General features: G+C 37.5%; 1 protein-coding gene across 1 annotated transcript; it reads left to right on the top strand.

The window, feature by feature from the left end:
- The first annotated feature begins 27,021 nt into the window (after positions 1 to 27,021).
- SLC25A36 (solute carrier family 25 member 36) lies at positions 27,022 to 66,282 on the top strand. Its single transcript, XM_038002790.2, has 7 exons — positions 27,022 to 27,319; positions 42,446 to 42,610; positions 45,388 to 45,465; positions 48,988 to 49,088; positions 57,095 to 57,161; positions 60,062 to 60,351; positions 62,631 to 66,282. The coding sequence occupies exons 1-7, from the start codon at positions 27,279 to 27,281 to the stop codon at positions 62,822 to 62,824; spliced, it is 936 nt and encodes a 311-aa protein (XP_037858718.1). The 5' UTR covers positions 27,022 to 27,278; the 3' UTR covers positions 62,825 to 66,282.
- The last annotated feature ends 5,807 nt before the right edge of the window (positions 66,283 to 72,089 follow it).

The following is a 72,089-nucleotide window of genomic DNA, read 5'->3' as shown; positions in this document are numbered from 1 at the left end:
CTATAAAAGGAATGGGTGCACAAGTGAACCAACCCTGTAGTTTTGACTTTATAGTAAGTTCATTTTTAAAATGAGGATTAATTTTATTCACATTTGGTAACAAGAAGCTAGAGCTGTCAACACAGACACTTACACATGTCACAAAAACCCTAAAATAGCCCTTGTAGCCAGCCACTAGATCCCATAAAACTGATGCCTTAATGGAACCATTCTTCCCTTATTGCAAAAATAGGATCCACATTGATAAACATGTTGTCAACTGTGGCAAAGAAAAGTAGGTTTGGGGTTTTTTTCAATAGTAACACTTCTGTTTTGTAGGAAGAACTGTTTACATTATATTTTCAGATTAATATTAGATTGGTATATTTTAAGTAGAATTTTGAAGAGTTTTCCTCTGCAGAAGTAAGATTAATTCACAGATTTAAAGAAATGAATCCAATCTAGTATGATAGCTTTCCTGCTGTTTGCTAGCTGCATTGAAGGTTTTAGCAGTTAATCTGGAATCCCAACAAAATCATAGCAAGCAAAATGACACTCAACACTCCATATGCAGAGAAATTTGTGATATTATCTGTACTTAACTACTTTGGCCCTTTCTCTTCCCTATTCTTTTTTCCCTGAGAATTTTCTGAGCTCAGAGCAGGGAATCTACTCTCAGCCAGCTTCCCAAAAATGCTTGATATCCTGAATAACCATCAAATAATTATTGAGTGACTACTGTATGCCTTGATTTGCATTGAGTTTTATTAGAGGTACTTTAGGAAAGGCAGTACTTGTCTCTAGGGAATTGGTGCCACACATGAAATAAATAGAAAGCAATGTAATTTAATATCTAATTAAGTACTAAATTGTGAAGTGTTGACTCAAAGTGCTATTCAAATTTAGAGAACAGAGATGGTTTGATTCTTGGGACAGATTTGAAGTAAAGGTAAAAATTAGGTTAGATCTTGAAAGAAGATGGTAGTGATAATTCTAAAACCAGTACCATTAATAGAAAATAAAGTACCAATTTTTACAACCTACTATATGTCAGCAACCACTTTGTGTGAATAATCTCATTTAATCTTCAGAAGTACCCATTTCACAGATGAGGGAACAAGCTCAGAGAGGTTAACGACCTTGGCCAGTGAGGAATCAGGTTTGTCTGTAACCTAAACACATTATGTTCTTTCCAGCACACTCTACACACCACCTCCCCAGGACGTGGGCAACAGCACTCTTCCTCTTCTCTTAATGAAAATTGTCTTTTAATAATTTGGAATTGTAAAACTAAATAAAATTCAAGAAGAGCCATCCCCTGGCTGCACCTAGACTTTCAAATGGTAGACTTGGTTTCTTAGCTGAGTCAGGGAAGCTTTGGTCATTCATTTGGTTCAAAGTGTGCCCTAAATCCCCGACGGAGTGGACTGAAAGAAAGAAAATTAGAAGCTAGGAACTAGAGTTGGGAGGCCAAAAGGAAAGTCCTCACTCCCAAAGTAGGAGGAGGCAAGCAAATGTTTAGTTTTCTAAGAGACTTGACCTTATGCTAAGGAACTCCAGGTAAAGAAAAGGGGCCCCAATGAAGTCGCATGGATGCCTGGGAAGCCAAGTCTACATGCTGTTATGCCTAGAGTCACAGGTCATGCAATCTAGTTTCACTGTAGGGTATGTGATACCCAGCCTCCAAGATGGCCCCAATGACCTCCACTTCCTGGATTCAGACTTTTAGGTTATAAAACACTTCTAAGGCTCTTCTCTGTCTCTCTGTCTCTCTCTGTTTCTCTCTTCCCCCCCTACCCCCCCACCCTTTTCCCTCTTCTCTCTTTCTCTGTCTCTCCCCTCCCCTCCTCCCTTCCCTTCCCTCCCCTCCCCTTCCCTTTCCTTCCCTTCCCTTCTCTCTCATCTCTCACACTACCAGAAGCCACCTACCATGTTATGAGCAGCCCTATGGAGAGGCCACGTGGTAAGAAACTGAAGCTTGTCAACAACCACATGCAGGAGCTTGGAAGCAGCTTCTCCAACCTGAGTTAATCCTTAAGACAACTGGCCCAGGTTATACCTTGAATGCAACCTCATGAGAGATCCTGAGCCAGAACAACCCAGCTACGCTGCTCCTGGATTTCTAACCTCAAAAATAATAGAGATAATAAGTGTCTGTTGTGTTAAGCTGCTAAATTTTTTATTAGATCTTAGTAAGCTAATACAGGGTAGGATGGGCCTTAACAATCAGATAGGAGAGCTGCTCTTGACAAATATAGCTCAATGGAAGAAAATGAGCTGTGTGATTCTCTTTCTTATGCTCCTCTTTCATGCTTCTACAGAGGCTATTCCTTCTGTCTGGGGCATTTTCCTCTACCTGTCTACCTGTCTGCCTTGCAGGTGTGGCCTCAAATATTATGTCCCATAGAAGTCTCCTCTGATCTCTCCTCAGCTGGATAGTTCCTCTGTCTTCTAGGATCCCTCTGCTTCTCCCCACACCAGGCTTCCTTTTATCACAGCCATGATTTGTTAGGACCCGTTTACTTGTCTGTCCACCCCACAAAAATGTGGCATCTAGTTAGGTACCTGGCATGTAGTAGGTGCCCAGAAAAGTGCAGGTAGATTTCCAGGAGCTCAGAGCCAAGGAAAGCTCTTGGAGAAGAAAAGCAACTGCAAAACAAAGGATGACTGGCTTTAAGAGTAAGAAGAGAATTTTGGGGCTACACAGAAAAGGAACTTCCCCTTAGAAAAGCTAGGGTCCAGCACAGGGGTCAAGGCACACAGGCCACCTGCCTCAGGACAGAAACACGATTCAGAGTGGGCTGGAGAGGGTGACTTGGGGCCCATAGCTAGACATGAGATCAGAAGTTAGCTCTGGACAAGACACAGCGTCCAGCCAGGCCTTGATATTATGCCAACCCAATCGATCTTGACTTAGAAGCCAAGCTGTATTTAATTAGGAGTCAGACAGAGCTGCCATGAGGGAAAGGAGCCCAGCACCAGGTGTGTGATCAGCAGGGTCAGCTAGTCTAATCTGGGACTAGGCTTTGGTTAATCATAAACTAGGTTTCTAGAAGCCGCTCAGGTGTAAGGCAAGGAAGGAGGGGGATCAGCATGCAGGAGTTTTCCATGTGTTTCCTTTTTAAGATTTAATTTGGGAAAACTTGGCTCAAACTCACTGAAAAAGGATATTTTTCACATCTTCATCATGACACATGGAGAGGGAAGGAAACGATCAAAATTAGCTTGGATTCCAGTACCTCCCTATTTAACCTGGAACTGCACAAATACCCTAAAAAACCTAGGTATGTCAGGTCATTATCACCAGCAGCAGCCGCAGCAGCAGCACACTAGTAGTCTGAAATCAAAGTTTGATGGTGAGTTTATTATGGTTGCATCTCTCAGTTCCAAGTAGGGAGACTGCCCAAATGCAATATATCCCATTATCATCAATCACTTCCTCCAGCAAGTCAACCCCCACGTGATTAACCCAGCCCAACTCCAATTACCACCTGCAAACCTCTTATGTACATTTATATCCCTCACCGGGTTCTGTTTTGAGAAAATGAGTTTGTTTTTATACTCTGTTTTAGCTAGAGCACTTTAGGAACAAGAGAAACCCAGCTGTAAATATTTTCCTGTTTGTCACTTGTTTTTCTACTTTGCACATGGTATTTCTTTTCCATACAGTAATTTTTCATTTCTATTATCAGATTAATTAATCTTTTCTTTTATGCTATCTAGGTTTTGTGTCATGTTTAAATAAGCCTTCCTCATCCTAAAGTTTTGTATTTTTTAGAGTCTCACATGTTTTCTTCTGAATTTTTTATGGTTTCATTCTTTTAATCAACTTTATTGAAGTATAAATTACATATAATAAAATGCACCTGTTTCAAGTATACACTCCAATAAGTTTTGACAAATATGTATAGCCAAGTAATGCATTACAAGTAAGAGCATTTCTATCCCCTTAACAAATCTCCATCCCTTGCCAGGCTCGGTGGCTCATACCTGTAATCCCAGCACTTTGGGAGGCTAAGGCAGGTGGATCACTGGAGGTCCAGAGTTTGAGACCAACCTGGCCAACATGGTGAAACCCTGTCTCTACTAAAAAATATAAACCTTAGCTGGGGGTGGTGGCAAGTGTCTATAATCCCAGCTACTAAGGAGGCTGAGGCAGGAGAATCACTTCAACCTGGAGGCAGAGGTTGCAATGAGCCAAGATCGAGTCATTGCACTCCAACCTGGGCAACAAGAGCAAAACTCCGTCTCAAAAAAAAGAAAAAAAAAAAACAAGTCTCCAACCCTTTATACTTAATTCCCACCCCACTCTCACTCCCAGGCAACCATGGATCCACTTTCTTTCCTTTTAGATTCGTGTTGCTTGTTCTAGAATGTCCTGCAGAATTGTACAGTATGTGTTTTGTATCCAGTTTCTTTCACTAAACCTAATGTCTGTGAGGTTCATCTATGTTATTGTGTGTGTGTATCATCTTTCTTTTTTATTGTTGAGTAGTATTTCATTGTATGGATAAGCCACAATTTACTTGTCCGTTCACTTATTAGATATCTTCTAGTTTGGGATTATTATGAATAAATCTGCTTGGCTTCACTTTGTTTTGTTTCTTTATTTTCTGATGGCTTACTATTTTAATAGACTTTATTTTTTAGAGCAGTTTTAGATTCACAGCATGACTGATGAGAAAGTACAGAGTTCCCACATACGCCCTGCTGCCTGCCACATGTGTATAGCCTACCCCACTATCAACATTCCTCCCGCACCACAGTTGCATATTTGTTAAAATCTGTGAACCTTTAGTGACACATCATTGTCATTCAAAGTTCATAGTTTGCATTGGGATTTAGTCTTGATGTTGTACACTCTGTGGAATTTAACAAATATATAATGATATGTATCCACAATTATAGATTCACAGAGAATAGTTTCACTGCCTTAAAAATCCTCTCTGCTCTAGCAAAACAAACTCCCAACAGAGTAAATAGACAACATACAGAACAGGAGAAAATATCTGCAAACTATGCATCCAACAAATTGGATCCAGCAAATCCAAAAGATTCTGCATCCAGAATCTATAAGGAACTTAAATCAACAAACAAAACACAAATAATCTCACTAAAAAGTGAGCAAAGGACATGAACACACTTCTGAAAAGAAGACATACAAGCTCTACCAAACATATGAAAAAATGCTCAGCGTTGCTAATCATCAGAGATGCAAATCAAAACCACAAGGAGACACGATCTCACACCAGTCAGAATGGCTACTATTAAAAAGTCAAAAAATAACAGATGTTGGCAAGGTTGCAGAGAAAAGGTAGTGCTTACACACTGTTGGTGAGAATGTAAACTAGTTGAGCAACTGTGGAAAGCAGTTTGGAGATTTCTTGAAGAACTTAAAACAGAACCACCATTTAACCCAGCAATCCCACTACTGGGTATATACCCTAGGAAAATAATTTATTCAATCAAAAAGATACATGCACTTGTATGTTCATTGCTGTATTATTTACAATAGCAAAGACATAGAATCAACCCTAGTGCCTATCAAGAGCGGACCAGATAAAGAAAATGTGATACATATACATCATGGCATAGCATGCAGCCATAAAAAAGAACAAAATTATGTCTTTTACAGCAACATGGATGCAGTTAGAAGCCATTATTCTAAATAAATTAATACAAAAACAAAACAAAATAACACATATTCTCACTTATAAATGGCAGCTAAACATTGGGAACACACTGACACAAAGATGGGAACAATAGGCACTGAGAACTCCAAAAGGGGAGAGGGAGGGAGAAGAGCAAGGGTGGAAAAACTATATGTTCACTATTTGAGTGACAGGACTAATAGAATCCCAAACCTCAGCATCATGTGATATGTTCGTGAAACAAATGTGTGCATGTACCCCCTGAATCTAAAATTTAAAAGACATTAAATATCTAATAAACAACTTATCTGATCCATAAAAGAAATCCTCTGTTCTCTGCCTAGTCATCCTTTGTTCTCCCCAACTTCTAGCAACTACTGATCTTTTTACCATATTCATAGTTTTGCCTTTCCAAGAATGTCATCTAGTTGGAATTATCTAATATGTAGTCTTTTCAGATTGGCTTCTTTCACTTAATGATATGCACTTAAGTTTCCTCCATGTCTTTTCATGACTTGATAGTGGATATTTTTTTACTGCTGAATAATATTCCACTGTCTGGAAGTACCTCCATAGTTTATTTATCGATTCACCTACAGAAGTGCATCTCAGTTGCTTCCAAGTTTGGACAATTATGAGTAAAGCTATTATAAACATCCGTGTGCAGGTTTTGTGTGGACATAATTTTGTAGTTCATTTGGATAAATATGACATGGTAGAAGTAAGTTTAGTTTGTAAGAAACTGCCCACTTATCTTCCAAAGTGGATGTGCAATTTTGCATTCCCACTAGCATAAACGAGAGTTCCTCTTGCTCCACATCCTCGCCAGCATTTGGTATTGTCAGTGTTTTCGAATTTGGCCATCTTAATAGGTGTGTAGTGGTATCTCATTGATGTTTAAATTTGCAATTCCCTAATGACATGTGATGTTGAACATCTCTTCATATGCTTATTTGGTATCTGTATATCTTCTTTAGTGAGATGACTAGGTCTTTTGCCCATTTTTAAAATCAGGTTGTTCATTTTCTTATTGTTGAGTTTTAAGAGTTCTTTGTATATTTTGGATAACAGTCTTTTTCAGATATGTTTTGCAAATATTTTCTCCTAGGCTGTGACTTGTCTTCTTACTCTCATGACTTGGCTTCACTTTTTTATTTAAACCTTTGATCCACCTGGAAATTATTTTGATCTAAAGAATGAGGTTAGGAATCCAGGTATTATTTGGTTTTTATAGGTATGCTAATTCAATTATCCCAATATGATTTATTGAATAATTTATCTTCCCCCAGGGATTTGAAATACCACTTTTATGTTAAATTTTCATATGCACTTAGATCTAAAAAACAGAATGCTTTTTAAAATCTGTATTTTGTGGTTACTTAAAATGGAGGGCACCTATATATACCTAACATTTATTCAAATATGACAAGGTACACAAGTCATTTTCATGCATGTGTTCACCATATCCTGGAGTTCACTATAAACTACTGTGTGTAACTGCATTGAGCTGTGATTTCCCCAAGGTCTTATTGGGGACTCCATGAGAACAGAGACCACTAGCCTGGGAGCTCCTTGAACTTGTCTACTCTCTCAAACTGACCATTCCCTAAGGGCAGGAATCCAACTGCACCTATAAAAAGGCCTTCCCACAAAAAGACGTTCCTTCCCCCATTAGATGAAAGGGCCCTTTTGCTTCTGTGAAGATGAGAATGCCAAAGGCAGAGGCAGTGGCCTTTGTACTATCTCCACAAATCACTGGATACCTGCCTGGAATACTGGCCATTTCTCCTCTTTATTGATTGTCTCTCCATTTCTTAAAACTGTGTTCCTGGCCCCAGGGCCTTCTGAAGAGAGAGTGGCAATGTGTGTTGTGGACCAAGTAAAAGTAATGACCACCTCTGTTTGGTGTCTAGAGCTGACATTCCTCCCGGCCAGCAGAAAACCACTTGGGGATAGAGAGTTGCCTTCCCTTCAAAGCCAGGCCTCTCAGGAAGTCAGGTTCACTTACTTCTTGGCCAGCTCAGTGGTCTGGGCAGGAAGAAAAGGTCTTCAGCTTCGTGACCTCTTCATGTCCCATTCCTAAGCTTCTCCAGAGCTGCTTTGCTTTTCCCTGCATTGCCAGCTGCTGCCCTAACCACCCTGGGCTTCTCCTTCCTTTTGAATGTTTTATTTTCCTTTACATAAAAAATAAGTTTGTAGCTTTCCTTAAGAGATCAGGATGGAGTTGAGCAGAGTCCTCCAGATGGAGTAGTTATCTATGGAGAGACAAAGAAGGGGTTATTGATGAAACCCTCAATATCATCAATGAGGGTTTCATCAATAGCCCCTTCTTTGTCTCGCCATAGATAAACAAGTTCTCAGGAACCTGAATTGGGGGAGTTTCAGTATTTTCAAGAATTCCACATGTCAAAGTTACTCACTGCTGCCCAGACTTCGTGTTAGCAAAAATTCATGATTACTATTTCATAAGGAATAAATTAACAAAACATGCAATTAAATGTTCCCTTTTAGCAACTCTATATTATTAAGGCCTGCAGGCTCAGGTCTGCACTGCTGAGCTTGCTCCGCAGGCAGATCTGAGACAGAGGCTCAGCTGCTCAGGTGAGATGGGGCAGCCAGCAGCCCTCCGCTGAGCCCCACAGTAAGCAGTGGAGGGAGAGACCAGGGCAGAGGACAGAAGGGCACTAAGGGATGTCAGGGAGGGGTTGGGAGGTTGGAGGGTGCATTTCCAGCTCTGATACTCACCACTGTTTTCACTAGATCCTCTGTTTCTTCATATCTAAGATGATGGTGGCAATTCCCTCTCACATGATTGTCATGAGGGTCAAATGAAGCTGCATATAAAGCAGGTATCTGGCACATAGTGACTTGAATGGCACTTACTATTCCAATCAAGTCATCCAAGACTCATTAGAGTGGCCTTGTTGCAGTCATGGAAAGTGTTCATAGATTAGCACCTCATACTGCAATGATGAATTTGGGTTAATTATTTTATTTTATTTTATTTTATTTTATTTTATTTTATTTTATTTTATTTTTTGAGAGGTGGAGTCTCGCTCTGTCACCCAGGCTGGAGTGCAATGGCACGATCTCGGATCACTGCAACCTCTGCCTCCTGGGTTCAAGTGATTCTCCTGCCTCAGCCTCCCAAGTAGCTGGGATTACAGGCACATGCCACCACACCTGGCTAATTTTTTGTATTTTTTTAGTACAGATGGGGTTTCACCATGTTAGCCAGGATGGTCTCAATCTCCTGACCTCGTGGTCCGCCCACCTCGGCCTCCCAAAGTGATAATTATATTTTTATAAAAGATGCCATGTATTTTATCTTTTTGTTTTTGATTGACTAAAACAGCAGAATCTGCCATGTACTTTCTTTTTCATCCCCACCCACTTAGTCTCCCCCTTATCCTTGGCCCTCCATCTAGCAGAAAATCTATATTGCTCTATGAGTACTCTAAGCCACACCTACAATTGCCCCAACAGATTTTCTGTTTCCTCTCTTGTCTGCCTCCTAGTCAGTTTCCACACATTACCAGATGATCTTCTGAAACTGAAAACTGGGTGCTCGTATTACCCTGCTTAAAACCTTCCAGTGAGCTCCTACCTCACTTAAAACGAAGTGATCATGACCTACAGGTGCCTACATAAGCCGCCCCTGGCTGCCTTTCCAACAGCATCTCCAGTCAGCCCTCCCTCCCTCCTTCCCTTTCTTCCTTCTTTCCTTTCCTTTTCTTTCTTTCTTTTTCTTTTTCTGCCTTTCTCCCTGAACTCCCTCAGGGCCTTTACATTTGCTATTCCTAGGAATGCACCTCACCCCTGTTATGGACTAAATGACATCCTCTCCAAACTCATGTGTTCTAACCCCCATACTCCAGGATGTTACTGTATTTGAAGATAGGGCCTTTAAAGAGGTAGTTAAAGTAAAATGAGGTTATTAGGGTGGCCCCTAATCCAATATGATTGATGGCCTTTTAAGAAGACGAGACTGGAACACAGACACACTGAGAGACAACTATGTGGCGGAGTCCCAATGTGAAGGCAGCCATCTGCAAGCTAAGGAGCAAGGCCTTAGAAGAAACCAAACCTCCCAAAATGTTCATCTTGGGCTTCTAGCCTCCAAAACTGTAAGCAAATTTCTGTTGTTGGAGTTACCTCATCTGTGGTACTTTTTGTTATGGCAGCTCCAGCAAACTCATATCACCCACCTCTTCACGTGGCTGGCTCCTTCTTATTCTCTGTTTTCAACATGAATGTCATATCCTCAGAGAGTGTGCCCCTAACCACTCAGTCTAAACAACGCCCTCCTCTCATTTGTTTTTCCGTAAAATTGTTTACATTGTAAGATTATTTTACTTACTGACCAGTGTATCGTCTGTTTTACAATAGAATACAACTTCAGCAACAGCTGTCACCTTGTCTGTCTTACTGCTCTGCAGGACAGTACTTGGCACAGGGTAGGCATGTGGAAAATATTTCTTGAAGGTCCATGTTGCCAAGTGCCAATGAGGCTACAGAGACAAATATAAGATGGCTCCCAGCCTGGGACAGCTCAGTGCCTTTTGTATGCCAGGAATCTTGGCACTCAGGGAGTACACGAGCCCAAGGTGTGGATGGAACATGGTCTGGCGAGGTCAGCACAGAGCTGCAGAGGCCTGAAGTTGGGGAGAGAGATTTTCCAGAGGGAGGCATATCTGAAAGCCCAGAGGAATGAAACAGCTGTGTGAGTATGCACAACACCAGCAGCTCAGCAGGCCTAGAGTAGCCTGTGCTTGTTCAAGGCAGGAGAGTGGGAGGGAGAGGTAGACAGGGACTTTACTATGAAAGGCTCGAGTGCCAAGCTAAGGGATCTGAACTTTCTTTTATCTACTCCCACCCCTCCTCTCCCTTATAAGTAGAAAAATGAATAAATTCAACCTACAAGGTTTATCTCATATACTTATATGTGAGATAATATGTTATGTAAAAGCATCCACCAATATGTCAGATCCCTAGCTGATAAAAATCAGTTGAATAAAAGTTAGCTGCAGAACTGTCAACAGACATTTTCTTTCTTAGACCAAAATGGATGGTGGACAATTTCTCACCCACAGTTACAACTGTACTAACTTATCACTTCTTCAGTTATCTACCTATTACATACACACATTTAGCAATTACTTCATTCCATTTTCACATCGTCTCTTTGCCCTTATAAGGGTGGAGTTGTACACACACTTAATGTAAGGAATCAAATTACATGAGCAGTAGATGCACTCAAACCTGAAACGATGCTACAGTTCAGCTAAAATCATCATTTCTGATTTAATTCCATTGTTCAGAGAACATCATTTGTGTGACTTGGGCCCTTTTAAATTTTTTGAGTTGTGTTCTGTGGCTCAGAATATGGTCTATCTGGTAGATGCTCCGTGTACAACTGAAAAGAATGTGCATTCTGCTGCTGTTGAGAGAAGTGTTCTATAAATGTCAATTAGGAGATATTGGTGGATAGTATTGTTCAAAGCTAGTATATCCTTGCTGATATGGTCTGTCTACTTGTTCTATGACAGAAGGGTATTAAAATCTCTGACTATGGTTGCAGATAGAATTTACAGTTCTATCAGTACTCACTATGTGTATTTTGTAGCTCTGTTATTTTATAAATAAACATTTAGAATTATTCTATCCTCTTGATGAATTAATTATTTATCATTATGAAATGACATTCTCTACTGCTAGTAATATTATTTGCTCTGAAAGGTATTTTGTCTAACATTTATACAGCTACTCCTGCTCTCTTTTGACTACTGTTGGCATGGCATATATGTTTCTGTCTTTTTACTTTTGACATGATTGTGTCTATATTTTAATTTGGTTTCTTATGGGCAGCATATAATTGGATCTTGCTTTTTTGTCCTATTTGAATACCTCCTCCTTTTGATTGGGATGTTTAGGTCATGTACGTTTAACATTAGCTACATAGTTAGGTTTAATTCTATCATTTTGATATTTGTTTTCTATTTGGCCCATTTGTTCTTTGTGGCCTTTCCTATTGTCTTTTATTTGATTGTGTATTTTTTTTATGATTCAGTTTTACCTTCTTTGTTGGATGTTAGCTATAACTTTATGATGTTCCTGGGTACTTTAGGGTTTATAGTATACATCTTTAACTTATCACAGTTCACTTCAAGTGATACTATACTTCACACATAGCAAAGAAATATACAATAGTATTTTGGGGTCACATTTTCCTGCTTCTTTGAATGGAGGCCACACATTATAAATTTCATTTTGTTGGGCACTGGGATATTTTTGTATTCAATAAAATATAAAATACATCCCTTTGGTCTGGGATGCACACAGTTTAATTCTTTCACATTTCACTTTAAAGATTTATTAAGCAGGATTAGAGCAGTGTTTGATCTAGGGCTAATTCTTCCCTACTGGTGAGGCAAGACCCTTCTGAGTACTATACTTAATGCCCATGATTTTTGAGGTTTTTCATTGTAGCTGATGTGAATAGGTACTATTCCTGGCCCTGTGTGAATGCTACAAACTACTCCTCCTCATTCTTTGAAGAGGATCTTTTCCTCCCTCAGGTAGTTTCCTCACATGCATGCACTCATCAGTACTCAGCCAAAACGTCAAATAAAACTGTCAATATCTGGGGTTCTTGGCACTCTGACACACAAATCCTAACAGTCTGGTCTTCCTAGACTCTCAACTGCATGTCCTCAATCCAAGATGTCTGTTCCTGCCAGGTTCTGCCTGATTCCCATCTTCCTGTGCTATGGCTTGGAAACTCTCTCCAGGTTATAAGCTGTTGCAGTTATTTGACTTGCTTTGTTTCGCATCTCTCAGGAATCATTGTCTTTCATTACCCAAGTGTCTTAAAAACCAAGTGATCCTCCCACCATGGCCTCCCAAAATGCTAGGACTGGTTTTTAATGTTATCTCTGATTCCTATTACTCCATCCTGTTTGGAAGTGAAAGCCTTACTCAGCCAAAATTATGAAAAAACTGTAAACACAATTTGAAGTATTTCCCAATCAATGACAGAATGAAAGACAAACTATTTAGCTGTGGCCAAGAAATTGAGTGGCAATGGTTTCATTGACATCTTGGAAGAAGACACTAAAAGATTCATTGAAGAGCACAGACAAACATTAGTACAAAAAACACTTAGTATCTCCTACTTCTGGGAGATTTCAAGACTTTTCAGAGGTAATTCTGACTATAAGTTGTGGGGCTTCACCTTGCAGCACTTATCTTTGACCCTAACCCAAGCACAGTGAGACTCCCGTACTGTTCTCCATTTCCTACCTCTTCACCCAACTATTAAGCAGAGTAAGAGGGGATGGCTTGTAAAAGTAGAGGCTGGAGAAGTCAAAAAGTTGCTGAACTAGTTCTCTTAACCCCAGGCTGTAAAATGAAGCTGCTATCACCCCCTTCCTTACCAAATATTTATCAGATGCTGCTTCTAACAGCAGTGCTGCCAAACCAGAAGTCTATCTTTTCAACTAATGGCTCTTTACACCAATGCTGACCCAATGCTAACATTGTGCCAGGTACTGTAGGGGAGAAAACATATCAGTCACACTTTTTGGCTTTGGAGAGGGCTCAGAGACCCAAGGTAGCATCCATGAAACCATTAAAGACAGTCCAAGGGCAAATTACAGATTTTCCTTTTCAGACCGCAAAGGCCCACTGGGTACCCAGCACAGTAAATGTAGAGACCCCACCAACATCATGATACCTTGTGTCAAAAAATGTCCTAAAGCCAGAGATAAAAAAATATATATCCTAAAGGTTTTGGGGAAGATGGAACAAGAAAAATGGGGAACAAGAAAATGGAGTAAGAAAGCTAAATCTGCATTTATTATAACCAGAAGTGTAATAAATAATATCTGAATTTAAGAAATTCAGAGAAACATCATACACTACTATTATTGAGAACTATAGAGCTAAAGAAAGAGGAAAAAGTTGAATGTGGTTACTTCTAGGTACAAAAATGTGGAGACAGAAAAAAAACGGGGTAGGGGGTCTGATGTTTTCCCTTATAACTTCTCCAGTACTACACATCTACTTTTTCATAACCATGTGCATCACCTGTAATTTTTTTATTGTGGTAAAAAATATATATATATAACATAACACTTATAATTTTCATCATTTTTGAGTATATAATTCAGTAGCTTTAAGTATATCCACATTGTTCTGCAGCCATTATCACTATTCATTTCTGGAACTTTTTAATCATTCCAAATGGAAACCCAAACCCATTAAACAATAGCTCTCCATTTTCTCCTCCCCACAGCCCGTAGAAACCATTATTTCTTTCTAGGAATTAGACTATTCTAGGTACCTCACATAAGTGGAATCATTACAATATTTGTCCTTTTGTGTCTGATTTATTTCACTTGGCATTATGTTTTAGTTTCACCCACGTTGTAGCCCGTGTCAGAATTTCCTTTCTTTTTAAGGTTGAATAGCATTCCATTGTATATATGTACAACATATTGTTTATCTATTCACCTGCTGATGGACATGTTGACAAGTTATTTCCTCTTTGAGCTATTGTAAATAATGTTGCTATGAACATTGATGTGCAAGTATCTGTTGGAGCCTCTGCTTTCAATTCTTTTGGGTGTAGACCAAGAAGTGGAATTGCTGGGTCATATGGTAATTCTATGTTTAACTTTTTAAGGAAAATGTCATACAGTTTTTCACAACAGCTGCACCATTTTACATTTTACATTCCCAGCAGCAATGTGCATGAGTTTCCAATTTCTCCACATCCTGGTCAATACTCTTGTATCTTCTAGGTTTTTAAAAATATGCACATTTGTTATAGCCATCCTAATGGGTGTGAAGTAGTATCTCATTGTGGTTTTGATATATGTCTCCCTAATGATTAGTAATATTAAGTATCTTTTTATCAGCTTATTGCCATTTGTATCTCTTCTTTGGATAAATGTGAATTCAAGTCCTTTACCCATCTTTGGATTGGTTGTTTGTTTGTATTATTTTTTCAATAAAAACAAGGAGTTAATGTTAAAAGCAAGATCTAAATGCCAACAGGGAAGCTGAGTTTCAAAGCAGCGGCCCTTGATGAGGCCCCTAGATGGGTTTCTAAATGAGAAGCAGGGTACTACTCTATTACCACAGGGTTGAAGAACTAGGCATGTCCACACAAAATAAAAAAGTGTGTTACACCCTCTTCTCAATGAAATCTATGTATTTCTTTGCAAAGCCTTCCCTCTCTTCTAATACCCTTTTCCTGAAAGATAAGAAAAATCATGTTGGTTGGTTGGTTGGTTTTTTCATGGCTCCTGGGACACTGTCCTGAGAAATACAAGGAAAATGTTGATTGATTATGGGGAAAATCCATTTTTACAAGTAAAGCTTCTTATCTAGCTCCAGTACTACTTCTGTATGCTTGCCACCATTGTATCTAAGAACCATTAAACATTATTGATTCAACCTCATTCTTGTTGGAAAAAGAAAAAGAAAAATTTTTGAATACACAGAGCGGCTGACGGGAGTGGCAGCTCAAAAAGGAGATTAAGTCCGCATTAGGGAACAATTGCCCTCATGACTTTCATCTGGAGCTCAGATCTAAGTGAACATTTTCTCTTCTTGCGCACCAGTTTCTCATTGTTGTTGGTGGTGGTGGCGGTGATTGTAGGAACTACAGCTTATATTTTCATTCAATGAAGAAAACTATTGAGATGGTATAGAAGAGAAAGTAAGAGTGCAGACTTTGGAACCAAACTGCCCATGTTTCCATCCCAGCTCAGTGACTTTCTAGCTAAGTCACCTTAACAAATCCCCTGACCTCTCAGTTTCCTCATCTGTAAAATGGGCACCTCATTAGGTTGTAGAGAAGATTAAATACTGGCAAAGGGCTTGCAACAATGCCTCTAAGTGCTGCATAAATCTGAAGCACTTTGAGATAATCACCAGCTTGGCACGGAGAGTACCCACAAAAACATTCGCCCAACTGTTGGGATTCCCCTGAGGAGTGGGATTTAGGAAGAGAGGTTGATGGGAGGATTTTAATTTCTATCTCTTACACCTTTGTACTCTTTGAATTTATTAGTTTTTACTAAAAGTAAAATGGAAAAAAAAATTAAATTAAATAAGATAGCATATGGCTAAGAGAATATGAACAATATCTTCCAATCTCCCACGAAAATAGTGAAGAAGACATAGAAATAAGGATAAATAATAGAATAAAATCAATAAAAATTTTTAAAAATAAGGAATTTTTTTTTTTTTTTTTTTTTCGACCCTGGATGCTGACCCAGTGCTAACATTGTACCAGGTACTGCAGGGGAGAAAAAATATCAAGCACAGTTTTTGGCTTTTCTGAAAAGCCACAGGAATTTTCTGAACCCACATGACCAATAGAGGCCAACGGGTAGGGGTTGGGGAGGATGACATCCATGGTCCATCTAAGCTCTACTCCACCATAGATATGTATTAACAACTTTTCTTCGGCTTATTAGCAATTAAAAGTTGAGACCAGTACTAACCTGGAAATCTAGTCCCTTTTACTTCACAACGAGTTTGCTTGTTTTAGGCTGGCACTAGGTTGAGAACACCCTGATAGCGAAGATCCGTTTCTCTTTCTTTATTCAGTAAGAGACTACAACTCCCAGAAGTCCCCTCGGCAGGAATAGGGGGCGGGAGGAGGTGAAGATGCATCTAATACCAAAGCGTGGTCTTAGTCCCACCCACCCTGCCTTAAGGACTTTCTCCCGGAAGCATGTTTGTGCAAGGGGCACAGGCACCAGAAACCTCGCGTTTGTACTGATCTTGAAGGAACCGCTTGAAGAAGCACTCTAAACAACAGGAACGAGGAGGAAGGTTATAAAAGAGTGGGCAGATCACGCTTGCACCTCAGCAACTCAACCCTGGAATCCCAGTAAGAATGACGACTAAGGCAACCACACCCGAGTGGGCGGTCCCCAGGGATACCAGCCAGAATGCGCAGAGGGCAGAGTCGACTTCCACGGTGGCTTCTGAATGAGGTTCAAAAGGAACCCGTCACGTTAGGAATTGTCATTGCCCATGGAAATAACTGTTATTGCACATAAGAACTCTGAGTCCTTCCTTACCAGTTTCAGACAGTTCATTAAGTGTAATTACTATGGCATTCACTATGTCAAAAACATGAGCTACAGCTATTGTCTTAAATGAAATACACCTAAAATGGTGCAGCCACTTTGGAAAAGCTTGGCAGCACCCCAAAAGGTTAAACATAGGGTTATGTGACCCAGCAATTCCACTCCTAGGTATAGGACCAAGAGAATTGAAAGCATATGCCCATAATAAAGCTTGTACAAGAATGTTCATAGCAGCATTATTCATATAAACGGATAACAAATAAGCAGAAACAATCCAAAGAGCCATCGATTGAGAATGGATAAACAAAATGTGATATATACATATAATGGAATGTTACTCAGTCATAAAGGGAGTGAAGTACTGAAAAACACTACAACATGAATGAACCTCAAAAACACTATGTTCAGTGAAAGAAATCAGATACAAAAATGCCTCATATTGTATGATTCATTTGTATGAAATGTCCAGAATAGGCAAAACCAAAGAGTTAGAAAGTAGATGAGCCAGGAGATAAAAGAGGGAAATGGAAGTGACTGCTAAAAGGTACAGGGTAGGTTTTTGGGTGAGAAAAATATTCCAGAATTAGGTAGTAGTGATGGTTGCATAACCTTGAAATATACTAAAAACCACTAAATCATACACTTTAAATTGGTGAATTTTATGTTATGTGAATGGCATTTTGATAAAGCTTGTATAAGAGAGAAATAGCCCTCAAATGTTAATGCAGCATGTTTTTGGAAAGTATGGTCAGGATTGCCCCAATTTTTATTTCTACTTTTCTGTTTTTGACAAATTTTGTCAAGTTTTCCCCTTCTAATGGCAGCTTGTTTACCAACTGAAGCCATGGAGTCAGACAGACTAGTGGATTCAAATCCAAGATCCCTTTCAATGAACTGGGTAATCATGACCAATTCACGTACTTATTCTAAATTCAGTTTTCTCATGTGGAATTAAGGGGATTAAATCACTTATCTCATAGGGTAGTTGTGAAAGTTTAATGAAAAAATGTTATAGCTGGGCATGGTGTTGTGTGCCTGTTGTCCTAGCTACTCAGGAGACTGAGGCAGGAGGGTTTTTGCATCCAGAAGTTTGAGGCCAGCCTGGACAACATAGCAATGTAGCAACTCTGGGCAGCAAAAAGAGATCCCATCTCTAAAATAACAAAGAGAATGTTATAAAGTGCTTAAAGCCTGGCACATTAGTAAGTCCCCAGTAAATATCAACTACCATTTTTTAATTTTTGTTTATGAGACAGGGTATCACTCTGTTGCCCAGGGTGGAGTGAACTAATGCTATCATAGCTTACTGCAGACTGTAACTCAGCCTCCAGTTTTATTTTTTGTAAAGACAGGGGCCTCACTGTATTGCCCAGGGTGGTCTCCAACTCCTTGCCTCAAGCAATCCTTCTGCCTTGGCCTCCCAAAATGCTAGAATTATAAGCATAACCCTATGTTTAACCTGGCCCATTTTTGGAAGGATCTTGAAAAGGTTCACGGAAAATGGATATTATAAAAACAACTATACATTCCCAGGCAAAATGGCCAAATAGGAACTGCTCTGGTCTGCAGCTCCCAGCAAGACCAAAGCAGAAGGTTGCTGATTTCTGCATTTCCAACTGAGGTATCCGGTTTGTCTCACTGGGACTGGTTAGACAGCGAGTACAGCCCATGGAGGGTGAGTGAAAGCATGGTGGGGCGTCGTCTCACCCAGAAAGCACAAGGGGTTGGGGTACTCCCTCCCCTAGCCAAGGGAAGCCACGAGGGACCGTGCTGTAAGGGACGGTGCACTCTGGACCAGATACTACACTTTTCCTACGGTCTCCACAACCCACAAATCAGAGATTCCCTCGGATGCCTACAGCACAAAGGACCTGGGTTTCAAGCACAAAATCGGGTGGCTGTTGGGGCAGACACCGGGCTAACTGAAGTTTTTTTTTTTTTTTCATACCCCAATGGCACCTGGAACACCAGCAAGATAGAACTGTTCACTCCCCTATAAAGGGAGCTGAATCCAGGGAGCCAAGTGATCTAGCTCAGCGAATTCCACCCCCATGGAGCCCAGCAAGCTAAGATCCACTGGTTTGAAATTCTCACTGCCAGCACAGCAGTCAGAAGTCAACATGGGATGCTTCAGCTTGGTGGGGGAGGGGCATCTGCCATTACTGAGGCTTGAGTAGGCGGTTGGTTTTCCCCTCACAGTGTAAACAAAGCTGCCAGAAGTTCGGACTTGGCAGAGCCCACCACAGCGCTGGAAAGCCACTGTAGCCAGACTGTGTCTCTAGATTCCTCCTCTCTGGGCAGGGCATCTCTGAAAGAAAGGCAGCAGCCCCAGTCAGGGGCTTATAGATAAAACTCCCATCTCCCTGGGACAGAGCACCTGGGGGAAGGGGCAGCTGTGGGCACAGCTTCAGCAGACTTAAACATTCCTGCCTTCCAGCTCTGAAGAGAGTGACAGACTCTGCTAAGGGACAGACTGGCTCCTCAAGTGGGCCCCTGACCTCTGAGCGTCCTGACAGGTTGACAATTCCCAGCAGAGGTCGACAGACTCATCATACAGGAGAGCTCCGAATGGTATCTGTCAAGTGCCCCTCTGGGACAAACCTTCCAGAGGAAGGAGCAGGCAGCAATCTTTGCTTTTCTGCAGCCTCCGCTGGTGATACCCAGGCAAACAGGGTCAGGAGTGCACCCCCAGCAAACTCCAGCAGACCTGCAGAAGAGGGGCCTGACTGTTAGAAGGAAAACTAACAAACAGAAAACAATAGCATCAACATCAAAAAAAAAAAAGACAACCAAGCAAAAACTCCATCCAAAGGTCACCAACAGCAAAGGCCAAAGGTAGGTAAATCCTTGAAGATGAGGAAAAACCAGTGTAAAAAGGCTGAAAATGCCAAAAACCAGAATGTCTCTTCTCCTGCAAAGGATCAAAACTCCTCGCCAGCAAGGGAACAAAACTGGATGGAGAATGAATTTGACGAATTGACAGAAGTAGGCTTCAGAAGGTGGGTAATAACAAACTCCTCTGAGCTAAAGGAGCATGTTCTAACACAATGCAAGGAAGCTAAGAACCTTAAAAAAAGGTTAGAAGAATGTCTAACTAGAATAACCAGTTTAGAGAAGAACATACCTGACCTGATAGAGGTGAAAAACACAGCACAAGAACTTTGTGAAGCATACAGATTATCAATAGCCAAATCAATCAAGTGGAAGAAAGGATATCAGCGATTGAAGATCAACTTAATGAAATAAAGCATAAAGACAAGATGAGAGAAAAAAGTATGAAAAGGCACAAACAAAGCTTCCAAGAAATATGGGACTACGTGAAAAGACCAAACCTACATTTGATTGGTGTGCCTGAAAGTGACAGGCAGAATGGAACCAAGATGGAAAACACTCTTTAGAATATTATCCAGGAGAATTTCCCCAACCTAGAAAGAGAGGCCAACATTCAAATTCAGGAAATACAGAGACCACCACAAAGATACTCCTCGAGAAGAGCAACCCCAAGACATAAAATTGTCAGATTCACCCAGGTTAAAATGAAGGAAAAAATCTTAAGGGCAGCCAGAGAGAAAGGCTGGGTTACCCACAAAGGGTAGCCCATCAGACTAACAGCGAATCTCTCAGCCAAAACCGTACAAGCCAGAAGAGAGTGGGGGCCAATATTCAACATGCTTAAAGAAAAGAATTTTCACCCCAGAATTTCATATCCAGTCAAACTAAGCTTCATAAGTGAAGGAGAAATAAAATCCTTTACAGACAAGCAAATACTGAGAGATTTTGTCACCACCAGGCCTGCCTTACAAGAGCTCCTGAAGGAAGCACTAAATATGGAAAGGAAAAACTGGTACCAGTCACTGCAAAAACAAACCAAAACGTAAAGACAACCAACACTATGAAGAAACTGCATCAACTAATGGGCAAAATAACCAGGTAGCATCTTAGTGACAAGATCAAATTCACACATAACAATATTAACCTTAAACGTAAATAGGCTAAATGTACCAATTAAAAGGCACAGACTGGCAAATTGGATAAAGAGTCAAGAGCCATTGGTGTGCTGTATTCAGGAGACCCATCTCACATGCAAAGACACACATAGGCTCAAAATAAAGGGACAAAGGAATATTTACCAAGCAAATGGAAAGCAAAAAAAAGCAGGGGTTGTAATCCTAGTCTCTGATAACACAGACTTTAAACTAACAAAGATCAAAAAAGACACAGAAGGGCATTATGTAATGGTAAAGGGATCATTGCAAGAAAAGAGCTAACTATCCTAAATATATATGCACTCAATACAGGAGCACCCAGATTCATAAAGCAAGTTCTTAGAGACCTACAAAGAGACTTAGACTCCCACACAATAATAGTGGGAGACTTTAACACCCCACTGTCAATATTAGACAGATCAATGAGACAGAAAATTAACAAGGATATTCAGGACTTGAACTCAGTTCTGGACCAAGTGGACCATCCACAGAACTCTCCACCCCAAATTAACAGAATACACATTCTTCTCAAGACCACATAGCACTTATTCTAAAATCAACCACATAAAACACTCCTCAGCACATGCAAAAGAATGGACATAATAACAGTCTCTCAGACCACAGAACAATCAAATTAGAACTCAGGATTAAGAAATTCACTCAAAACCACACAACTACATGGAAACTGAACAACCTACTCCTGAATGACTACTGGGTAAATAACAAAATGAAAGCAGAAATAAATAAGTTCTTTGAAACCAATGAGAACAAAAACACAATGTATCAGAATCGCTGGGACACAGCTAAAGCAGTGTTCAGACGGAAATTTATAGCACTAAATGCCCACAGAAGGAAGCAGGAAAGATCTAAAATTGATACCCTAACATCACAATATCACAATTAAAAGAACTAGAGAAGCAAGAGCAAAAAAATTCAAAAGCTAGCAGAAGACAAGAAATAACTAAGATCAGAGCACAGCTGAAGGAGATATAGAAACAAAAAAAAAAACCCTGAAAAAAATCATGAATCCAGGAGCTGTTTTGAAAAGATCAACAAAATAGATAGACCACTAGCCAGACTTATAAAGCAGCAAAAAGAAAAGAATCAAACAGACACAATTAAAAATGATAAAGGGGATATTACCACTGATCCCACACAAATACAATTTCCATCAGAGAATACTATAAATATCTCTATGCAAATAAACTAGAAAATCTAGAAGAAATGGATAAATTCCTGGACCATACACCCTCCCAAGACTAAACCAGGAAGAACTCAAATCCCTGAATAGACCAATAACAAGGTCTGAAACTGAGGCAGTAAGTAATAGCCTACCAACCAAAAAAAGCCCAGGACCAGACGGATTCATAGCCGAATTCCACCAGAGGTACAAAGAGGCACTGGTATTATTCCTTCTGAAACTATTCCAAACAATAGAAAAAAAGAGACTTCTCCCTAACTCATTTAATGAGGCCAGCATCATCCTGATACCAAAACCTGGCAGAGACACCACAAAAAAGAAAATTTCAGGCCAATGTCCCTGATGAACATCGATGTAAAAATCCTCAATAAAGTAGAGGCAAACTGAATCCAGCAGCACATTAAAAATTTATGCACCACAATCAAGTTGGTTTCATCCTTTGGATGCAAGGCTGGTTCAACATATGCAAATCAATAAACATAACCCATCACATAAACAGAACCAGTGATAAAAACCACATGATTATCTCAATAGATGCAGAAAAGGCCTTTGATAACATTCAACACCCCTTCATGCTAAAAACACTCAATAAACTAGGTATTGATGGAACCTGTCTCAAAATAGTAAGAGCTATTTATGACAAACTGATAGCCAATATCATACTGAATGGGCAAAAGCTGGAAGCATTCCCTTTGAAAACCATTATAAGACAAGGATGCCCTCTCTCAACACTCTTATTCAACGTCATGTTGGATATGCTCTGGCCAGGGCAATCAGGCAAGAGAAAGAAATAAAGTGTATTCAAATAGGAAGAGAGCAAGTCAAATTATCTCTGTTTGCAGATGACATGACCGTATATTTAGAAAACCCCATCATCTCAGCCCAAAAACTCCTTAAGCTGATAAGCAACTTCAGCAAAGTCTCAGAATATAAAATCAATGTGCAAAAATCACAAGCATTCCCGTACACCAATAATAGACGAACAGCCAAATCATGAGCAAATTCCAATTCACAACTGCTACAAAGAGAATAAAATACCTAGGAATATAACTTACAAGGGATGCGAAGGACCTCTTCAAGGAGAACTACAAACTACTGCTCAAGGAAATAAGAAAGAACACAAACAAAGGGAAAAACATTCCATGCTCATGGATAGGAAGAATCAATATAGTGAAAATGGCCATACGACCCAAGGTAATTAATAGATTAAAATGCTATTCCCACCAAGCTACCATTGACTGTCTACACAGAATTAGAAAAAAACTTTAAATTTCATATGGAACCAAAAAAGAGCCCATATAGCCAAGACAATCCTAAGAAAAAAGAACAAAGCTGGAGGCATCATGCTACCTGACTTCAAACTATACTACAAGGCTACAGTAACCAAAACAGCATGGTACTGGTACCAAAACAGATATATAGACCATTGGAACAGAACAGGGGCCTCAGAAATAACACCACACATCTACAACCATCTGATCTTTGACAAACCTGACAAAAACAAGCAATGGGGACAGGAGTCCCTATTTAATAAATGGTGTTGGGGAAAACTGGCTAGCCATATGCAGAAAACTGGAACTGTACCCCTTCCTTATACCTTATACAAAAATTAACTCAAGATGGATTAAAAATTTAAATATAAGACCTAAAACCATAAAAACCCTAGAAGAAAACTTAGGCAATACCATTCAGGCATAGGCATGGGCAAAGACTTCATGACTAAAACACCAAAAGCAATGGCAACAAAAGCCAAAATTGACAAATGGGATCTCATTAAACTGAAAAGCTTCTGCACAGCAAAAGAAACTATCCAGAGTGAACAGGCAACCTACAGAATGGGAGAAAATTTTTGCAATCTATCCATCTGACAAAGGGCTAATATCCAGAATCTCCAAGGAATTTAAACAAATTTATTTAAAAAAAAAAAAAAACCCCAGCCGACCACAGTGGCTCATGCCCATAATCCCAGTACTTTGGGAGGCTGACGTGGGTGGATTGCCTGAGGTCAGGAGTTCAAGAACCAGCCTTGCCAACATAATGAAACCCTGTCTCTATTAAAAATACCAAAAAAAAAAAAAAAAAATTAGCTGGGTGTGGTGGCGGGCACCTGTAATCCCAGTTACTAGGGAGGCTGAGGCAGGAGAACCACTTGAACCCAGGAGGTGGAGGTTGCAGTGAGCCGAGATCGCACCATTGCACTCCAGCCTGGGTAACAAGAGCGAGACTCTGTCTCAAAAACAAAAACAAAAACAAAACAGCAACAACAACAACAACAACAAAACCCCATCAAAAAATGAATGAAGGATATGAACAGACACTTCTCAAAACAAGACATTTATGTGGCCAACAAACATATTAAAAAAAGCTCATCACCACTAGTCATTAGAGAAATGCAAATACAAACCACAATGAGACACCATCTCATGCCAGTTAGAATGGTGATCATTAAAAAGTCAGGAAACAATAGATGCTGGAGAGGATGTGGGGAAATAGGAATGCTTTTACGCTGTTGGTGGGAGTGTAAATAAGTTCAACCATTGTGGAAGATGGTGTGGCGATTCCTCAAGGATCTAGAAATACCATTTGACCCAGCAATTGCATTACTGGGTATATACCCAGAGGACTATAAATCATTCTACTATAAAGACACATGCACACATATGTTTATTGCAGCACTATTCACAATAGCAAAGACTTGGAACCAACCCAAATGCCCATCAATGTTAGACTGGATAAAGAAAATGTGGCACATATAGACCATGGAATACTATGCGGCCATAAAAAAGATGAGTTCGTGTCCTTTGGAGGGACATGGATGATGCTGCAAACCATCATTCTCAGCAAACTATCGCAAGAACAGAAAATCAAACACCCCATGTTCTCACTCACAAGTGGGAGTTGAAAAATGAGAACACAGGGGCACAGGGAGGGGAACATCACACTCTGGGGCCTGTTGGGGGTTGGCGGGGGGCAAGGGGATAGCATTAGGAGAAGTACCTAATGTAGATGACGGGTTGATGGGTGCAGCAAACCACCATGGCACATGTATACCTACATAACAAACCTCCACATTCTGCACATGTATCTCAGAACTTAAAGTATATTAAAAAAAAAAAAAAAAAAAAAAAAGAACTGGTAAGTAGCAAAAAAAATCTCAGAAAGTTTTTTACTCTTTTCAGTTAAGAGAAGGATGGAATACACATAAATTTAAATTTATATAAACATTTTCCCTAAAAAAAAAAAGTATGAATTTCAAACTTTTTTGCACCAAAAATTCATACTCACTTCTTATAATGTATGTGAACAAGATCTAGTTTGAGGCACTAAAAAGGATAAGACATCAGCTTGAAAACAGTCCCTATCAGAGCAGCATGAATTGAAGCAAGAACAAACGTCAAATTTATGGTCAAGATTGGGTGGAAGGATGGGGAAATCAAGGATGCTTTACAAAAGTTTGATGGGGAAAATTCCCCCAAAGAAATCTGAAGTTTACAAATGGGTAACTTGTTTGCAGAAGGGATGAGATAATGTTGAAGAGGAAGCCTGCTGTGGCAAACAATCCACATCGATTTTCGAGGAAAAGATTATTCTTTCGTGTGCCATAATTGAAGAGGACCCGCAATTAACAGCACAAATAATAGACAACACCATAGACATCTCAATTGGTTCTACTTATACATTTCTCACGGAAAAACTGAAGTTGAGCAAATTTTCACGTGATGGGTGCAGACTGTTGCACCCAAATCAGCTGCAGACAAGAGCAGAGCTTTCAATGGAAATTGTAAACAAGTGGGATCAATATATTGAAACATTTCTTTGAAGAATTGTAACAGGAGATCAAACATAGCTTTCCCAGTATGATCCTGAAGCCAAAGCACAATCAAAGCAATAGTTACCAAGAAGTGCAAGTGGTCCAGTCAAATCAAAAGTGGACTGGTCAAGAGCTGAAGTCAGAGCAGCAGCTTTTTGGGATGCTCAAGGTATTTTGCCTGTTGACTTTCTGGAGGGCCGAAGAACAATAAGATCTGCTTATTACAGGAGAAAGTGAAGCAAAGCTTTAGCAGAAAAACATCTACGAAATCTTCACCCGAGAGTCCTTCTCCACCAGGACAATGTTCCTGCTCATTCCTCTTTAAATAAGGGCATTTTTCCAGGGATTTTGATGGGAAACTATTAGGTATCCATCTTACATTCCTGACCTGGCTCCTTCTGACATATTTTTGTTTTCTAATCGTGAAAAATCTGTAAATGGCACCCATTTTTCTTCAGTTAATAATGTAAAAAAGCCTGCATTTTCATGATTAAATTCCCATAACCCTCAATTCTTTACAGATGGACTAAACAGCTGGTACCATCACTTACCAAAGTGTTTTTAACTTGATGAAGCTTACGTTGAAAAACAAAGTTTGTATTTTTAAATTGTATCTTTTAATTCCATTTTCCATGAACTTTTACTTTATTATTTAAAAAATAAACCCGAGTGTTTAAATTCTACTTGCCTTTTTTACTTATTACACACCTCGGGAGATTTTTTGCCATATGGAGTCACCTCATCCCTTGTCACGATTGCATAATATTCCATAGTAGGAATGTTCCGTGATTTATTTCTTTATTCCCCCACTGATTTCAATTTTCTGCTACTACAAGCATTGTTCATAATTCTGTACTGTTTGTGAGCCTGTACAGGAGTATCCATGCACAAACCTTTTTATGCATTGTGCGAAATGTTACTCTGAGATAGACACCAACGGAATTGCTGGCTCATAAATCCAATTTTTTCAAAGTAATCCTCTTGTGAACCCGGAACCAAGGCGATTTTTCCCGCTCCGCCAGTTCCCTGTTCAGGAGAGCGCAGCCGTGATTGTCGCGTACATTCCAGGTCTCTCGCCCCAGGCCTCAGGTGCGAGAGGCGCGGTGACCTACCACCCCGCGGGCACGCGCTCTGGCCACGCCTCGTGGCCCCTTTCATTGAAAGAGCCCACAGGGATCACGTGAAAGAGTCCTGCTGAGTGCGTGACGTCACGACGCTCAGACCAATGGGAGCCTCTGTTTATGTCGGGGGCCATCAAATAGTCATCTTCCCCCTACCATCCCCCGCCCACCCTCTGTCGCTCTGCGCCGGGTCTCTCTCAGCCTTCGGTGGAGGGCGGCGCGCTTAGGCAGGCGGCGGGGCGGCTAGAGTGCCGCGGGGAGGGCTGTGCCGGGTTGCTTTTTGCAGCCGCGTCTCGGCCAGCTCTCCTCGCCGTCCCCGGGGCGCTGTGCGTCTCCAGTCCGGACCGAAGCCGCCTGCCGTAGCGGGCGGCCAGATCCGCGTCCCGCCTCAGCGCCCGGAGGACATGCGGGAGAGAGAATGAGCCAGAGGGACACGCTGGTGCATCTGTTTGCCGGGGGGTACGGTCCTGGCGGGGCGTGCGCACTGGGGCTAAGGGTGCTGGGGCCGAAGACGCAGGCGAGGGGGCGAGGAGGGGTGAAGGGGGACGAGGGGGGGCGGGGGTGAGGCCTGGGCGGGGAGCAGCCACGGGCCCGCGGTTGAGGGGAGAGACCCAGCCCGTGGGTGGCGTAGGGGGCTCCGGTTCGGGGAAGCGAGAGGGTGAGGCCTGGGCTCGAGAGCGACAGAGGCCCAGGCAGACAAGGTTGAGGGTTTCATAACCCGGGCCGGGAGTGAGGTTTGGGCCCGCGGGGCCTGGAGTGAGGCGGAGGCCGAGTTCAAGCGTCTCAGGAGACGCCGGCGAGAACTGGGGTCGGCGCTTGATTACCCGACCGCCTCTGGACCCGGCTGCACGCCGCAGTCTAGCGGGTGTCGGGGATGCAGGGCAGCTTTGAGTAGCCTGGCTCCGGATTCCGCGTAGGTTGCATGGCCCAAGGGGACGGGGCGGAAAGTGCGGAGGCTGAGGACAAAATGGGCGCCGGTGCCTCCTTCAGCCTTCGCTCCTTGCCGCGCGCTTGGGCCTCCGCACGTCACTCACGCCCCACCTCGGACCTCGGGCAGCTCATTTCCGGGCTCGGCTTTGCAGGGTGGATGGTAGGGGAGCTACGGGATCCAGCGGGGAAGGCGTTGGTATTCTCCCGTGGTTGCTGTAGGGTGTTTCTAGGCCTTTCCAATTTCTTGCCCGAGCTTTTCCAGGTGGTGAATGGGGTGCAAAGCTTTGCAGTACTTTTGGGGTCAGATTCCTTTCGAGAAAACCACCCCTCTTGTACACCGTCTGCTTTTCTGCTGCTTAGGAGAAAGTAGGAGTGGAGAGAGGTCAGATTTTTTGAAGATAGTGTTAATAGTTACTATGTGTGTGCAAGATTAGGACTAAGCCCAAAGTCTTAGTTCCCTGATTGCCAACATGAGTATTAGAGCTGCTAATTTAGCCTCTTGTTTAGATTTGTTTCTTCTAAATCATTTGGAGAATCATAGCATTTTTAAGAGTTACTTATTTGGAGGATTATAAAGAGTTTTTTTAAATCAAAAATGGCTTCGGTGATTTATGCTGAGACTCTTACTGGCATCTTCTTGAATACTAGTTTTTAGATCCACCACTTTTGAGATTATGAAAGAAATATTCATGCAGTTCTGTTCACGGTGTCTTGCTTTGAGTTGGACATATGGACTCTATTGAGCCAATGATGGCAATACTTTATTTAGGTTGGCACACTTTCATTAAACAAACATTTATTGTACACCAGTTATGGGCCAGCCACTGTTCTGGCATAAAAACAATATTTTTCTATTAATCTGTGAGACCCAGTTTAGGCAATTGGCTTTCCATATTTCTGAAATGTTTGCTGCCAATAATCAGGCAAATTAAATCTTTTTTTTTAAATTCAGTAGCTGTGTAGATGCTCTTGAAAAGATCTCATGCAAACAATTGAGTTCCCTCGTGTAATTAGATCTATAACACCTGAAGTGAGGAGACCACTGATGTAGTCTAGCACTATTTTAATTTGGGTGAAAAATGGACTCTTTTATTTCAATTGCTTCATCTATAAAATTAGGAGATTGTATTATATGATCTTGAAAACCCTTCTCTAGCTCCTAACATTTCTATTACTCCGCGTTCAGAATTCGTATATCAAGTTTTGTTAAAAATGGGGCATACTTATATTTGAAATAAATGTTAGCTTGATTGCACTAATTTCCCACTTTGGATTGGGATCATCATTTTGTTATTACAAAAACATGTAAATATAGGTTTTCTGGTTTAAGAACAGGAATGGGAGGTTTTTGTAGCATCTAAACACATAGATTAGGAGCTCCATCCCGTCCCCGCCAGTCTAGCATATGTAGTTTATTTAGACTATTAAATGAGATATTGGTATGTAGAATCTGATACAAGGTAGGTGCTCAGTCATATGATTTCTCTTCCTTTGCATTTCATCTTGATTTTATTTTTATATGTGGTTACATAAGTGAGTTAAGTAAAACACACCTTATCTATTTAAAGAAAGCCCAGTGTATTTTAAAAGAACCATCAGTAACCTGTCACAGTGTATTTAATCTTAGGCAAGGGTTTTCAGAATATGGAGCCTTTGTGTTGTTTTTCTGATAAGTAAAATTGTAATATTCAAATATGTTTATCAGAATCCCAGATTTCTAATAGCCTAGTAACTGTATTGGTAAACACCGTCACTGGACCTTGGTTCTGGGTGAAATACTGACATGCATAACTCGTGCTTTCTTTAAGACACCCTTTGATCCCATTATGCTTTTGCCAGAGTTAATATTCAGAGTTTGTAAGGTCAGTAGTTAGGTTAATTGAGTTAAGGAACCATATCATGGCAGCCTGTAAAAAAGATGTAAATATAATTTAATTTTATTTGGACCTCTAATACTGTATGTATATAGAGATGAAAGCAGTATGAAATGCATTTTTAAATACATTGTCCAGTTATTGTATCAGTGGCATATATCTACAGAGGCAGCTCATTTTTTTGTATTTGAGGAAGATACTGTCTCATATAGGAGCTATATACCTTCAGACTTTAAGTAGATGAAGTTTTTTCTTTGTAGCGTCTATGGCAGAATTTAATATATGTAGTGAGTAAAATCAAAGATGATCTAAGAACTGTCTGTTTTTATATCCTGGAGCTCATTTATTTGCTCAATCATTATTTATTGAAACTCCCATTTTGGTATAATGAATGATATTTGTTAAATTATTTCACCGGTGTTCTTGAAGATCAGGGCAGAAATAGAATACTTAAAAGTATAATTAATATGATTTATTTCCCCTTCACTCTGACCATATTTTTATTAGTCTCATTTCCTTAATTTTTACTACCTCTCCTTTTCCTCTGTCTTGCTCTGTTTAAGCTGCTATTACAAAATACCAAAAACTGGTGGCTTATAAATAACAAATATTCCTAACAGTCCTGAAGGCTGGAAAGTTCAAAATTAAAGCAATAACAAGTTCTTTGTCTGATGGTGATCTACTTCCTCATAGAAGACACTCTCTTACTGTATCCTCATGTAGTAGGAGAAGCTAGCCAGGATCTCTGGTGTCTTATAAAGATGGTAATCCCAAATGTCAGGGCTACAGTCTCATGACCTAATCACCTTGAAAGTGTCTACCGCTTAATACTATCACCTTGGGATGTGAGTAGGATTTCATCTTACTAACATTGGAAGAGACAAACATTCAGACATCCTCCTCCCCTTTTTTTCCTTCTAAAAATGCATTCTGTTCTTCTTACTAATAGATTGCAAAACTAAGGGAAGTTTCTTATCCTGTTGGATAATATTCTCAAAGAAACCACTTTTCTGTAAATGGATTATTGTAGCAAAGCAGCTACCATTTTTCTGCAAATGGATTAGTGTAGCACAGCATTGTGGGTCAGGGATTCTCCTTCTTGAGACCCTACTTGTGGTCTGAGAGTTTAAAACTATTTTCATAAAAATACTAAGACATTATTGGCACAAATGTGTTGACATTTGTCCTGATGGTGCAGAAGCAATGATGGGTAAAACTGCTGATGCCTTAGCATGCATCCAGGCAGTGGCACCAGACTATAGTCATCATATTCACCTCCAGGTACTTGCAATTTAAAAAAAAAAAAAAGCCAGTTTAACTTAAGAATACTAATTTTATTAGATCGCAACCTTTGAATACCTCTATATTTAATATTTTGTGTGACAAAATGGGAAATAGGCATAAAGTAACTGCATGCGGAAGTGGGGTTCTGCATTGTTTCAATTGTAGGCTTCTTTTTTTTCATGGAGACTCGTTCTTAACGATTAATAGACTGACTACTCAGACTAGACATTTTCTCAAAAACTGAAGGAAGCCTTTTTAAGGAAAACCACTGATAGCATTTGTTATCAATGACAAAATTCTAGTTTTCAAACAGAAATTTGAATTTTTGAATTGACCCCTCTCCCCCAGCCTTCTAATACCTAAGGATGTTTCCGATGAGATGGTGATAGTAAGTGTACATTTTTTAATACTTTTAGAATGTTTTGAAAGACCCACAAACCCAGTGAACCGGTATTTTTCAAATGACCGATATGTATATGGTGTCATAGAGTCAGGCATGGGTAAAAGAGTCATTCAGATTTTAAAATAGACCAGTGGATTTTAATACAACAGTATGAAAAGTTTACTGGTATAGTTCAGATTCTACATTGCAACTAATCTTTAAGAACCTACCACTTGTCTGGTTTTAATATAGTACTGAAGAATATCGACAATTATCTAAAAAGGGACTGTCTTGTTTAGTAGTTGTTTTCATTAACTAGAAGGCGTTAAGTGCTATGGGAAAAAAGTGGTGCACCTTTAAGGGCTGTGGTGGGAGTGTACTCTAGTACTAAATCGAATGATGATGAATCTTATTGAGAAGATGACATTTGAGTAAAGACTTGGAAGGGAGAGAATTAGCTATACAAAAGGAACTAGCCCCAGTAAGACCCTAGTCCCAATAAGACCCTAGCCCCAGTAAGAGTGAGATAATGAGGCAGGTATGGCCAGAATGATAGAGCCTTCTTAGGCCTTGAAAGGACTATGACCTTTTCTATTGAAATGGGAGGAGTCATCATAGAATTTTTAAAGGCTAATTGGTCTCTGTTAGACTATGCATGGGTCAGGGGCAAAAGTAGGGAGTTGATTTGGCTATTTCAGTAACCCACTTGAGTGATAATGGTGATTCAGACTAGGTTGGAAGCAATGGACATTGTGAGAAGTGGTTGAATTCTAGCTAGACTTGGAAGGTAAAGGTAATAAGATTTTTGACCTGTTGAATGCAGAGTGTAGAAGAAGAGCAAAGAATAACTCCAGGGTTTTTAGTTTGGGCACCTGGAAGGGTGGAATTGCTGTCAACTGAGATGGGCAAGGTTGCAGATGGAACAGAGTTGGCGTAAGGGGAGATGAGAAGTTCCATTTTAGACATGGTAAGTTTGAGAAGTAGAGAGGTCGAGAAGCTGGTTGTTTAAGTGATTGGATGTACTAGCCTGGAGTCCAGGAAAGAGGATTGGACTAGGGATATACATTTAGTAGTCATTAGAACATAAGTGGTGCCGTGAGCCTAGTTGAGATCACTAAGGGAGTGAATATAGAGAAGAAGGGACCAAGAACTACGCTCTGGGGACTTCAATAAAAGAGAGCAGGAGAAGAGGAGGAACCAGCCAAGTAGACTTCATAGTGACCAAAAAAATAGGGTATTCTGAAATCCAAATGAAGCAAATATACAAGATCTAGAAAGGAGTAAATGATCAACTATCCAATGTTGGTGTCATTTAAGATGTCTGAAAGCTGTTAACCACTGAATTTAATTGAGGACCTTTGGTGACTTTTTCAGTAATTTCCAGGGCAAGGGAGTAAACGTCTGGTTGGAGTAGGAGAGAAATTAGAGACAACACATATACAATTTTAAGGTTTGCTGTAAAGGGTAGCAAAGAAAGGGGGAAATTTACTTTTGCTAAACCTACCACATTCCCTCAGCCTATTTTGTTCCTATAATGGATTTTTTTTTTTTTTATTTCTCAGTCTCGTATCCTACTATTTTTCCTTAAAATAGTAAGCATTTTGAGGCCCCCAACAAAGGCATTGCTGTTTCTTAAAAGACCTAGTTGCACAGAGATTTTCGTTTTTGTTTTTTTAAACCAGTCTTGGTTACACTGTGCCTACCTTTATGAAAACCAAAAAACACTATAAATAGTGGTAAAGACTGTACAATTGCATCTTGGGCTGCATGATACGGCTTGCTTCCATGTTTATCTAAGTTGGCTAAAATTTTGTGTATTACTAGTCTTGATTTTGCTTTATCGTCCAAAATAAGAATAACCTGTGAATTTTTTCCTGCATCGGAAACACTTCTTATATTTTAAAAAATGCTGTTGTATTTTGAACCACGCATTGCTAACTTTTCATAAGTTAGTTTGTCATGTATATAGATGACTATCGCCATTTCAAAAACTTGTTTCTTGTCTGAACATTAAAGCTTCAGAGAAAATAGTTACACAAATGTACTACCAGAGAAACAGTTTTTGGTAAGACTTCCTTAATGATTTGCATAGAATTTCAGGGACAATCTATATTTTATTATTATTATTATTATTTTGAGATGGATTTTTGCTGTTGTTGCACATGGTGGAGCGCAATGGCACAATCTTGTCTCACTGCAACCTCCACCTCCCAGGTTCAAGCAATTCTCTTGCCTCAGCCTTCCAAGTAGCTGGGATTACAGGTGCCTGTCACCACGCCCAGATAATTTTTTGTATTTTTAGTAGAGACAGGGTTTCACCATGTTGGCCAGGCTGGTCTTGAACTCCTGACCTCAGGCGATCCACCCACCTTGGCCTCCTAAAGTGCTGGGATTACAGGCCTGAGCTACCGCGCCCAGTGCAGTCTACATGTTTTAAGATTGAAAAACTCCTTAGTTTGGCTAGCATTTTAAAGAAACTTCATCTTTAGTGAGTGATATTTCTTAATGTAACTAATATGCTAAGTACAGTATCACTACAGGCAGAAAAATAAAATATTTTATCCTATTTATCTTGCCTTATAAAGCTAAACACTGTGTACAGTTAACGAAATGAATTCTGAAGTATCTCTTTAAATAATATGCACATACAAATATCGTGGACCTCATCGGAAAATATTTTGTTCATCTGTTACCTTTTCTGTTAAAAACAAGTTTCCTGATCCATGCATGCTCAAGAGGTTAATATTGAGGACATATATATAACAGTGCCTTGGATTTTTTCCAAGTATGGCTAGTAAAAGTCCTTTTAAAGCTAGGGGAGCCAGATCTAGTGGTTCAGCAGCTTGGGACTATCCAGTCAATGGAGTTTTATGTCTGTGTACTGTCTTAGGGATTCATGACTGGGTATGATGGCTGAAATTCATCTGCTTGCTATTCATATTCACTTAGTGAACAATTTCTTTCTCCTTTCTCTCCCATCTCCCCACCCTCAACTTTTGATTCCTGTGCTTCAATAACTAGTGTGGGAGAGCACTTTGAGGCCCCCAACAGAGGCCTTGCTCTTTCTTACAAGACCTGTTTACACAGGGTTGTTTTGTTTTGTTTTTTAAAGCAGTTTTGGTTACACTGTGCCTAGCTTCAAAAACAAACCAAAAAAAACACTATCTTTTTGCCACTCCTTTACTCAAGAGGTCCATAAAGGCCCTTAAGGTAGCTAGATGCCCTGGCATGCGAGAATTTTTATCTTCATTATATGCACTAAGTAGAAACAACATTTGAAAGTTCTTAGACAGTTAAACTCTAAAAAGTTTGGTTTTACTAGCCTCTGCAGTATTACCTAATAGGCTAGAGATGTGTCCACATTCCAGTAAATTACTGAGATGACTTGATAAACTTACTGTACAATTTGGCAAACATCATGAAAATGAAATAGTTTAAAGTGTCTTATAAAATTCTTCAGTGATAACCATATTAAACAATTTTAAATATTCTATAAGATCAATACATAGCTATGTGATTATTTGACTCACTAAGTGATCTTGGCCTTCTCATATCTTTAAGATATGAGACATTTGCCTATGAAACTTTAAATGAGTGTCGATCCAGGTCATTTTGCTCCAAACGTAAAGAACATGTAGTTACTTCTAATCTGGGTATACGAAGGGTATAGTGACCAGGGGTATAGTGACATTGAAAGAAACTCTCCTTTCTGAATTTTTGATGTTACAGAGTAATGAACTTACGCTCTTCTGCTACAGACTTGGCTATTCTGTCTTTGGAATTCTTTGCCAGTCAAGAAAGCACACAACACAAACCAGTGACTGTTTTATAGAAATAACTTTGAATTGTAACTTTTTTAAAATAGTAAAGCATCCAGCCTTGAACTGTGTTATTAATAGCAAATTACATTGGCCACACCTTGCAACTGATGTCATCCACATCACTGGATCAGAGGGAAATAAGACCAGTAATGAGTGCCTGCTTCTACTCCACCATTTTTTCTCTGTTACTTTTTCTTTTTTATTATTATTATTATTATACTTTAAGTTCTAGGGTACATGTGCATAACGTGCAGGTTTGTTACATATGTATACTTGTGCCATGTTGGCGTGCTGCACCCATCAACTCGTCAGCACCCATCAACTCGTCATTTACATCAGGTATAACTCCCAATGCAATCCCTCCCCCCACCCCCTCCCCATGATAGGCCCTGGTGTATGATGTTCCCCTTCCCGAGTCCAAGTGATCTCATTGTTCAGTTCCCACCTATGAGTGAGAACATGCGGTGTTTGGTTTTCTGTTCTTGAAATAGTTTGCTGAGAATGATGGTTTCCAGCTGCATCCGTGTCCCTACAAAGGACACAAACTCATCCTTTTTTATGGCTCTGTTGCTTTTTCTTAGTTTTCAAATTAATATATTATACATCATCTTTCTGTTGTGGTAGATAAGGAGTTAGTTATATTTTACCACTCTCTGTTTCCCCTTTCTTTACATCCTCTCAATATAAAATCTGATACAGTTTTTGTTAAATCAATAGTCAGTGCTTACCTTATTATGACGATACAAATATTGTTTGTTCACTGCTGAGCTAAGTTTGAGTTGTCCATTATGGTGACCTTTCCTTTCTTATGAATAACTTTGTTCCTCCCTGCCCCCCCACCCACCCCCATGCCACTGCCCCTGACTACCCCGAAGTTAATAATTGCCTCCATTAAAAAACTTTTGCTTAGTTGTGTGAGTACTCATACTTGAACATTTTTTTTCATATGGTCAGCTGTGTTCATCTGTGAGTTTTTTTTCCTGGAGACTTCTGTCCCACTGAATTCTGTCATACTAATCCTGTCTTGCTTGGTTTTTTTTTTCCAGGTCTGCCGTTTCACTATCATCTTGGGACTTCTTTCTCTGTCTTGGGTTATTCTGTTCCTGCATTTGATTCCCTCCCCACCACCATCTTCTTTTAGTTTACTCTCTTAATTTATGGAATACATTTTTTAGTTAGCTGTGTAAGAAAAGGGTATACAGTAGACAATTTCTTGAATACCTCTTTGTCCCAGATGTATAGTTTGATTTGGTATAGAATTCTAGGATAAGTAATCTGCAGTTGTCGAGAAGCCTGTTGCTAATCTGAATCACTTTTCTTCTATTTGACCTTTTTTCTTTCTGGAAGTTGAAGTCCTGGAAAGATTGCAGTAGTGCATCTTGGTGTGGATTGTTATTGCATCCTTTGTTCCTGCTAAACCTAACCTCAGAAATGTTGAGTTTGTGTTCTTCAGAGAATTAGCCTTCTGCCTAGGAATATAGTTTTATTGTGTGTGTGTGTGTGTGTGTGTGTGTGTAAGGCATAGGGAGACACTGGGCATCCTACCTTTGTCATACAGCCTGTGTGGCAGCAACCAGTCCTTCTGTTTTCAGTTCTTTGCCTTAATTCCCTCTTGAATACTTGGTGCCCTCAATCATTGGGCCTCCCAGGGATTCTGCAGGGCAAAACCCTGCTGCTTTTTGGTATTTCCCTCTGCAAGCCTTTCTTCCTCTTTACTAAGTTGTCTTTCCCATTTGCCTCATTGGTTGAAAACTTGCAGCTGCCGATTTCTCTGGGGCTTTCTGTTCTTCTGCCGTATTTCTTTAGACAGTGATATTTTTGACATGGAGAAAAGATAAATCTAATGTAGTTCATCCCAACTTTATTGAAGCAATGGTTTTGTTCTCTATATCAATTCTGATTTCAGTGTGCATAATAATTATTTTTTAAATTGCAGCAAGAGAAATACCAGAGTGTCACCCCTACACTACACATCTGTTGCATTCTATAATGTAAAACTGCTTCAGGACAACCTAGTGCTTGTGTATCTACCCACTTAATGCCACCCCCACCTCTCTACAATTTACTTACTTATTTTTTTGAGGTGGAGTCTCGCTCTGTCACCCAGGCTGGAGTATGCAGTGGTACAATCTCAGCTCACTGCAACTTCCACCTCCCAGGTTCAAACAATCCTCCCACCTCAGACTCCCGAGTGAAGGGGTGGCCTGCCCCTCCACACCTGTGGGTGTTTCTCGTAAGGTGGAACGAGAGACTTGAGAAAAGGAATAAGACACAAAGATAAAGTATAGAGAAAGAGAAAGTGGGGACCCAGGGGACCGGCTCTCAGCTTACAGAGGACCCACGCCGGCACCGGTCTCTGAGTTCCCTTAGTATTTATTGATAATTATCTTTACCATCTTAAAGACAAGGGAGTGGCAGGACAATAGGATCAAAGAAAAAGAGGAAATCGGCAGTAAGACATATGAACAAAAATCTCTGTGACATGAATAAGTTTAAAGGAAAATGTTGTGCCTTGAGATGCATATGCAAACATCTCCATAAACCTTTTAGCAGCATGTTTCAGTCTATCACATGGGGAGAAACCTTAGACAACACCTAGCTTTCCTAGGCAGAGGTCCCTGCGACCTTTGGCCGTGTACGTGTCCTTGGGTAGTTGAAATTAAGAGAATGGTGATGACTTTTAACCAGCAAGCTGCCTTCAGGCACTTGTTTAACAAAGACACATCCTGCACAGCCCAAAATCCATTCAACCTTGAGTCACCGCAGCACATGTCTCTTGCAAGGACAAGGTTGGGGGTAGGGTCACAGATTTACAGCATCTCAAATACAGAACAAAATGGAGTCTCTTACGTCTACTTCTTTCTATATAGACACAGTAACAGGCTGATCTCTCTTCCTTTTCCCCACACCGAGTAACTAGGATTACAGGTGTGCACCACCATGCCCGAGTAATTTTGTGTGTGTGTGTATTTTCAGTAGAGGTGGTGTTTCACCATGTTGGCCAGGCTGGTCTCGAACTCCTGACCTCAGGTGATCCACCTATCTCGGCCTCCCACAGTGCTAGGATTACAGGCATGAGCCACCATGCCCAGTCTCTTTTTTTTTTTTTTTTTTTTTAAGAGACAGAGTCTCACTGTGTTGCTTAGGCTGTTTCAAACTCTTGGACTCAAGTGATCCTACCACCTCAGCCTCTAAAAGGGGCTGGAATTACAGGCGTCAGCCACCATGCCTGGCCAGTTCAGATTCTCATGTGTTTTACTTCTGAAGTGTTTTTTAAATATCATAGTATTTACCTTGTCTGTTGGTCTGGCCACAAAATATTCATAATACTTCTATTACAAAATTTCATAGTTACTATTATCAGTAATAGAAATACATAACTATATAGCTACTATTTATTGAGTACTTTTTATGTGCCACTTTACAAAATGCTTTATGTGGATTATATTATATCATCTTTACAACAAGCGTGTGAGGCACAGGTGTTGTTTTTACCGTTGTTGCTTTGTTTTCGCTGTTTAATATTTATTTTCTTGGAACCAGGAATGACTGGGTAGGAATCATGGCTTTATGTGCTCATGTTGCTTTTTGTTTGTTTTCGTTTTAATTATAGAAGTAATTCATGTTCATTGAATACATTTTTTAGAAGTTATTCATATTCAACAATACTCTTTCTTAGGTTTTACAGAATATAAAATCAAAACATGTACATATTTATTATAGATTTTGGGCCTGTTTGTGGGTTTTATGCTCAACAAATTTACAAAGTAAATAAACTAAACTGCTAAAAAGAAATCAGGCAAGGACAAATTGAAATTACTATGGTTTGCCATAATAGATCACTGTTGTAGTGGGAATATGGTATGGACCAACCCACAGGTTCTTCTGAGTTCTGCATTGCATATACTCAAAGTATACTGTCTGTTGATGACTCATGTCTTTTACCACTTAACTCTCAACTCTTATCGTAAGTAAATTAATGGCTTCTATTTAAGATTCTCCTTGTGGCCTTACATATAATGAGGTTTTAAGACTATTTCATGGCTGTTTGAAAATATCTTTCCCTTGTTTATTGAGTATTGAGGTTTCTAATTTCTACTTAATTTTGTTTCAGATTTGCTATAATCCTACTACTTTTTGTCTAATTTTGTTGAAATCTGACCATATAATTGTGGTTTCGACATTTTTTTGGGGGAGATTAAATTTTTTTAACTGCCTATTTAAAGCTATGAGTGGAATTTTTTTTGAAATATTAAGCTTATTTATGATTGAATGTTTCACATAATATAAATGTATTCAGCCCCAGATAGTTCATATATTAAGAATTCCTACTAGTTTTCACGTATTTTTCAAATCAGATTTGTCAATGTATCGTTTACATACAGTAAAATCTACGCTTTGTTAAATGTGTACAGTTTATTGACTTTTGGCAGATTTATAAAGTCCTTTAAGCACTACTATAGTCAGGATATTGACTGGGCCCAGTGGTTCATGCTTATAATCCTAATACTTTGGAAGCCTGAAGTGGGAGGATTGCTTGAGGCTAGGAGTTCAAGACTAGCTTGTGCAACATAGCAAGACCCTGTCTCAACAAACAATTAAAAAACTTAGCTGGGCATGGTGGCGTGTGCCTGTAGTCCCAGCTGCTAGGGAGGCTGAAACAGGAGGATTGCTTGGACCCAGGAGTTCAAGGTTACAGTGAGCTATGATCATGCCACTGCACTCCAGCCTTGGTGACAGAGCAAGACCCTTTCTCAAAACAAACAAAAAAAAGGATATTGAACATTTTTTGTTATTCCAAGAATGCCCCCATACCCCTTGCAGTCACTTTCTTCCCTCTCCTCTACCCCTTGGAAACCACTGATCTCATTTCTGTTTGTCTCATTTTGCCTTTTCTAGAATATCATAAAAATGTTTGCTTAAGTAGGGATAATTTTTTAATGTCAAAAAAAAAAGCCTTTTGTGCCTAGCTTTTTCAGTTAGCATAATGCTTTTGAGATTTATCCAGGTGGTGGCTTTTTACTGCAGAGTAGTATTCCATGATATAGGTGTATCACAGCTTGCTTCCACTAGTTGATGGACATTTGGGTTGTTCCTGGTTTTTAGCTATTAATAAGTATAGCTATTATAAACATTCATGAACAAGTCTTTTTGTGGACATACCTGTTCATTTCTCTTGGGTCAGTACCCACAAGTGAGATAGGGTTGGGTTGTGTGGCAATTTTATGTTTATCTCTGTAAGAAACTGACAAACTGCTTTCTAAAATGTCTGTACCATTTTTAATTCCCACCAGTAGTATAAGAGATTTCCAGTTGTTCAGCAGTTGGCTGTTGATCACTCTTTTTAATTCTAGCCATTAATAGATGGGCAGTGGTATCTTATAATGGATCTACTTTGCTTTTCCCTGATGACGAAGGATTTTGAGAATTCTATGTATTTATTTGCATCTATATATCACTATCTGTTAAATCTCTTACTGAGTTACGTGGTTTTGTTCCTGATTATAAGCACTTTTGCAGGTAACGATTTGCAAATATTTGTTCTCAGTCTGTGGCTTTCATTTTCTTCTCAGTTTCTTTCATTATCTTAGCAGTTTTAGTTTCTTTCAGAGTATAAGTTTTTAGTTTTGATAAGGTCCAGTTTTTCAGCTTTTTTTCTTTAATTTATGCTTCTGTTGATCTCCATGTAAGAAGTCTGTGCCTAACACAAAGTTAAAAGATTTTTTTCCAGATGTTTTTTTCCTAGATGTTTTATAGTTTCATCATTTTAAACTTAGGTCTATGATCCATTTTGAGTTAATTTTAAAATGTAGTGTGAGGTAAGGGTTACGTTTTTTATTTTACATATGAACTTTATCTTTTAATAGTTTTGTTGCATAAGTTTTTCACTCATTAGTTGCATACAGTTTGGTTTTATCTTATTTTCTTGGTGGCATATACTAATAAATCAATATGACATATTTTTATCTTTTAAAATTTCTTTTAAATTCTATTTGGAGTGATACTAACATTGCCATGCCTGCTTTCCTTTATATATATATGTGTGTGTGTGTTTTTAATTGTGGAGGTAGAATTGTTTAGTGTTTTATTGAATGGATTGCTTTTCTTTTTCTTTTAATGCCCATTTTGAAGGTCCATGTTAACCTGACTCAACTAGCTTTTCTCTTTGACTGCACTAAGAGCTTTTCTGAGCGATTTTCCCTTTTGGTTAGAAAGCAGTTCTAAAGGCTTCATTTGGTAGCTATTAAAGTTTTAGGAGGAAATTACTTTCTACTCTTGTATTTTAAAATAATAAACTAATAATTACTCAGCCTATATCTTACATACCTTTTAAACAGTTTAATGTCATTAAGAGCTTTTGTTCTTATGGTTCTGGTGATCCGTCCTTTTATTTATGTTGGATTATTCTAACAACCCTACCTACATTGCACAGATTTCCATGTGTAGGCCTGACAGACATTAATTGTGAGACTCAAATGCCAATTTTTTTCTTTTTTGAGACAGGGTCTCACTCTGTTGCCCAGGCTAAGAGTGCAGTGGCGTGATCATATTCACTGTAGTCCTGAACTCCTATGCTCAAGCAGTTTTCCCACCTCCTGAGTAGCTAGGGCTACATGCATACCCCACCATACCTGGCTAATTTTTTAAACAAATTTTTTGTAAAATGGGGTCTGGCTGTGTTGCCCAGGCTGCTGTCAAACTGTCCTCAAACCATCCTCCTGCCTCCTCCCAAAGCTCTGGGATTGCATGTGTGAGCCATGCCCTCAAATGCTGTATTTTTTTGTAGATGAAATACTTGTGAATATTTGGGTATCTAACATAAGAGAACTATATATGTTTAACTATCAATGAGTTCTTTCTTAATGCTCAGAAGACCATTTCTTCAGTTTGAAAGGACAGGAGTTTGAAAGACAGGATATACCTCAAAGAATGGCCTAGATTTTAACGGAGCCACAAGTTATTTATACATAAGTACTAAATCAAACCTTAGGACAGTATTTAAAGCCATGATGTGACTTACCAGTACAATTTTAGTAACAGCACCTATCAGTTGAAGTCATCAGCAGTTATTCTTGCCAGATAGTTATTAAGCTGTGTTCATTTTAGTTACTGAAGATGTTTGTATGTAATCAAATAATGGAATCTCTTAAAAATTTGTTTAGTCATCTAACATAAAAAATTATAAATTTTAGTATGTTGGCAAAGCTCCAGGTACCCATGAGGATTACAGCTCTGGGCATATATACTAACTTATGAATCAAATAGATGAGCTTTGTTCTTTTTTTTTTTTTAGATGTGGTGGTACAGTGGGAGCTATTCTGACATGTCCACTGGAAGTTGTAAAAACACGACTGCAGTCATCTTCTGTGACACTTTATATTTCTGAAGTTCACCTGAACACCATGGCTGGAGCCAGTGTCAACCGAATAGTGTCTCCTGGACCTCTTCATTGCCTAAAGTGAGAGCATAGTATTCAGCACTCTTTTAGTTTGCCTTAGTGATTTCCAGATGTTTGTTTACTTATATTCTGTAACATTTAAAATGATTCTTCATAAACCTATTTACAGAAGTTACTCTGAATTGTACTCATAAGGAATGATAATCCCTAATGGAGAAGAATAGTTAGATAAGATAAAGTGTAATTTTATTTCCAAATCATGTGTATTTAGAATATTTCTACATTTATCCAGTGGATTTTTTTCTAAAGCTATTGTAAGAATTTTATTTTGGATTATTCATTTACTTTTGAAATGTGATAATGTTTAATACTAACTCCTTTCGTGTATGTTTTTAATGTTCCAAGTACTCTTACAAGTAAGTACATCCAATTAACGACAATCTGTGATTTTTATGTAACCTAAGTACAACTGAGACAGCAGAGTTCTAATGCTATTCAGGATTTGTTTAACATTTCCTGATGGTTTGGAAGAGATTTGTTTTTACATTTTGCCATACTTCATTATGTTGCCATTGGATTTGAAATTTCAAAACTATTAAAATCAGGTTTTGCATGTTTATACTCATAAATAACTGAATGCCTTTGTGTCTGCCTTATCAGCTCACTGTTTGAACTTAGTTCAGTAGTGTTTATTTTGTAATAGCAAATAAACTCATTCTGTGTATTTACCTTTGTTACTAAAGGGTTTCATCGGCCTTTTCTTTTTTCAAACTTGTTTACATAAGTACATGAATAGGTAGAATAACATTGATAACAGTTTTGGATTAAAATGCCGTAATTGGGCCGGGCGTGGTGGCTCACGCCCATAATCCCAGCACTTTGGGAGGCCAAGGTGGGTGGGTGGATCATCTGAGGTCAGGAGTTCGACCCCAGCCTGGCCAACATGGTGAAACCCTGTCTGTACTAAAAATACAAAATTAGCCAGGTGTGGTGGTGTGCACCTGTAATCCCAGCTACTCAGGAGGCTGAGGCAGGAGAATCACTTGAACCTGGGAGGCAGGGTTGCAGTGAGCCAAGATCGTGCTACTGTATTCCAGCCTGGGTGATACAGTGAGACTCTGTCTCAAAAAAGAAAAAAAAATGCTATAGTTACAGATAAATATTTCTATCTGATTTATAATAGGAAAATATTTTAATACCATGATTTTGATATTTATTACCACAGATTGCCTCCCCTTAAAATTCTTTTGACCTCTGTGATAATACTTTTTAATTCTCTTTTTCAGTGATTTTGCCTTCTCTTCACAGGAACTTTAGTAATCCTTCTAGGCTGTGTTTTAGTTTCTCAGTTTTTCAGGCCCTCTTTTAAGCTCTTCATATATTAATTTACTTAATCCTCACAGTAACCAGTAGAAGGGTACTGTTTTTGTTTTGTTTTGTTTTGTTTTACTGCTGATGAAACTAAGTATGAGAGAAAAGTTATTTCAGGGTCTTAGAGTTATTCATTACCAACATTGAGCTTCATATCTTGAGAAGTCTGGCGGCTCAATTCAGGCCTTAAATTAACCATTAGACCCAACTACCTTTAAAGAGATCCCTCTTAAGCAGATAGATGCTTGAGAACTACTTGGCCTAGTCTGTTAACTCTGAATTAAAATACTTACTCTTCAGTTTCTGTTCCTTCTCCCTGCCAAAACTTCATTTCATAACTTACTCCAAAAAAGCTTTCTGTGACTTACACCTGGCTCTGTTCCTTTCTCTTCTGGGCATATATGTATCTAGGTTGTATAGTATTTGCTTGTTAATATGGTCTGTTAATTTATTTGTTTTGTTGTAATTCTTTTTACCAAAACAGAACAGCAAATTCCACAGTGTCAGGGTCCTTGCCTTCTTTTTTCTATCTACTTACTTTTTCTACTTATAAACAGCTAATTATACAGTTAAATACTCAGTATAGCAACTGTTAACTGAGTGGCAGGAGAAATAACAGGCCAACCATTCTGGTACCTTAAAGGACATTAGGGTGATAGGTTCTGCTACAGCATTTCAGTGGAATGGGGATGAGATAATACTGCAATACTAAGAAGTATTGTCCAATATTGAGTAAAAGACCTGAAAATTAGGAAGGAACTACATTTCTAGTTGGCAGGTAGTTATTAAGCTTTCAATTTGCTGGTAAAGATAGTAAAGTTAAGGAAATCAAAGATAAGAGTAGCATGATCATATGAAAATAATGTAGAACTCTTTATCTTTGTGTCAATCTTTCAGGAAAGAATCTGAACAGATTTTTTAATCACTACTAGTAAATCTGTTATCAGTCTTCAACAATTTATGGTATGTCATGAAAAAAACAGTGTTTTGTGTTTTGTTGTGTTTCCTCTTTTTCTTTTAATTTTTTTTTTTTTTTTTTTGAGACGGAGTTTCACTCTATCTGTAGGCTGGAGGACAGTGGCACAATCTTGGCTCACTGCAATCTCCGGCCTTCCAAGTTCAAGCGATTCTCCTACCTCAGCCTCCTGAGTAGCTGTGATTACAGGCATGCACCACCATGCCCAGCTAATTTCTGTGTTTTTTATTAGCAACGAGGTTTCACTATGTTGGCCAGGCTGGTCTTGAACTCCTGGCCTCAAGGAATCTGCCTGCCTCAGTGTCCAAAGTGCTGAAATTACAGGCATAAGCCACCGTGCCTGGCCACAAATTTTTAATAAGTAAGGAAAACCAGAGAAGCATAACATAATACAAATATACTGGATTTAGACTCTAACTTTATTTATACAAAGTAAATAAAGTACCAGACTTTGAAGGATATTTCTAATAGAATGTTTTTTCTCTTTCAGGTTGATCTTGGAAAAAGAAGGGCCACGTTCCTTGTTTAGAGGATTAGGCCCCAATTTAGTGGGGGTAGCCCCTTCCAGGTAAAAAAAAAAAATTGTTTAAAGTTAAGCAAATTATGGCAATCTCTTTTGTTTCAGCACACCTGGATTTAATCATTTATAGATACAGTTAAATTTATAAATGTGATTTTCAGTGTTTATGGGAAGTTAAAATACTTAATTTTCTTTTTAAGAATTTCAGGTGCTAGCCAGAACAAATTTATATATTAATGTTTGGTGGTAGGAAATGGTACTGGATATTTTGAAGACTAACAGTATTTCAGTGCTATTAGAAATTAACAGTAGTAATATGAATACAAAAGCTATGTTTCATAATATAAGGGAGAAGGTATAGTATTTGCATTAAATTTTTGATAGTCTTATACTGGAGAAAATAATAAAGTATCGCTTATTATAGCTAGAATTTTAAGGAACACTGTATTTATAGGTAAGAGTTTTAAATGTTAAAATTCTATAAACGGACCTGAGATTTTTTGGGGGAGATGTTGTAATCAAAGTTGAAAATTATGAATATATATCTTTATATTGCATTGACTAGGAGATGTAAAATTAGTAATATTTGCAAGATAAATCTGGAAATACCCTCATAGCTAGTGGCAGTATATTGAGTCTTCTGGGGAGTTGCTTATGCTCTCATCTGACCGTAGGAGTTAGAAGAATTTGGGGCTGCAGAATTGAAAATCTACACAGGGCTAAGGCTGTAAAATACTCCTGATATTTTGAGATAAGTGCTTGGTAGATTTGTGAGTTTAACTAAACCAGCTCTTGCGTCTTGAAAAATTTTGACTCTAAGAAAGGTAAGCATTCTTTTAAACAAATATTTTCCTTGGACCAAAAGGCATTTAGGGTATCTTGTATTTTTCTGCTTTTCATAGCTATCCTGCTCTGCACTCCACCTGAAGTTAGTGTTCCTTTCTCACTTTCCACATAGAAATCAAACTTCAAGAAACAAGATAGAAAAGTAGAACCAAAGGACTAAGAAGGATGTCAGGGCTTAGAACAGGGTTGAAGAAAGGGACAAAAAGTCTAAAAACCTGAGAATTTGTGTATCGTTGAAGGGCAATAAGTGATGTACATGGCTTTTACCATAATAAAAAGGGAGCTATTCAAGGAAGATGCTGAAGAGATGTCAGGGTGATAAGGATAAAGAACTATGGTGTAACTGGTATCAGTAACCATCCAAAAGGATGGGCATGGCACCATGTGTAGGTGCAAAGGAGCACATAGTAAGATCATTGTGAAGCAGTTTTTATGCAAAGTGAAAAGACAAAGAACAAGCAAAGGAACTAATAACTAAAGGAGCAGCCAAAGGAACTAGCAGTAAGAAAGGGGAAGATCTAGAACTCTTAAAACTAAGTCATTTTTTGGCTTATGGGACAAACCAAACAGATAGAATGGTTCTGTTACCTATTAAGGAAGCTAGAAGGACATGAAAACATCACTTCGTCATTTTTCTCTGACACCATTGCATCTTAGATTGTTAACCTCTTCCACGACAGAACACTGTACAAAGTTCATATTTAGAGTGAAAATGCTGTCTGTATCCAAACCATGTACCAGATCCATGTCTTGTTATTTATTAGGTTTCAACTTTTTATGAGTTCTTTTCTCTCTTTAAAAAAATATCCAAAATTGCATCCTAATTATAAAAAAAGTTAAAAGAAAAAACACCAAATGCAATGGCTCATGCCTATAATCAATCTTCGTGGGAGGGTGAGGTGGGAGGATCACATGAGACCAGGAATTCAAAACCAACCTGGGCAACATAGCAAGACTCTATCTCGTAAAACAAAAACAACAAAAAAAGTATAGCGTAAAGTTTCTACCCTAAACACATCATCTCTCATCCTGTGTACCTTCCCAAACACTCACACTTCTCGTAGATAACCACCATTAATAGACAGTTCCTGTATATTCTTCCAGTAATTTTTCTGGGTTATCATATACATAAAAACATGTATACTTAATATTTATTATGCTTTACATAAACCGAATCATACTAAATGTTTAACCTAATTTAACTTGAAGGTTTTCCATGGATAGTATGTGGGTTATTTTTTTAATTGTATAGTATTCCATCATTAATAAACATTTGCTTATTATACATTTAGATTATTTTTAGATTTTCACTGTATAAACAATGGTTCAGTAAACATACCTCAACCTTTATCTTTGAACACTAGGAAGTTTTTTTTTTAGGATGATTACCTAAAGTTAGAATTTCTGAATAAAAGGGCATATGCATATTTAAGACTAGTGAATATTACTAAATTACCTTAGTATAAAAAGGCATGCTGGATTTTTATCCCTTATCCATAGCCTTACCAATGCTGGCTACTGTCCATCTTTTTTTAATACTTACCAAATGGACTGAAAGGGATTTTTCACTGTTTTAATACATATTTATTTAATTTTTGGTATAGTCATACTTTCTTGTAATTTGTCATTTGTCTATCCTGTGAATTGCCTATATATATTTCATGGCCATTTTCTCATTAGGATTTCTTTTTTTCTTACTGATTTCTAGAAATGCATTGTTTATGCCTCTTCCCAACTTGGCATCAAGTGTATCTTATGTTTTTCTTTCTCATAAAGTACAATATTTCATTTTAAGTTATATTAATTTTCCTTTTATCTTAAGCATATTAATAAAGGTACAACAGTGAAATTCTCATTTGTATTTGTCTACTCTGATTCTTATTGGATGACTAATCATCCAATAAGATGGGGAAATAACAGGATATTTCATACAGCAAGCAAATAATTCAAAGCATGGGAAGTTAACATAGAGGAGGTAGTGGGGATGCATAAAATCATAGTAAGTTAACAATGAGGGAAATAATTAAATTTCACTCAGTGTTTACAAACATTGGAAAACATTCTGACCTGATGGGTCTGATTTCTTTTGTTGGAATTGTTTTGTCTGTTTAAGGATAATGTGAATTACAGTGTGTGTACTATGAATTAGAATATACCACAGTATCTTAAAATTGTTTAGCATATATTTTAATCATTTGGATCTGCTTCACCCTCTTCTCCCCATGAAAAAAATTATATGTTAAGTGCTCATGCCATATCTGCTTATCTCCAATAACTGTATTTACTTTAGCCTTAGCACTGCACCAGCCTTACAGCCTTATTCATTCATTTAGTTTCTAAACATCAAAATCTTAAATACTTTTTGTTTAAATTAGTTGTTATTTTGTTTTTATTTTCCTTTTTTAAAATTTCATTTTTTCTTTTTATCTTTTTGGATACCAAGTTTTAGTGAGTTAAGTGGCTGTCAGAATATTGGATGGGGGTCTGTTTGAGAATGAATGGTAGGAACTTTACATTTGATACTGTCTTACTTTAATGAGTCAATACAAAAAGTACTTCAGAGTATTTATGAAAAGTGTATATATCTAATGTTACATGAGAATGTGGCTAGGACTTTGTTTATGGTTTTTAAATTTCTCCATTCTAAAATTGTGAAGATCAATTTATATGTAAGTCTTATGCATTAAGAACATGCTGATTGATAAATCTAAATCTCTATTTTAGAGCAATATACTTTGCTGCTTATTCAAACTGCAAGGAAAAGTTGAATGATGTATTTGATCCTGATTCTACCCAAGTACACATGATTTCAGCGGCAATGGCAGGTATGAATGTATAATATTAAAAAACAAAAAACTTCTTGAAACCTAGAGGCTTAATATTGAATTATAAGTTTGTAGTGAGAAGTTGATGATTTATGTACTTTTCATTGATTAGATGATTTTTACATTTATCCATATAAACCAAATTAGGTATATGTAAAATCTGTCATCAGTTGACGTTTTTGTAGTTAGGAGTTTCCATGCTAGGGTGCAAGTAATATATTTATATTGCCTTGTGTAGTCCACTGAATGTTTAGTGATCATTGTTAACAGTTTTAAGAATCCAACCATAATTACACTGTAAATAAGTTACAGAGCTGTGATTTACTCTTCTCTCCTCAATTTCTGTTAGTGTCTTTTCCCTTTTTGCTGCATGTTTTGGCTTCTGTCTGAAATGTGTCGGCAATTCTTGGTAAAGTATTCATTTTGTCCTGTGCTCAAATGCTGAAATTTTTGTGAGTGATGATAATTCAGTTACCATGTGTATTTTTAAAAATTGTTCATTCTACATAATCCACACTAGATAGCTCCTGAAATTTAGACACTGGCTATGTGTACATGCTTATTATAGAAATGTTTCCAGGAACTCTTTCTTTCTGTCATCACTGATAAGTATATATGATTCTGAATTAAAACAACAAGTTTTAGGTCTTTATACTGCCATAAAGATAAACAGTTGGTTTGACCAATCTGGTTCTGGAATCATTTGCTGCTATGCATGTTGGACAAAGCCATGAACTTCAGTTTTCCATAGAAAATTCTCCCTAATATCTGAGATTTATTGCACATTTACTCATATCTCAGATTTTCAAATTATGCTGTAACTTTATAAACTGTAGCTGCTTTCATCAGCTATTGATCAATAAATTGAGTGTCAATTATGTGCTTAATAATGAGTGCTCTAAACTGTTAAACACTTTTGGTTTAGAAATAAATTGAATCAATTTGACCTATATACTTCATGAAGTAAGTAAGTTTGAAATACAAATTTCTGAAAGGTCAATAGCCCTTATCATATCACAAATTGTTTCTAAGACTCTTTGTATTTAGTAATTGTCGATTGACTCACTGAAGCTTTAAAACTGGAAGGGACAATCTAAAGGTCAAAAGAGTGAAATACAATCATTTACCAATAAGGAGACCTTGGGCAAATTATGTAATTTATGTGAACCTCTGTTAGCTTACCCATGGAATGAGTCAAGCGGTCTACATAGATTTGGATTTTGAGAATCAGTTCTTTCCTTTAGTGTCATAGAGATTATGTTGTTACAACTAGAATTATTTTTAATGTAATTTTTACAGATGTTGAATATTAATAGATAGAATTTTTCCCCTATGAATTTGGATGTAAGGTAAAGGTTGGTGGCCAGTGACAAACCTTATAACCACTCTATCAGGTTCTTTAAAAATACATTTCTGAATTACCAGTTATTATGTTTTTGGCTTATAACCTCAGATAATTATAAAGAAATATTAATCTTATTTGAAAGAATTGGAATCTAGAAAGTTAGATGAGCGGTCATTTTAGGTTTTTTTTTTTTTTTTTTTTTTTTTTTGAAATGGAGTCTCTCTGTCTCCCAGGCTGGAGTGCAGTGGCGTGATCTCTGCTCACTGCAAGCTCCGCCTTCCGGATTCCTGCCATTCTCCTACCTCAGCCTCCCGAGGAGCTGGGACTACAGGCACTCGCCACCACGCCCGGCTAATTTTTTGAATTTTTTTTAGTAGAGATGGAGTTTCACTGTGTTAGGCCAGGATGATCTCGATCTCCTGACCTCGTGATCTGCCCATCTCGGACTCCCAAAGTGCTGGGATTACAGACGTGAGCCACCGCTCCTGGCCTTAAATTGATATTTGTTATATCAGTATAGCAAATGTAGAGGTTCAGAATATATTTCCACTGGAACATCTTATTTCATTAGATTATCTCATCAGAATTTATTACTGTATTTGTATCACATTGCAAAGAATTTCAGTAGAATTGTCACTTTGCACTTTTTTCTCAAATGTTTACAAATGTTAACATGTAGTTCGTTTTTATCTATACATTGATACCATTTCCCAACTTGAATTCCTCGAGTTTTGGTAAACTTATAGTCTCATACTTGTTCAGAGGTTATTGCACTGTACACTTATTGTGTAGAAAATACTGCTTGAATTTGTTTGCAGTTACATTGTTCTGAGAACTGTGCTTTCAGAGCTTCTGTGCACTATTAATGAGCATTAACATTTAGCTTTGCAGTTTTATTCATAACTATATGGTTGGTAAAACTGAATGGTCCAATGCAGACTCATTGAAGTAGCCTTTTGCCCCCTTTGTTCTTGAAATAATCTAGACCAGATTACTCTGGGGTTTTTTTTTAGGATTATTTTTATAGGTCTAAACATGAATGATTTGGGGGCATGAAGTAAAGATAGTTCTGTGAAAAATCATTTTCAGCTGTCTATTCAAGGGAAAAAATGCTAACCTTGTCACTTTAGTACACAAAAACACACTAAAATGGACCATTAATGATACTGCCTGCAAGATTTTAACACACCAGATAGCACACACATTAAGGATTTATAAGGCACTGTACATTATTTTTATTCCAAGTGACCTCAATTCATTTTCATTTTGCATTTTATCCATATGAACTCATGTTTAGATACTACAAATTTATTTTATTAAAAGGACAGTTTAAAGTGGGTCTTTTTATTTGTTGTAGTGCATACTGTAAGAATTTGTAAACCTCTAAAATTGAGCTGTACATTTTCATGCATTAAAAATTTTTTTCAGTTGTGAGGATATTTAATCAAATAATGTTGACTCTTAATATTTTGCCTGCCGTTTTTTTCTCCTACACATGACCTTTGACAGACTCAGTATATCTCAGCTATTGAGGGTATCTGTTTTGTTGCCTGTATATTTTGTTTAAATTAACTTGTATATTCCTCTATATACACCTAGGCACAGATGTATGCAAAAAAATTTATTAAATTACTTCTTTCTTTATAGTAATTCCCAATTTTTAAAAGATTTTATCTGGCATGTATATACTTTTATATAGAACATTATAAATGTAAAGGAAATGAATTCTGATTTTGATTGGATTATATATTCATACAGTTACTTCTCAGTTTTTAAAATACTAGTAATGTAATCATTGAAAGTTTCCTACATACGTAGTGGGTTTTATTTGCTTACAGCATACACTGTTATTTTTCAATTTATGTTTTTCTGTTAGACTTAAACTTCATTATAATAAAGGCTTTTACTCATTAAATACAGGTATTGTCTTGCATTTATGAAATATTTTTGAACAGTATTTTATTTGTCCATGGCAGTTAATTCAGCCAGATGGATGGTTGGACAGATGTTTTGTGTGTTTGTGTGTAAACATTCTTCCTGTTTTTTGTTTTGTAGAACACAAGAAATTAAATACAAAATAATGCAAAATATTTCATAAGTATGGATGTGCAATATTACTGGCCATAGTGCAAAAGGTGAAAGGTACTATTGTAGCAATGTATACTTTATTTTATTAAAAATTTATATAAATAGCTCCAAAATGAAGTTACTTGAATATTCTGTTGGGTTTTTTTTTTTTTTTTTTTTTAAGATTTACTAAGTAGGCTGATTGTTAAAGAATAGAAATTGTGTTTTCACCTCCTTAATCATAATAGATAATAGTGGTAGGAAAATGGGAGATGATGATCCCCTCTAAATATTCCCTTTTGACAAGGTTAGCATTTTTTCTTTAAGGCAGAATTGATCTTCTTTTAGGTAAGTATTTAGATTCTGAAACTGCTGCAGATGGCAGGATTTTCAGTACTCGGTACATTTTTTTAAATGGCCCATTTTGATATTCCTTTCTTTTTTTTAACTTAAAATTTTCAAAAAAGTTAGATCTCACAGTAAATATTTCTCAAATCCTTCCAATGGGATTCAATTTGTACACATGTTTCTGATGAGGTCACTGCTTGTTGTTATGATACAGAAAAGCCTGTGTCTATTTTAGGCATTTACTGTACATTTCTCCCGAGAAAAGAGTGAGATCGTGTCATCTCATGCTCCCCATCCGCAGGTCACTTCCTGTAGAAATATGGACTAACTTAAACCTCGTGAGTACTGATCTGAGCATCTCTTGCAGCCTGTAGTATAAGAAACGCACCCTGGGATTTTATAATAGCTGTGGAATTAGGAGGCGGGAAATTAACTTTTATTTCCTGAATTTGTGTGTGCATTGCGTATTTTATAAAGGCTAAGTCTGATTCCTTTATAATATTCCTTCTAGAAGGAAGAATGAGGTATTTTTCAGTCGTCATGTAATAAAAGCCTGGGGTCTTCAGCTTGGCGGTAACAGCCTTGACCTCCAAAGAATGTGATAACAATATATAGCTGTAAATGGTATTATACTGTCTTAAAAGTTTTAGATAAAATCACAGTTCTCTTTGCTTAGTATAACATATTTAAAAGCCTAATACAATGCTTTCCATTCTTTTTTGTCTGTTGATACTTGGCTTTCTTAGAACCCTTTTGCAAAAAAAAAAAAAAAAAATTAATAGCATTACTTTGCAAATAAATGCAGGATAAAGAATATATGGGATCTTAGCTGTTTTAGTTTTAATTACTTTTAAAAGTGGTGTTAATACATTTAGGAGGTTAGGTGGGCTTTGTTCTTACAGAAGTTAGTTGAAATAAAAAGTACCGAAAACGCAACACTACAGGTATCACTCACTTAATGAAATCAACATTTTCAGCAAGTTTAAGCAGAATTTTTCTGTTAATCTGGTTTTTAATTGGTCGACACTGTCAAATGGAATCTTACTTAGATAAAGCAAAACTTTTAAAGTAGCATTTAAAAAATTTTTTTAAGCTTTCTAACATGCTAACCACCCTACTAACTGTATGGCCAATATATTGGCACTTTGCTTTTACTGACTGTGGAGCAATATTAGTTCTTCTTACCTTACAAATGGATCCCTCATGTCATCTTAAGTTCATTTTCATGTTTCACTAGGTGCTCAGAGTCTTAATATAAATTAGCATATTATCAAAATGTCACAAAATTAAAATGCAAAATAAAAAGTAATAGGCAATTTCTAAATTTCAGGGGCACTATTCCCAGTATCTTTGTGTGTGTTTGTCTTATAAGTAATGGGAAGATATGTTTAACTTGGGCTAACCTCAAATTGCCTTACCATATTTAATGCTAAGTTACGATAAATTTTTGTTTTTTTCCATTGGCTTCATTTCTTAGATTATTAGATTATATTTATTAGATGTAATTATCCTAGTAATGTCTATTTAGTTTGTTAAAGTGTCTTTGGTTAGGAGAAAGTAATAGCATAAAACTCAAGGACCTGAGTTTTAAGCGGTAAAAGGCTAATAGCTGAAACTCTGTGGATTGTGCCTAGATTCATCTAACCCAATGGTTTGCTGGCATTTAGGTTAGTGTCTTTATTAAGAGCTAACTCTCACTGGGAGAGTTGAGCCAGAGCAACCATAGTAAACATAGCGTACTGATAATAGCAATTACATAGGGATAAGATAACATTCTCTCACTTACCTAAATTTTAATGTGGCCTGTTACATAGGTTAATTTGTGCTTGGAAATGAATTTTAGTTAAGTGAGAAATACCTGTTGTTTGCTTTGTGACATTATAGTAATATGTACAGAGAATAATTTAAAATTATAATTTATGGGTCTTTAAAAAGTTTTGTTCCTAACAACATTTATCAAAATTATTGTACTATTGTAAAGTTTTTTATATATGGGTTTTTTTCTAGCCTCAAATTCTTTTGTGACTTGGAAGAGTATTATGGACAGAAGCTTGGGTATTTAAAGTTTGTTTTTAGAAATAGAACTTTTATTTTAAAAAAAAAAAACTTAGGTGCTCATCTTCTTTTCAAATAAGTATAATAAGATGAACGAGAATTTTTACCTAGATCGGCTGTTTTTAAAAAGTTTGATGTAAAGATTCCCAGTTTTAAGCTTTTAAAATTCAATAAAAAGCAAATAGTTTTTCTTAAGATTTCTATAAAATGATTAATAAAAATCATTGTGAGTAATGCAGAATATTTTGTTGGTTTATGCTGGCTAGCAGCTTTTTACTTACAAACTCTTAATTTTGCTGTGCAGACATTTAGCTAATACAGATATTTAAGTTTACAAAACAAGAATCATTAAATTGGAATTTGACCAGAATATTGATGTCTGATTGCTTTAAAATATAATTTGAATATCCTAGCCTTTTCATGTAGAAGAATGAGGTTCAAAAGAAGAGAAAAATAATACTCTATAACTCTGTTCTCAGTTAAGCTAGAACCATGCAAGAAAAATATTTAAACTGGTCTGATAGTTTCATGTTTTTCTTTTATTTTACCAAGAATATATGCATGAAAACAACCTTTTATATAAAAAGATGTTCCTGGCAACCTGCTCAACACTTTAAATTTTATCAACTTAGTACCTGCTGATGCGTCTAAAATTGCTGGTCCCATTCTAGTTTTATACTTACATATGTAGTATTAAAAGCACTTAAGAGAAATGTAGACTATATAATCTTTACAAAAGTGGTAAAGGAATTATTTAAACTGAATATTTATTCCATTTATCTTGCTTGCTAAATAGATTTAATTGGAGCATCCATCTGTATAATATCTGGCTATTTCTACAATGTTAAAACAGTGGCTTAAGGAAGTAAAATTTGAGTTAGCCAGTTACTGACATAGAAAAGAACCCCGTGAGACCAAATTCAGCTTTGTAAACAATTTAGTATAATTATTTTGCGTATGTAGATATACCTTTGAAAGCCAAGAAAGGTTTATGATTGGATCTGTACTATATTAATTTAAAAACAAATTATTAAGTATATTGTAGCATTTCTGTTCCTGTAAGTACTTTACTCATCTTAAATGTACTGATCATTAGCCACCTTTATAAAAATAATGTGCCTGACCTGCTAGTATTTGATAGAAATATTAAAACAGTTAAGATCCTTAAACATTTCTGCATATAAGTTTTTATTGAATAAATGTAACTTAGCGTAAGTAGGTCTATGAAGTCTGTGTAAATTAAAACCCTGTTTTGTGTAGATGAAGCAATCTTTATAAGTTTCTGTCATCAAGATTGTATTTTGTGTGCTATTTTTCCATAGCTAGGAAGGTGGCAAGTAAAACATGCACTATCCTAGAAACATACTGTTCCAGGTAGATCTTAATTTACTACCTGGAATGAGCCATCTTAGGTGACCACCATTCTGCACCAATACTTAGTACATAATACTTTAGTTTTAAAGTAAACTAGAGCTGTCTTCTACCCTGAGTTTCTTCCATGTCTATAAAAGTAAGAAGGAACTTCCAATTTGTAACTTTTTGAACTTTTGAGTTTTTGTATGTGTTTAAGTAGATGAATATAGGCCTGTCCTAGTAACCCTAACAAAAACTTTACTGTGATACGGTTATTTTAACAGTATTAGTAAGTATATATGTAGAAAGTATTCATGGGGCCAAACAACAGTCTTTCCCACTATATAATCAACTGAAGATCAAAATATTGGTAAAATTTGACATTTATGTAGAATTCATTTTGAATGTAGTGATTTGGAATGCTAATCAAACCCCAGGTAACTTTTTTTAGCTGGTTTTTAGGATCCCAGGTGCATGCTTTTTAGCCGTAGAATACACAAAATGTCTATGTGTTTGTAGAGATGGATTTCTGAATTCAGCTTAGATAGTAGAGAGCACCCTAAAGGATATTCTCATTAGGTTGGGAAAGCAATTTATATTCATTTTGCTTTTAAAAGAATCTGTTAGTTTAGGACAGAATTTGAGAATTCATATAGATTGGAAGTGAAGACAAATGTTTGTCGTTGTATGGATTTGTAAAATGAAAAGTGTAACATATACATAAATTAGTAGTTTATATACATTTTCTTTAATATAGATTTATCTAATTTTTAAAACCTTAAAGTTAACAGTGTATTCTTCATTTTTACCAGAGTTCATTTTAAACATGTTTGTTTAGGTTTTACTGCAATCACAGCAACCAACCCCATTTGGCTTATAAAGACTCGGTTACAGCTTGATGCAAGGTATGTTAATTCCTTAAAATAAAATTGGTTAAAGTGGATTTAACTACTTTTTTTCTACAAATTTTTTCTTTCTTTTGCTGCTGAATTTGTTGTTGTAGTTTTGAAACTTGGGTCTGCCATCAGAAAAAAGATAATGTAAGAGTTGACAATATGAGCTTTTCCAGGTGAAAAAAGTGTATTATTAATATGTGTTGTTTTGTTTTATTTTAAAAAGAGTGGCTAGAAAGATTCCATAGAGAAACAGAAAGGAAAGAAAGAGGTAGATTAACCTAACCCAAAAGGTAATACTTTCCCTACATGGGTACTTATAATTGGCCTAGGCTAGAACCCTAGGCTGACAAAATAGTTCTCATGTATCATCTGTTACCACTGACCACTTTATAATAGCCAGATTCATTCATTCAACAAATCTATATTAGCAGATACTGCTATGTCTTAGAGATGCACCAGGAAACAGTGGGGACTAATTTTAAATGGAATAATCAAGGAAAGGTTTTTTGAAACCATTTAAAGCAGAGGAACCAATCGGTGCAAACCTCATAGGTTCTAAAGTGTAGGGCCTTTGGTGTTCTGGGAACTGAGAGTAGGCCAAAAGCAGTGCTGCATAGGGTCTTGCCATCTCAACTCTCCTATTGGCTTTAGAATAGACCCTTAAGTAGCAAGATGGTCCTATCTTATATGCTACAATAATAATATTAATGGTTTTAAACTATTTTAGACTTTCAGTCTGGAGTAGATTCTGTGTATAACATGTTCTTACTGTTTTTATATTTTGGTGTTTGGGAAATAGTGTTATGTCCTATAGGCTTTAAGTCAAACTGATCTAACATCATTAACAATTATGCCTGCTTAAATGTCAGTTTTCCATCTTCTGTCATGTTGAACTATATACTGTTTGGAAACTTGAAAAGAAATATCTAACTGTTTAATCTGAAATAGATCTTTTAATAAAATCTTGAGTGTTGTAGTAAAACTCCAAGTTTATTTCTTAAAGCCACATATCTGAAAAGTAATGGTAGCTAAGACTTATTCCAAAGGTTAGAAAGTACAAGATGCTAGTCCACATTATTCTATTGTAAACTACCAGGGTTAGGTTTCACTGTGTTTAGCATTGCTCTATAAGGAATCCAGGAAAAGCATGACTTAAAACTCTTTAATATTATTTTTTTCCACTTGTAACACAAGCTAGCACAATTCTTAGGCTTGCAGGGGTGGGGTGATAATGAAAGGTTGACTTGAGGATTCTAGTTTATAAGGCTGAGGGCTGGGTGCAGTGGCTTATACTGGTAATCCCAGCACTTTGGGAGGCCAAGGCAGGAGGATTGCTTGAGGCCAGGAGTTTAAGAACAGTCTGGGCAACACTGCAAGACTTAATCTCTACAAAAAAAATGCATGCCTGTAGTCCTAGCTACCTGGGAGGCTGAGATGGGAGGGTTGCTTGAGCCCAGGAGTTTGAGACTGCGGTGAACCATGATTGCACTATGGAGACTCCATTTGTTAAAAAAGAAAAATCAATTAAAGAAAACAAAAATAGGGCTGATATGTCACCTTTCAGGATTTGTATCTGTTTTAACTTGTGAGGAAGGATCTTTAATGGCAGAAACTAGTTACAGTTGGTTTGTGGATCATTTATCTAATAGGTATTCAATATCTAAAGACAATCCATTCATAAAACTGGTGGAATCTGTAGGTAATTAAGTGGGTGTTGTGGTGGTTTTATTTTATGTCAGAAACAAGTTAGGTACAATTTATAAATAGGTAAATTTTCCCTTTTTTTATAGGTAGCATATAAACCTATCTCTTTATAGATAAGATCCTGTTGGGGGAATCAGTATAAGGTAACAAATATTGTTAAAACTCAAAATTACATGCATGTGTAGAAGGAGATGTTGTGTTCTGTAAGAGTAGGTGCTGCCGCCTTAGGTAGAACTAAGGACATTGTCTTAGGCAGAGTACTGAATAAATACTTTATAACACAACAGGTTCTCATTTACTAGTCACCAGGGAGACTGATATGGCCATTACCTTTAAATGATCATAGGGAATTTGACTGACATTCACCCCATCACCTCTTAGGTAGAATATGAGTGGGGTTGAAAGAGAATCCCTCAGGTGCACAGAATTTTAGTTAATCATACTGCTTGTTGCTGGGCGCGGTGGCTCAAGCTTGTAATCCCAGCACTTTGGGAGGCCGAGACGGGCGGATCACGAGGTCAGGAGATCAAGACCATCCTGGCTAACACGGTGAAACCCCGTCTCTACTAACAAATACAAAAATCTAGCAGGACGAGGTGGCGGCCGCCTGTAGTCCCAGCTACTCGGGAGGCTGAGGCAGGAGAATGGCGTAAACCTGGGAGGCGGAGCTTGCAGTGAGCTGAGATCCAGCCAACGCACTGGGTGACAGAGCAAGACTCCGTCTCAAAAAAAAAAAAAAACATACTGCTTGCTTTATGATATTCTATCATCATTAGTGTCTCAGTCATTCTATTTGTGTTACTAAATGCAAAGGAAATTCAGTTTACTTAGAACTGGAATTAATACAATGTGAGGATTTTTGTTTACTTTGTTTTGTTTTTGTCTTGAGCTGCAGTCAGGGTGTACAGTTCCTAAAGGATTTTATTGCTTATCCCTGCCACATGAACCCCAATGAGGACACGAGACTGAAGATTCAATGTAGTGCATTTTGCATTCAGTAAAATAAACTATTTACTTATCACTCATTTCATATGACAAATTTGAGACAAAAGAATAGGAAATCTAAAATATGAATTTTTTTTTAAATTCTAATTCTTCATGAGTTAAAGAAGGCCATTCTTTATTATTAGAGTGACATATTTTATTATATTTTACTTACTTTATTTAAAAAACCTATCAGTAAGATGTTTCTTCTTGCTTTTCAGGAACCGTGGGGAAAGGCGAATGGGTGCTTTTGAATGTGTTCGTAAAGTGTATCAGACAGATGGACTAAAAGGATTTTATAGGGGCATGTCTGCTTCATATGCTGGTATATCAGAGACTGTTATCCATTTTGTTATTTATGAAAGTATAAAGCAAAAACTACTGGAATGTAAGACTGCTTCTACAATGGAAAATGATGAAGAGTCTGTGAAAGAAGCATCAGATTTTGTGGGAATGATGCTAGCTGCTGCCACCTCAAAAACTTGTGCCACAACTATAGCATATCCACATGGTAAGAAGCAATATCTATTAAATCAGAAATATTTTCCCACCCCAGCCAACAGCTCACTTATTAAAGCATTTATAATTTTACTGCGTTCTGGTATAACAAAATACAATTCTTGAGAGTTCATAATGAGATTAAATCTGGTTAAGTAACGTAGGCTCTATTAATAGGTCAGTATTATGCTATCAAATAGCATGGTGATGATTGAGCATGAGCTCTGAAGTCAATCAAATTCCAGCCTTACTCACTTCCGCTTGGTGACTTTTGGGCAAGTTTCTGATTTTTGAAAAGAGCATAGATGTAGGCGCTATAGTAGATAGTTTACATACATTACTAATCTATGTAAAAATTATCTAAAGTACTTATTTTCCCTGTTTTGCTAGAACATAACTAGAATTGTTCTCCCTTTGAAATGGAATACTGAAAAGAAATGTAAACATGAAATAACTTGCCCAAGGTCACATACCTACTTAATGCTGAAGCCCAAATTTGAATTAAAGTCTGTAATCCCAAAGACCAAGCTATTTTACATTATTTCATGTTGGCAAATAAGTATATTAATATTTCTGTATTTAAATTTTATAATATAAATATATTTAAATATTAAATATTTAAATTTTATAATATAGCCTTTTTCATTGATAGCTAGATAAATCACTTAAGAATTTGCTACATGCTGAGGTGTTTTGGTAGCTTTTTTGGTTGTTTTAAGTGTAGCTTTTGATTTTTGTATGTTTAAGATTTGTTTTTTAGTGTAAGCCCTTGTTTTTGTTCACTTACACTGATTAATATTTACAGTGTCCATTGTATATCATATCAGGAAAAATGAGACAGGCCTAGAAAATGCACATTTGCTCTAATAGTAATTTATGAAACCAACTCTTTAACCAGGTTGGACTATGAACTTATCTCAGTTTCCTGAAGGAATTTCCTGACTTTTCTAAAAGAATTCAAAATACGACAGTATCAGCAATATTGTTTAGATACTGACCTATGGGGTGGGTTAGGATGGTGGCCTGCTAAGGTGTAAGGAATAGAGTTTTGGGGTTTAAGCAGACTTTTCCCTTGAAGTGAGATGATGTCATTACAGGAAGAGGTACAGTTGATAAGATACGTTATTTTTTTTTATTTTTTTATTTTTTTGGTAGACAGAATGTCACTGTGTCACCCAGGTTTGAGTGCAGCCACATGATCATAGCTCACTACAACCTTGAACTCCAAGGCTCGATTAATCCTCCTGCCCCAGCCTCCTAAGTAGCTGGGACTATGGGCTCAGGCCACTATGCCCAGCTAATTTTTTAATTTTTAGTAGAGACATAGTCTCTGGTTCCCCAGGCTGGTCTCAAACTCCTGGGCTCAAGTGATTCTCCCACCTCGGCCTCCCAGAATGCTATAGGATTACAGGCATGAGCCACCACACCTGGTCAAATAGGACATTTTGGAGTTAAATATATAAATGGCACGAATCTTTAAGACAGAACAGATTTCAAGTAAATAGTGACAATTGCTGTGGGTTGCTTTAGACTATTTCCCCATGCCCTTCTGGAATACTTTGTTGAAAAAGTTTGAGAAATAGTGGATGTAAAAAAAGTAGTTACATAGGAAGCTCTGAATTCTTGTCCCAGCTTCTACCCGCAGCTGGCCAGAATCTCTCAGTAGCTCTGGTTTCTCATCTTTTAAAATGAGGAAAAATTGGACTGACTAATCTTTAAGGTTCATTCAGCTCTTAAAAATTTATGATTTTTGCTTACTTGATTCCCAGACTGGGATTTATAGCTGGCAGCTAATGTTTGGAACATTGTCAACTTCTTTGTCCACATGATGTTTCACACTCATGTGTGGACTATTTTGAATAGATTAATAATGCTATTGTTTCTTTGTACTATTCATGTTAAATCTTTTCTGCTTGTTTCTCACTGTATCCTTTTTATATTCATCCTGGATGCCACCTCTTTACTGCTTCTTCACCTTTTCCTCCTTCTTATATCTATCCTTCCTTTTATCTGTTTAGCATACAACTGATACTTCTCTTTTGTTATATTGTGTCTTTTTACATTCAAAGACTATAAAGTCTTATAATTAACGTGCATGATTTGGGCCATATTAGAAGTTTGATGTTACTATAATGAGACTGGTTTCAATAAGCTACACATTAAAAGCTACTCCTTTTTTATCCTGAGCTTACACTTATAGACTGATGAATGGGATGTGCTCAGTTATAATTAGAAGAGTGTAAAGATATCAATAATGTTTAAGTAAAATGATTTTCTTTCTTTCCTAAACAGAAGTTGTAAGAACAAGACTACGTGAAGAGGGAACAAAATACAGATCTTTTTTTCAGACACTAGCTTTGCTCGTTCAAGAAGAAGGTTATGGGTCTCTTTACCGTGGTCTGACAACTCATCTAGTGAGACAGATTCCAAACACAGCCATTATGATGGCCACCTATGAATTGGTGGTTTACCTACTCAATGGATAGCAGCATGAGGGCTGCTGTACTACAAAAAAAGAAGACCAAAAGATGACAGTGGACCATGGAATATGGAAGCCAGCATGGCAGACAGAAGAAAATTAGTTTGGGAACATGTAACTATTATAAGTGGAAGTTTTGTTGTAGGAATTATAGTGATCACACCACATTTCTTGGCCTTTCAGTAATGTGGAGAAAAAAAAAAAAAACCTCAGAACCTCCAAGGAAATGCCTTTAGAAGCACTCCTCTCTCAAAATTGCCATTCTCTCTACCATGTCCACCAGACACAGTTGGGTTTTATTGATTTATGGCAGTCTTTTAAACAAAGCCATCTTTAATTTTACATACTGTATTGTAACTATCCAAAGATAGTATTGGCAGTCATAAATCTATAACTTCTGGCTTTTGTTTAATTCCAGTAAAATCACAACAATGACAATGAGATCGTCAGTATTATTTTCACATTTCCCTGAGAGGACCTGGCACAATATTTTATATTTAATTATTTGCAGTAGTCACTGTTTTTGACAACCAATGAAATAGCGTCTAAATATCTTGTGTATTTTTTAGCATCAAAATGTTTCAGTTTCCACTGCTAACAGGTGCTTGATGTTTAGCCTAATGTGGATATTTAAATTGTTAACATACCAAACACACATGGTAATAGTTTGGGACAAAATAACTAGTAAATTGTTGATTCTTGGCTATTTCGCTGACTGCGGCATGTCCTCATGTCTTCTTTAATTTTGTGGTACATGAATGAATGCATTTATCTTTCAGTGACTTACTAGTTATGAACTTGAATTATCACCTGTTTGTCATACTTAAGTATCATTTACATAAAGTATAAAACATTTTTCACTTTTGAATCTTTCCCTACTTTCACATTAAGAATTTGAACTTTTGGGTTTTTTCCAGGTCTATATATGATAGATTACATTTATTTTGTAGAGAAAATAGTAATTTAAAGTTTTGCCATTTTAAGGTGACGTTAATATTTGGGACAGTATAAATATTACAGACAAGGGCCTCGTTGCTATCTGCTTTAGCAGGTAGTAACATTAATTAACTTCTAGTTTTGTGTAAATAAACAAACTGCTTTTGACAAGAAATTTATTCTGTCCTAGTTTCCTGAGTGGTAAATCATAGAAAGATTCAAGTTCATTTGGGTTAAATGTGCTAACAGGATGTAGCTTTTAAATTTTGCTATTGAGTCAGCTGTACCTTTTAATACTTTAAATGTGTTACATGTATGGCCCTTATAAAGATGTTTGCTGTAATTCTTTTAAAAGACTTCGCCTATGCTATTCTGGTGTATAAAAACTGCCACGATTGGACGCCAATGTGGTACTCATTTCAGTACCTGAACTGTACATTTTGTGCAATGGCTTTATCTAAAAGAATGACTCTTTGTGAAAGCACTTTGTGGCCTTTTGGGGACGGGGGTGGTGAGAGAGTAGGAGAGAATACCATGTTAAGATTTAAAAAAAAAAAAAATTGATCGTGTATTAGGCAGAAACAGTGTTCATAACATTTTTCTGGGTTTTAAGTATGTTGTTTTGGAGATCCTTAATATAAATGTTTTCGGTATTCTGTGTACCCTGTTGTGCCGCCAATGTTATAGATACTGCAGCGTGTCATCGCAAGCTTTCTCTGCTGTCACCAATGAAACATAGTGCCCTGTTAAATTCCCCCATTTTAACTTCCTTGTGGTCAACAGTAACTGGATGTTTTTGAGGTGCTCGATTGGAATAAAAATATTCCAATCTATTTGGAGACCAAAGGCAAAATCAGTTTTCTTACCTTTGGAATTATTCGTACCTTTCATGGTAAATTTCAGCTTTGACACATATTATGAGGAACATACCAAAAACGGGTTCGTAATAAATCTGTAGAGAAGGTCTGAATCTATCGTGTTTGCCTTTTCAGGTGCCATTTCTACTGCCTAATACAGTGCCATTTGCCTTGTGAAGACCCATAAACATTCATTGTGTTGAATGTAAGATACTCTCCCTAGTCTTACTGATCTCAGTACCCCACAAATGATTAAGAATGATATGAAAACCAGCAGCTAAGGAACATCTTATTATTTAGTTGTAGCATATTCATAACAAGTGTCCTTCAAGGATGAACATATATTCTCTTTCTATTTGTATTTATCAAGTAAAACTTGTGTTGACCTTTAGTGCATTATATTCAGCTTTTGAAAGTATTATGTGTGTACTGGAAAGAAAAGAAATCTTAGAGTCTTGGACATTGTTTATTTGTGCAACAACTAGAAAGGAGCAATGAGGTTTATTTCAGTTGTATTTTTCCCTAAGCACAATCTGCCATAGTTTATGTATGACAGAGATAATTCAGAAAGGAAAACTATATATAAAAGTTGTATATAAAGTTTGTCTCTGAAATATTTCCTTGAAGTTTTTAAAAAATTGACTCATGTTTAAAAACAAAAACATTCAAAGCATTGGACTTTTTTTTCATATGTTTATCATGACTTTTATTTCTGGTGTAGAGGTAGTCCACATTGTTTAGATTGTATGTACTTTTAAATTTCAAAATTCAAATCTGAAGAATTAGCAGTTGTGATTTCGGGATACCACGCAGTGCTTGTAATCCCAAGAAAAAAATCTATCACCAAAAGTTGGCTTGATTCTCATTATATAACTTTGTAGAACCATCCTTTCTAGATGGGTCCCCCACAGTGGATTTGTAACTTTGAAGTCAGGATAGAATATCATTAGATTATCTGTGGAACAGCATTACTATATTAGGACCAGCAGAATTTGGGTTGGTAAAAATGTTTATTTCTGGATTACAAACATTTCAGCATTTTAAGATTGGTTTTAAATCACTAAAAATATTTATTCAGATGTGAAGGATTTAAGTGCTAAAAATCAATCCATTTCTTGCTCTTCAAGAATTGTCCATGCCTGCCTTTTGTTGTTTACATGCTCTTCTGCCCAGACTGTTAGTAATCTAGGGACCCCCTTTGGAACTGATGAATACAGTTCAGCCTTTTCTCCTCAAATATCTAATGACTTTAACATTCCTAAGAATATAGGTATTTCTGAATGATTTAAATTTGAGGGATTTTAATACATAAAATACAGTGTACAAACTTTCTGCCCACTCAGATCTCTTCTCCATCATGTGCTTACATTTCCCATTAACCTACACACTGATTTTTATGCTACTCCTTGTAGAAACAAAATTCTAGTTTGACTCAGTTTTTGTGTTTATAAACTTTTGGAATGTATACCCCCGTGTATGTGAACAATTAGGACCTATCAGTCATAGCTAAATAGTGAACCTCAAAAGTGTTAACTTTGGACTATTCATGTGAGGTTTGGTATCTTGCATTTATGTACATGGCTGTAAATTATGTGCATTTACTCTGTATTTATGTTACCTAGCTTTTACTTGAATTGTTCAAATTTTAAAAATTAAAATACACTTATGAAAATATGGTGACTTTTTCTATAATACATCAACATTTTATTGAGAATATAGTCACACTTTTTTGGATTATCCTATGCGTGGAACAAAAATCTATTGCCATTTTCAGGTTAAGTATCAGGCTCGTATGATTCAGTCAGCAAACCTTATCTTGAGCACTTTGTATCTGTTAGACTAGTGATGTCTAAAGGAACCAAAAGGTCAAGTAATCCAACTCCCTGGTAGTGTAGAAAGAAATCTTGCGTATCTTCCACAGGTTTATTGACTTTTATCCAAAGCTTTTCATGTTTTCATTTCAGCCTTTGTGAAAGTTGATATGAAAAATACAGAGGTGAGAACTTGTTGGAATAACCAAATGAATCCACATATATTAGATCGAAATACAGATGACACAGATAAAATGCTATGTAGTGCCTACTTGCTTTACATTTTGTCTATTAGGTTTTCCTGAATTGTAGTTAACATCAAACATTATCCAGTCTTGTAGGTGAAGAAACCAGGACAAAATATCGTTTGTATTTCAACATTAACATAAATCTGAAATTGTTGGCTTTAATAGTACTCTGCACTGAAGGCACTGGCAAAATAATGGTTAAGATTGAGCACAAGCGTTGCAAGTTGTGTGTGTGTGTGTTTATTACTGAACATTGGGAGCCGTGATAGAGGAAGTAATTTGTGAGTTCATGATTTCTTAAGGTTCTAGTGTAACATCTATACAACTGATAAAACTCAGGCAAGCAAAATGTAATTAAATGTCCTGCCCCCCCCCCCCCTTTTTTTTGATAGGGAGTTTCACTCATCGCCCATGCTGGAGTGCAATGACTTGATCCTGGGTCACTGCAACCTCTGCCTCCCAGGTTCAAGCGATTCTCCTGCCTCAGCCTGACTTCCCTTTTGTTTATTTTCACACTGTATAGACCAGCTGACTGCCTTAATATGTATTGAATCAATTCAAGATTTATATATATAGAGTGTTGTGTTTATACAGTGGTTTCATGTGATTTCTTAATAGCCCATAGATCCAATAACATACAGAGGAATATTAGTCACAACTGGACTCTTTTAACTTGAGTGCTCTGAATCTTAGTCCTGTGTTTTTTTATTTACTATACTAGGTTATTCATCAGCACTTGACGCTAGGATGATGTTTTAGAAACTTCATTGGAAAGGAAAGATGGATAGAAGTTGGCTCTGAATGAAACATTAGGAAGTAATCAGAAACAAAGTTGAATACATAAGAACGGTATGAACTGTCTTAGAAGCTAATGTATATAGACCTTAGATTATATCCTGAGGCCAGTAGGGAACCTCTCGAAGTTTTTTTCTCCCAAAGAATGATTAGCAACATCCTAGAAAATCAGACTTAACAGATACTAGTTTGTCTTATGTAAGTTGCTCTTAATCATACTGTCTATGAGCTTCAGGAGTGTCAACATGATCTGTGTTCTCTGAAACTATTCTTTTAGCAAAATCTGGTTGCATGGAGAAAATGGCATTTTTAAACTTTGAAACGGATACAAATTTTACGGGCTGATATGGGGAGGGGCATTCTTTGTTAAAGGTCAAAGTGTTTCAGCCCAAGTAAGGAAAAATAACCCATTTTCTTTTGTTCTTCCTAGGAATTGACTCAAAAGGTCAATTTTAAAACCAGGGGTAGACCACGATTCTAAACCTAATCTAACTCAGGAGCTTATCAAATGCAACCAAACAATTTACTACTAGACCCCTGATTCTCTGTTTCCAGGTCCCCTGCCTGCTCTTCTAATGCACTGCAGAATTCTTCCTTGAGTCTTTCATTGTCAAGGATAAACAGCCCTAACATTCTTCAACCATTACTTCTGAATCTTAACTTTCAAGGTTCTCTAATATGATCAATCTCCTTAGTATGAACTTAGGTGTTTTAGAGGCCCAGACTATTTGATCTATACCTTCCTAAATTAGATACTGATTCTTAGGGTGTGTTTTTTTGGTTTTCCTAACTTGCAAAAATCGTACTAGAGCAATTGGACATCAATATGAATTAAAATGAAGCATTATTTCACCCCCTTGATCCAATCCCCTCCCACCAGAACCCCCACTTACGACACTGGGTATTAATTTCAATAGGAGATTTGGGCAGCGACACATCCAAACTGTCACTGTACGTTTAAGATGTGTTCATGTTAAGCATTTTTAACTTAATAATGCAAAATAAAAGCATAAACTAGGTACTTATCTCTTTAAAGTGCTTCACCGAGAAGACAGCAAAGAGATAAGAAGAGAACTATATGGAAGAAAAGTTAGGTATCATGGAGAATGGGATGAGCATGTCTAATGTGCTTCTGATCGGAGTTCTAGAGTAAACGGAGAGGATGGAGAAGAGACAATATTTTAAAAGGTAATTGGAGGCCAGGCACGGTGGCTCGCGCCTGTAATCCTAGCACTTTGGGAGGCCAAGGTAGGCGGATCACTTCTGGTCAGGAGTTTGAGACTAGCCTGGCCAACATGGTGAAACCCTGTCTCTACTAAAAATACAAAAACTAGCCAGGTGTGGTGGCAGGCCCCTGTAATCCCAGCTACTCGGGAGGCTGAGGCAGGAGAATCGCTTGACCTCGGGAGGCGGAGGTTGCAGTGAGCCAAGATTGCACCACTGCACTCCAGCCTAGGCAGCAAAGGGAGACTCCGTCTCAAAAAAAAAGTAATTGGAAAACTTCCAGCATTGATGATAAACATGAATCCATAGCTCCATGAATCACAATGCATTCTAAATAAGATTAAAACATGCCTATAAACATTGTAGTGAAATGGAAGAATATGAAAACAAAGTGAAGATACTGATTTCTGCTACCTGGATGATGGGTTAGGAATGACGGTGAAATAAATTTCAGAAAAATTAAAACAGTTTGCCACTAGCAGCAGCTCAAGCTTACCAAAGGAAATCCTGTTCTATACCACTGTAGGATGACTATAGTTAGCAATAATAGATAGTTTCAAATAGCTAGAAGGAGGAATATTAAATGTTTCCAAAACAAATGATAAATGTTTGAGATTATGGATATGCTAATTACCCTCATCTGATTACTATACATTGCATGTAACAAAACATCACTATGTAGCCCTTGAATATTTTTTAAAATTAAATTTTTAAAGATGTCAGAAAACCAGAAAGGATGTACTTTAGGCAGAAGGAATGTGATATCAGAAGAACTAAGATGGAAGAAAAAAAGGCAAAACAGGTGGGCAAGTGCAAACGGTGATTTACCATATAAAAAGTAATAAGTAAAATATACACGATAGGCTGAGTGCGGTGGCTCACGCCTGTAATCCTAGCACTTTGGGAGGCTGAGGCGAGAGGATCACCTGAGGTCAGGAGTTCGAGATCAGCCTGGCCAACATGGTGAAATGTTGTATCTTCTAAAAATACAAAAATTAGCCGGGCGTGGTGGCACATGCCTGTAATCCCAGCTACTCAGGAGGCTGAGGCAGGAGAATTGCTTGAACCCAGGAGATGGAGGTTGCATTGAGCCAAGATCACACCACTGCACTCCAGCCTGGACCACGGAGCAAGACTCTGTCTCGGGAAAAACAAAAGATACATACACACACACACACACACATATGTATATACACATACACATATATATGTATACACAGAATATAGTCTATGACAATTTTATGAAAGTAAGGAGGGAGAGAAATGGAGTTAAAGTGTTCTACAAAGCATTGTGTTATCCAGGAAGAAGATGAAGACTAATTTTAATTTTTGTTAAGTATACATATTGTAATAAGTAGGGTAACCATAAAAGAACATAAATAGTGTAACTAGTATACTGGTAGAAGGAGAAAACATGAAAGAATTCTTTTTTAAAAATCAGTTCAAAGGAAGGCCAGAAAGGAGAAACCATGAAATTACACAGTTTTAAATCCAAATCTATCAGTACCATTGACTCTTGAACAACACAGGTTTGAACTGCAAGGGTTTGCTAATACACAGATTGTTTTCAATAAGTATGTTGAAACATTTTTTGGAGATTTGTAACAATTTGGGGGAAAAAAAACCTCACAAACTATGTAGCCTAGAGGTAACAAAAAAATTAAGAAAAAGTTTCATGTGTGTTCCATGACAGAGCCATATATGCAGACACAGAAGGAGCCTAGAAATCAAAGAATGAGGCAAACAAGTCCAGTTTGTCAGTATAGGGCGATTGGTTTAGAGAACTTACCAACAGAAGCATGGTCTTGGGCCGTTGCAAGACAGGTAGAGCTTTGCTGTTACCCTCAGCCCCAGGGCTTTATACCATCGAAAAAGGGAGTACATGATCTGTGCAAAACAGTTAGAGGCCACCCTCCAGAAGAGGTAAGAATCCTGTGTGCATCATAGCCTATAATTTGTGCAATAACATTAAGGTTACTTTGATCTAAAGGCAAGATTTAGTGAGTACATGCTCTTACATTAAGGATAATAAATAAAGTAGAAATCAGGAGGGATTCACGAGACTGGGGTCAATCATAAGTCAACACGATGGATTACCATCCAAGATGGTGTCACTTTTGTCTCCACAGTATGTGATGAATGCATAAAATAATTGTAGATACTACTTTATCATTTACTACCATGGAATATATATAAATCTATTTTGAAAAGTCAAAATTTATCAAAATTTATGCTCACAAACCATACATGGTGCCATTTGCAGTCCAGAGCAATGTAAGCAAATGTAAACAGGCAGTATTATAACCATACAAAATTAACTAGTACATACTTTACTACTGTAATAATTTTATAGCCACCTCTTGTTGCTATTGTGGTAAGCCCAAGTATTGCAAGTATCCATTTAAAATGCCATGTGACATGACGCTAATCATCTCAGATGAGCAGTTCTTGTCTCCAGTAAATTATTTGTTGCAGTAAAAAGTGGTGTCTCTTGCTTCTCAGGTATTTTTTGTAGTGTTTAGTGCAATACCATAAACCTTGAGTAACACCATTAGACTCATGCAAAATACAACTATAAGTGTTGGAAGTGCTCCCAAGAAGCGGAGAAATGCATGACATTACAAGAAAAAGTTTAATTGCTTGATGTGTGCTATAGATTGAGGTCCGCAGCTGCATTGGCCTGCCACTCAAGATAAATTAATCTAGCTAAGGACCATTAAACAAAAAGAAAAATTTGTGAAGCCATGGCTGTGGCTACACCAGCAGGTGTGAAAACCTGGCACTTTTTTTCTGAAATACTTTTTTATCTCATTGCAAATGCAGCTTTTATGTGAGGCAGGATGGCTATTAAAAAGGCAATACCTATAGACTAACATGATTTGAGAAAAGGTGAAGTCATTATATGGCAACTTAAAAGAAAAGAGAGGGGTCTAAAAGCTGGAGAATGTAACGCCAGCAAAGGATGGTTTGATAATTTTGGAAGATATTTGGCTTTAAAATTGTCAAGATAACAGAAAAAGCAGCTTCTGCCAACCGAGAGACAGCACACACATTCCCAGAAACCATTAGGAAAATCATTGAGGAGAAAGGATAGCTGCCTACACAGGTTTTTGTTTAGCATTGTTTTCATTTTTGTTTTTTAGAGAGTGGGTCTTGCTTTGTCGCTTAGGCTGGAGTGCGATGGTGCAATCATGGCTCACTGTAATCTTAAACTTCTGGGCTCAAGCAATTCTCTCACTTCAGCCTTTCAAGTATTAGGACCATAGGCACACATGACAAGGCCTGGCTAATTTTTTTTCTTTTGTTTTTTTGTAGAGACAGGGTCTTGCTATGTAACCCAGGCTTTGAACAGGTTTTTAATGCAGACCAAAGTGCCCTATTCTGTGGCGGGGAAATTCCAC

The sequence above is a fragment of the Chlorocebus sabaeus genome, chromosome 15, assembly GCF_047675955.1.
Source record: "Chlorocebus sabaeus isolate Y175 chromosome 15, mChlSab1.0.hap1, whole genome shotgun sequence".
Classification (NCBI taxonomy): Eukaryota; Metazoa; Chordata; class Mammalia; order Primates; family Cercopithecidae; genus Chlorocebus; species Chlorocebus sabaeus.
The sequence above is the reverse complement of the archived record's forward strand: the minus strand, read 5'-3'. Positions and strand labels throughout refer to the sequence as shown.

Bases quoted from the DNA above. Each gene is read 5' to 3' on its own strand.
- SLC25A36 (XM_038002790.2), top strand. From the start codon at position 27,279: ATGAGCCAGAGGGACACGCTGGTGCATCTGTTTGCCGGGGG. The intron at 45,466-48,987 runs GTAAAAAAAAAA...TCTCTATTTTAG, and splicing joins GTGGGGGTAGCCCCTTCCAG to AGCAATATACTTTGCTGCTT. The intron at 60,352-62,630 runs GTAAGAAGCAAT...TTTCCTAAACAG, and splicing joins AACTATAGCATATCCACATG to AAGTTGTAAGAACAAGACTA.